Source organism: Culex pipiens, chromosome 3, assembly GCF_016801865.2.
Source record: "Culex pipiens pallens isolate TS chromosome 3, TS_CPP_V2, whole genome shotgun sequence".
NCBI lineage: Eukaryota > Metazoa > Arthropoda > Insecta > Diptera > Culicidae > Culex > Culex pipiens.
In genome coordinates, this window is record NC_068939.1 from 43376471 (window position 1) to 43448559 (window position 72089).

The 72089-nt window shown below is 37.0% G+C and overlaps 1 protein-coding gene across 1 annotated transcript; it reads right to left on the bottom strand.

Moving 5' to 3' along the window:
* Positions 1 to 2495: 2495 nt before the first annotated feature.
* Positions 2496 to 58529, bottom strand: LOC120416504 (organic cation transporter protein). Its single transcript, XM_039578221.2, has 6 exons — positions 57523 to 58529; positions 35067 to 35280; positions 32641 to 32899; positions 4418 to 4610; positions 3571 to 4353; positions 2496 to 3503 (listed from the first exon to the last, which is right to left on the bottom strand). The coding sequence occupies exons 1-6, from the start codon at positions 57987 to 57989 to the stop codon at positions 3293 to 3295; spliced, it is 2127 nt and encodes a 708-aa protein (XP_039434155.1). The 5' UTR covers positions 57990 to 58529; the 3' UTR covers positions 2496 to 3292.
* Between the last annotated feature and the right edge of the window lie 13560 nt (positions 58530 to 72089).

Sequence of the window (72089 nt, forward strand, 5' to 3'; positions counted from 1 at the left end):
TGTTCTGAAAAATCGACCATCTCGAGCCATCCTAATTTATATGTATGTCAAATTGATATAAACCATTTGAAGATATGTTCTGATTTTTGAGTTTTTTTAGAAGCTAACTAAATTTAGTAATATTTTCATTCGCTGTATTAAAAACTTTACTGCTATTTTATTTGCAAGGTATACTTTTGAAAGAATTAAAAAAATGAAGAGTATTTTTTTTTCTTTGGAATCACATTTTAAAAACATTTAAAAAAAATTTTGGGCCTGTTGAGTTTTAACGATATTTGTTTATTTGAGTGGATAATTCCCGTGAAAGTTAAAAAATACTCCTTTTTTGTTTTCTTTTCTCATTTAGAATAAAAGTTTAGATTTTGTTTAAAAATTATAAAAGTGAGCTAAAACCCCAAACAAAAATTTGTAAAATGGGCTAAATGTCGCAGAAAATTCAATTTATTTACTCATTTTGACTGGACAAGATTGTTAAATCTTGCTTTGATATAAAATTCAATAAGTAAAATGATGTAACGGAAGTAAATTAGCGAAAACATTTTAGCTTTATTAGTCGAATATTAAAAGAGCAGTTAAGTTATTGGGAATACGCGTGCCCTACATTTTGTTTCAAAATTTATATATCCATCCATATCCATATATCCATAAACCAGAAGGATTTTTTTTTGAAAATTAGGAGAATTTTTTGCGTCGCATTAATTTTTTTTAGTTTATTGAAGAATAATATATAATGAAGCATAAAAAGTAGTTTCTGTGATTTAAACATAGGATTTTCAGAGTTATTTTAACATTTTTCAAGTTCCGCGAAATTTGCGTGAAATTTTGTGTTTTGAAATTGAGGTCCCCGTGAAATTTGCCATTTTCGAGCGTGAAAAATTACTTAGCCTACTTTTTACCGATGGCACGCATTATTTTATTTAAAAACACGTTACTTAATTCACCTTTAGCTGGTTGGTGCCTTCCTCACATTCATAAAGTGAATACACTACACAGCCAAAAAAAATGTAGAAATAACACTTATTTTTATCAAAATATCTGAGATCTAGCCTGAAAAAAGTGTATATAAAAACACTAAAGTACTTACAACATTTGATAGGGTTGTCAGATCCTCAATCTTTTGGAATTGTTTGAATGGTCTTTTGAATACCTATCCAACGATGGGTTGCATGATAGATCCGGACAACTTTTTCATCAAAATATTTGAGATCCGGCCTCAAAAAAGTGTATAAATAAAACTTAAGTGCTCATAACTTTTGATGGGGTTGTCAGATCTTCAATCTTTTGAACGCGTTGGAAAGGTCTTTCAAATACCTTTCTAACAATATATAGCATGACAGGTTTTCTGACAAAAACCACCCTTTTTACAATCTTCCAAAGTTTAGCTAAAATCGTATTCATATTTTTCGGTGCATGGACTTACAGACATTTCGAGCCAAACATTTCATTAGGGCACAAAACCAAAATCATTAGTACACTTTCCTATTGAAAAAATCAAAAACTCAAAAGGGCACATAACCATGTTCACTGCAAACCAAAAAAATGTTCAAATGTGCCCTTTTATTTTTCGTTAGGTTCTCGTACTTGAGTAACTTTTTGTGTTATAAAGTGAACTTTTCATACATTCTAAACACTAATTCACTTAAAAAAAAGTTTGGTTCACTTTTCACCAAGGATTTCTGCAGAGAAAAACTTCGTCAAAAAACAATATTTAATACGGTCCCGCGGCTGCTGTTCAGTACACTTTTGAAGAATTTTTATGTTTCACATACCTTATCTACACTATTCAATCACAAAACTTCACCAATAATCAAAATTTCTACTGAATTCCTCATTATTTCTTACTAAACAAAAGGGCCCGTAAACATCATTCAAAACAACAATCCGGTGACAGCGTTTTAGTGACCTTTTAGCTCTCTTCGAAATTGCATTTAGAAAGGGCCCATTATGAACAACAGTTGGAAAGTTAAAAGGGCCCAATAACGATTTTTTTTAAATTATGAGTTTTATTGCGAAAATCAACAAAAATTAAGAAGCATTTAAGCAGAGTTGAGGATAATGATGTGTTTTATCGTATCATCAGTAAAAATACCATCAGTCAAGCTTCTTTTTTAAATAGGAATTGAAACAAGTTGTCAACTTTTTGCAAGCGATTTTCTCGAATCGCGGTTTTTGGTTTTGTGCCCTAATGAAATGTTTGGTTCGATTTGTTCACAGACATTTGTTCAGAATTTGATTCTGAGTCGATAGGTATACGTGAAGGTGGGTCTACGTGTCGAATAAAGAAGTTCATTTTTGGAGTGATTTTATAGCCTTTCCTAATTGAGGTGAGGAAGGCAAAAACTCTTTGACAATTTTTGTAGCACTTCTTTTGGATTGGTATACCAATTCTGTAATTTGATTTTAAAGTGGAGAAGTGAATTTGACCTTTTTTGATAAAATGCATATAATTCCATTTTTTTTTAAGTTGTGATATTTTACAAAATCAAACAGAGAACTTCTTTCAATAATTCGTACATTTATTTAAAATACATACAGGTCATATTCGCTAAACCACAATTCGGCAGTGTGGCGCGTCAGGTTGTCTTTCGCGCTTACCAGCGATTGTCTGAATAGTTTCGTTTCTCTGCCTTTTATTCAGCGGTGTCTAGTTTACGGTATACAATCATAAATATTAGGTTAAATAAGTTAAAAACGACATTTTAGCTGCCAATCGATTTTCGCCTTCCCGTGTATCGATTCACTCCAAACGTTTCGTCCTTTTCGCACAGCCTGAGGGAATTTTCCTGCTTTTAATACGATGCTTAGTGGAATTAGCTTGGTAGCGCGTGCTCTCTCTCTCTCTTCCCTGCGCTACCAATTGTCGAAATACGTAATACTTATTTGGCAAATAAGGTTGTTTCGTTGGTTTACCAGCTTATGGCCTACACTCGTCCTATACGGGTTTAGGAACTGTCGTCTCATTTCACGCGCTTTCGCTCGCTCGCTCTCACTCACACTCGATCCGATTTTTGGTTTTCAACCGTTCGTCGTCCATGAAAAAATGCTCGATGGGTGCTAAAATGTGCGGCTAATATACGAGTACCTAAACTAATACATCATCCGATACGGTTGACTAGGTTACGGGTAGTTCTGTTTCCCTCTGCGGCAGCAGCAGCAGCAAGAAACAAAAGTCTATTAATCTATCTCCTATTACGAGTTGAGGGGGGGACCTGCTATCGTTCTCACTTTCTTCTGTACAAAAGTGCGAAGCAGGTAGGTAAATGTTAGGATACAATTGGCGTCACTTTTTTGTTTAGACGCAAGCGGACATCTGATCTTGCCGCTGCTGCTGCAGGGAACGCACCGAAATGCGCGATCGGATCGAGCGATTGAGCATGCTGGAACGAAGTTCGCCACGCGTCGATGCCCGCAGCGAGGCGCCGACCGAGGTCTTGGAGGTAGCGCGCGTAAAACGCTCCACCGGAAGGTCGTCCACGCGGTCGTCGTCGTCGTCGTTGATTTTCCTAGAACGAAACGAACGCGGAAGTGATTAGTTACGGGGAACTGCCGGGTGGGGTTAGTTCTGCTTACTTGGCCAAGCACGGGAAGTCCCAGATCTTTTGCCCACGTCCAAACTCTTCACCGTCGACCAGCGTTTGTGGCAGATCGTGTCCAAGGGTTTCGGGCAGCATCAGGGACAGCAGGCCACCGATAATGCCCAGGATTCCCAGAACAATCAGGGGCAACGATGGTGACACGTGCGACAGATAGACGACGAACGGCGCCACGATGCTGGCCACGTAACCCATAATGTGGATGAAGGCCACGCCCTGGGCACGGACCACCGTCGGGAGCAGCTCGGCCGCGTACTGAAGCCCGATGTTGTAGGAAATGTTCACGCTGAAACGACCCAGAATGGCGAGAGTAGCGGAGAACGCTCCAACGGGCACGGTCGTAGCGAGCAAGCTGAACACTCCACTGGCCACCATCGTTCCGCAGGCCAACCAACGACGTCCCCAGCGGTCCAGCGTCAGCGTCAGGAACGTATCGGCCGGCAGTTCGGTCGCAGCGGCCACGGTGAACGTAAAGAACAGATCCAGTCCCAGCGAGCCAACGTTACGCACGTGACCATCAAACACCAACGAAATGGCCATCCAGATCAGGATCAACAGGATCGTGATGTTGCGCAGACGGGGCGTCTTGAACAGATCCAGCACCGAGTAGTTGTTGTTGGCGGCTTCCTCCTCCTGCAGCCGGACGCAGCTGTCGCTAAAGTCCTGGTACACCTTGGGGTCGATCGTCTTCTTGTTGATCTTCTCAAATTTCTTCAGAATTTTAATGGCTTTGTCCACCTTGCCTTGCGAGACCAACCATCTGTAAGAGGCAAAACTCGTTAATCAGCACCCTTAAAAAAAATCAAGCCTTAAATCCAACCAACCTAGCGGATTCCGGTACGAGCAGCGGCGTGAAGATGGCCAAAGCGAGCGGGGCCGACGTGACGATCGCAAACAGCTTCCAGTTGGCGAGGTAGTACGCGATCCAGGGCAGCGCGCACGAGGCGGTCGTGAAGAACAGCGCGATGGACATGTTGGCGACGAAGGTGCGCCATTTGGGGCCGACGTACTCGAGGACTGGGGAAGAGAAAATTGAAAATTTAGTAAAGACGTTTTTTTCATGCTTTGGCTAACAAAACAACAAAATAAAAGGATGATTTGAAATGTAGAAGCGATCCGGAAAACAGAAACTTATTCTAGGTATAATTTTCAATCAAGTTGATTTCAGTAAATGCTTCATGAGTCAATCGACAGAAGTGAATTTAAGTGATTTTTTAGCAAGTTAATAAATTATCATTATTTTTTGTCAAGTAAGTAAATAATATTTCGGATACATAATCCGCAAAAAAACGAGTATTTTTGTCAAAAAGTCGGGAATTTCAAGCATACTTGCTTGAAAAAATATTTTTAGCTCTTGAATACTTTTGTAATTTTTTGTAAAATCGATATAATTTTTGATTCGACCAAATTATTCACATAATAGTTTGACTATTTTTACAATCAGATTGTTGCAGGATTGGGTCCGTTATAGAGGTGGGCAAAATCGCTCTTTTTTAGGAGCCGCTCATTTTCGTTCGCTCATTGTAAAGAGCGGCTCTTTTGAACGGCTCTTTCGCTCTTTTTCAAAATTTTGATAAAAAAAGCAATATTTGTGATTTTAAAAGTATTTTCATTTATCATTTAAAAAAAACTAAAAACGAGAAATTGCGCTTGGCAACCATAGGTCTTACCCTAGCAACAATTTTTAACTTACAGGTTTTTATCATGGTTCTGGAAACACGCATACAACCTAAATAGGCTTTTACGACATACTTAAAACCTAAAATGTTACTAGGGTGGCGGTCTTTATGTCAATATTTCTCGGGTGAGTTTTCCAAAAGCCGTAAGAGCCACCGTGACCTTCGACACTAATATTCGTTTTTCTCCAAATTGAAACAAAATATCATTTATTTTTAGCTTGGGGCACTTGAAAGACGTGTAGATGAACAGTCTTAAGCATTTTTGAAATTGGTTTTTCGTAAGTAGGTCGAATACCGATGGAAAAAAGGCTTTGTTTACCATTGGCTCTTACGTCTTTTTGAAAACTAATCCGAGATTTCTATTCGATCCTAAACATTCGAATAATTTTAAGGCACCCAAACTTAAATTGCTCTTAATTTTTCAAAATTACGTTTATTTGTGCCAAAATGGAACTAATGCTGATATTTTATTTGGAGAAAATACTATGCGAATTCTTTTCTACATTCTGATTTAATCTATAAAAAAGCATTTATCGGGCTACTCAAATCAGCATTCGGGTAATACTTTAATTTACGATAAGCTGTACAATGAATAGTTTTTTTGTTTAGAAAATCATTCACTTTTGGAATTTCTAAGAAAACTGAGAAACTTAAAATATGAGTTTGATAACTTTTAAGTAGTGTTCAAATAATGGCATCAATGCAATAGGCCTTCCAACGAAATCTGACGTTTCAGTTCTTAAGGTGTCGGAAAATAGCCCCTCTTTAACCTTTAAATTCTAAAGTACTTGAAAAAGTGCACCGTGGGATAATTTTGGGTTTATTTTTTTATTAGCTTCGAAATATATGAAATTGCATTTTCAACTCTCAAAAACTAATTTAATACTACTATTTGTTGTAAATTCAATGAATTATATGCAAAAACATAAAAATAGACACAAAGTTTAAAAATCATTCCATCTTGGAACGGTTCTTTCAAAACACCGGAGTTTCAAAAAGAACCGCGGCTCTTTTTTGAGAACCGGCTCTTTGAGCGTCTCGCTCTTTTTTTGCCCACCTCTAGCCGTTAGTTTCTTGATGTGCACTAGGGTGGCCCAAATCCTGGCTTTCTCGGGGCTACCCCCTGAAATCAAAGTTTGACTCATAACTATGTTCAACCCCTTCCCGTCCGAGCAAAATTTTGATTTTGCTCGCCATTTTTTACTGACTTCAAAAATTTTTATGAAATTTGAATTAATATCACACGGCGTGGCTGCAGCAACATATTATAAACCGAGATACCCCATCGGAGATTTATACGTAGAAAGTTGTGTTTTACCGGCCTGAATCAGAATCTGTATAAATCAAAATATTCTATCGGTGAAAATTGCGTTTATATTTTTTAAGGTTTTTGATTTTTGGTACGGATTTTTAACTGACCTGGCCTTTTAGGTAAACTATAATATAAATAAATATAAATGAAGAATTGGTCTTTCCAAAAATTTCGCATAAACAGTAGGGCACCTAGAAAAAAAAGACCCTTTTCTTCACAAGCGGCAAACTGTTCAATCAAACCATCCACATTAACGACCCCCGGTTTTTTTTTGTGGTCTCTATTGCAAGTTTCTGCTCGAACCTAGGAGTCCGAAGGCTTGAATGGGGAGAGCACCCAAACCTCTTTTTACTCCAAGGAACCTTCCACCCCAGTGTTTGAACTGACGACCTTTGGATTGCGAGTCCAACCGCCGCCAGCGATTCCACCGGAGTAGGCTTGGTTTGGTGTGTTGTTTGTACTTATGGCATGGAAACGACTCCTACACCTGGAATGACTTAACGGCCTAACAACCAAGGCCGGGACCGACATTTTACTTCCTCATCCGATGGAAGGTTGGAGCAGATGGGAATCGAACCCAGAATTATCCGCTTACAAAGCGGACAGCGTAACCATTCGGCCACGCACTGCAACCTGCGGCAAACTGTTATTGGGTTGTTTTGAGCATCTGTGCCAATTTCGAGTGCATTAAGTAAAGATCAACCAGTTATACTTAAGCCTCGCTAAAAAGTTGATTAAAAACATGATTTTCATACAAAACCGACTATTTTAGATCGCCAATAACTTAGCAGGACCAAGTTGTACAGTTTTGGTATCTTCGATAAAGTTGCAGAGTATTAAATTTCCTGCAAGAATTTCACTTTTGGGTATGTTTGAATTTGATGGTTTGATTTTTTCGATGTTATATGCAAATTTTTGTTTTTGATTTGCAAACATTCTTCAGGTTAGAAATGCCTATTATTTGAGATTCTGGAAATGTTGGGAATTTGAAAATGGGATTTGAGTGGCCACCCTAAGTGTCTGTAACAGATCATTGTTATCTTAACAATGATCGTCTTTTAGTACACAGAAATTAAGAATCTATTCTGATCGTCGATCTTGATTTGAAATCAGAAATGGAAAAATGTATGTTATTGTATTTTTACACAAGCTAGAAAAGTAATAAACTTTACAAACAATTAGCTACTATGTTGTTTTCCCGTGAGGTTTGAACGCCTTTGGCGGCATGTCTATGTTTTTTTCTCCCTCAACTGAATCCAACTAAATATCATGTTTGATACAAATGCCACCTGTCTGCATGTAGTTATACACCATAGACGAGTTATTTTTTGCTGCCGCATTAATTGTACCTCGCAGGACTCGACCAAGTGTTCAACGCGTGCACCAGGGGATAGTTGATTGGAAGCTTAGCTTCTTGAACTCCGATCGCTGCATTGTGGAGGGGGTTAAAACAACATAAGTTTAGAATGTACTTACAAACTAAACGTAAGTTATTAGTTGTTCACGCTAAACGAACGAGACGGATACCGACGCCATGTGCAAAGGGTCTGCATAGCTAACATGAAGGAAGGTGGAGGTACTTCCTGACCGGCCTGCCTGCAGTGCAGTTCCGACGCTGTTCGACATCACTTTTTTTTGCTGCTACACGTGAATGCCACCTTGCGTTAACGTGCCGCCTCAAGGAAGTACTCCGCTATGAAATCACGGTGGAGAATTTTCATTGATGACTTTAAGCGTAGAAATTGATCTAATAGAGCACACCACCGATAATCGTTAGAGTCAATCTGTCTGCGGTCATCAAAGTCACGTTTGATCTATATTTTTTTGCTGGTTTAGTCGCTAATGAAATGTACATGACCACATTAGCACCGAATGATTGATTAATGGAAGTTCAAATAAAATATTCATAGAGGAATGTTTTGATTACATTGATCCCGTGAGCGAGCAGGACTTAATTATTTCCAGGTCTCAACCCGTGTAACAGGCGGTCAATTAGCTTCAGGGTTGCGTGTGTGGCAATTTGTTTTCGCGTAGGAAAATCGGCCTCCACGATCTCTCGCGCGAGAAGGTGTCCTCGGAATACGCCCGAGATGGTGGGCAAGTGTTATTTATAGGGGCAAGGATCCGCTGGTTGGCTGGCGTGCTGAATGTAAAATAATAGCGTTTATAATTATGATTCGAGCTGTGGCGGGAAATGTAAACCACATTTCGTGCTTAATGATGTTTCCGTGTACGACTTAATTTGCCATTCATCAACGGGTTTATCAGTGCAAAACATTCGCCTCGTGAGAGCAATAGTCCTTCACAGCAAAAAAAAAGTTGAATTTTGGAAGGTTGAAAATTTGGTAGGTTGAATATTCCTTATTTTTTGAGTAATATTACATAAAAAATGTGTAAAAATGTGAACCTGATGAATATTCATCAAAAACTGATGAATATTCATCAATTCCTGATGTAATATTACACATTTTTTTCGCCACAAAATCTGTCACCATTTCCTGATGAATATTACCATCATTTTTTTTTCTGTGTTGTTCAGATCTAGAAATACATTTTAACTTATAAAATGCAAGATTCAATTTAATTTGAAATTACATTTCTATAACTTTATATTTATTACGCCTTCGAATCAATTAAAATTGCAAAAAATTAACCCTATAAAATTGCAGTAGCACACCTGCCATCGTACATCAACTACTGAATATAATTACTGTAAATCTCAATTAATAATCGCAAAAATCAACAATGTCTTGCAAACCGCCTACCGGACTGAACCCAGATGTCACATCATTTATGATATCGTAACAGGTAGCAGGGTTGGCAGCAAAAACCGTGCACACATCCCACCTGTATAATTGAGCAAGTAATTTTTCACAGCGTTGACGATTAAAATGGGCCCCCCGTGTGGAGTACACCAACCCATGTAGAGGTCCCCCGAGGGGACCTAACCTATAATCGTATACCCGGTGTCCCGGTGATTAATGTTCTAAACCTGCTCGCCACCGCCACCCAACTGCTGTGTGAGCTTTAAGCTCGGAAGCTTAGCTTAGTACAGTGGCGTGCCTGCTGTAGTGTAGATACCTGTCCCATTGTTAGTGTCAACGCGATTTAGCACTTCTGGGTATGGTAATTGGATCTATTAGCACCTTATCAAAAGGTTTTAGTGGGTCTTACTACCTTGCGTGACATTTATCGGTGCTAACTATGACAAACGGTCTCGACATTATCGCAATTTCACACTAGTTCGATGCATGTTTCTGTCTTGTTCGCGACTTCGCGAAATTACTCAAAATTACTTGTTTTAAAAATAACATCTCAAATAGTCCATCAAAACTCTCAAACGACAAATTCCAACATGTAATCCGCGCAACCGATACGGCAGCAATAAAATATCGCCGTTGCCAGTAATTGAGATCCATCAAAAAGTCATTAAATGCGTTGTGCCATTTGCATAACAGGAACTATAAAGTCGCGTTCGGGTTGGAATCTGGGGTGCGAAGCGAGCTGATTTGAGCGACCCGTGAGGACCTGATTTTAAGAGCGCGATAAAGAGTCATAAATCAACGCTTGACTAATAGGGCGATTGTGGAATGGTCTAACTTGAATTGAAAACATTGTTTTTGTAAAAAAAAGACAAAAATTTAAGCGATTTGAATAAAGATTATTCTTAGATATTAACTTTCGTTTTTTTTCACAAACTAGTCTGTTTTTAATGCTTTTTTTCTCTCTTTGATTTACTTTTAACTCAAATCTGGGAAACTTTTTATTTTTAAATTGCCTGAATTTTGCTATTTGTACTGTTTGATTTACCTTTTTCATTTTTGTCCTCGATTTTTTGTATTTCTCGAGTAAATTTTCAAAACAACCTTTGTGTTATGCGTTTCATATGCAGATAGGACCATTTGCAAATTGAATCTAGTTTTTTTTTTACTTTTGTCATTTAAGCAACTTTTGTTCTATGTTTTCTGTTTGTTATTTTTCTTCTATCTTTTTTTGTATTTTTATTTTCATTTATCTTTTTAAGTTTTTGTATGTTTTTATTGGTCTTAGGCCTATTCTATAACCTACAATAATTATCTTTTGTTTATATGCTGTTTTTTTCTTCAAATTTGTCCAATTTTGCCTTCCTCCCTGAGGTAAGGCTATAATCCTGCTCTAAAAATGAACTTTTTATTAAAAGCTCAAAGACCTACCTTTATGTATACATATCGACTCAGAATCGAAAACTGAACAAATGTCTGTGTGTGTGTATGTGTGTGTATGGATGTATGTGACTAAAATTCTCACTGAGTTTTCTCAGCACTGGCTGAACCGATTTTGACCAAACCAGTTGCATTCGACTTGGTTTAGGGTCCCATACAACTAGTTCAAAAGTTATGTTTAAAAATGTGTTTTCACATATATCCGGATCTCATTTATATGCATGTAAACGATGTCCGGATCCATCATCCAACCTATCGTTGGTTAGGTAATTGAAAGACCTTTCTAACGAGTCCAAAACATTGAAGATCTGGCAACCCTGTCTCGAGTTATGACCACTTAAGTGATATATTTGTACTTTTTGATACCGGATCTCACTTAAATGTATGTAAACGATGTCCGGATCCATTATCCGACCCATTTTTGGTTAGGTAATTGAAAGATCTTTCAAACGAGTCCACAATATTGAATATCTATCAACCCTGTCTCGAGTTATGACCACTTAATAATATTTATGTAATTTTTTGAAGCCGGATCTCACTTAAATGTATGTAAACGATGTCCTGATCCATCATCCGACCCATCGTAGGTTAGGCAATTGAAAGACCTTTCTTACAAGTCCAAAACATTAAAGATCTGGCAACCCTGTATCGAGTTATGACCACTTAAGTGATATTTATGTAATTTTTTGAAGCCGGATCTCACTTAAATGTATGTAAACGATGTCCGGATCCATCATCCAACCCATCGTTGGTTATGTAATCAAAAGAACTTTCCAACGAGTCCAAAACATTGAAGAACTGGCAACCCTGTATCGAGTTATTACCGCTTAAGTTATATCTGTGTACTTATTTTTCTGGATCTAAAAAAATAGCTGAAGTATGTGTCCACACCACTCATATTACCCATTGTTGGTAAAAAGTGAGGAAGGCATCAGCCATATAGGTGGTTCAAGTTAGTTTTTTTTTAATTTTGACTGTTTTTTTTATTTTTTCAAATGAAAATAGCTCGAAAATAGTTGCAACAAAGTGCGTCACAGCATAGTCTTGTACATAACAAAAATTACTGCAAACTTATATTTCGACATTAAATATTGAGAATGTAAATAAAAAACACAGCCAAAGTTGACCCCATCTTTTTTAAACACTGGTAAATTCACATAGACCAATAATAAATTAATTGGTAAATAAATTTTGATGAAAACCTCATTTTTATCGCAAAAATTACCCCTATGGGGTAATTTGGACATGCCTTGTGGGGTAATATGGACATACCTCGTGGGGTAATATGGACACCTTTTTTGGGGTAATTTGGACACATGTTGAAGAATAAGTTTAACATTTGATTTTTTGAGCATGTTTTATATCCTTCAACCTGGTTTTGTAATTGCTTTATATTTTTAAGTGTTTTTTTGCTCACAATATTTCATCAAAGGTTTAAATAATGATTTTGTGATAGAACTATAATTCAATAGGAAGATAACAAATAGTTCAGTGTAGTATACATAATTTAATCATTCATTCTGAAATGATTTAAACATTGATTCTGGATTAGGCACAAGTATAGTTTTTAGTGATTAAGGTATCGTTTAGATTTATCCAAACCAATCTTTATATAGAACTAATTAACCTGAAACTACCATTATTTAAATTTTACATTCCGTAGCCCTTCAAATTTAAATATTATTGTAAACCAGCATATAGAAATTAGAAATGTCAAAGAAATTAATTAAAAACAATCAACATTAGAGTCTAGTTGAACGCCAAATGTGCAGTAATCAGATTTTCATCCATTCGAATATTGAAATAAATTTATCTAAATTAAAAAATAGGGGTTTTGTGAAAGTTCTCATTGCTCACATTCCTTTTTGAGTGTTTTGACATTTTAAATCCCTCTAAATTTATCTGAATCCCTTTAAAAACTCAACCAACCATGAAAGTTACTTTTTTTTGCCTGACAGGTAGACTTTCAGGTATGTCCAAATTACCCCACAAGCCATGTCCAAATTACCCCCATAGCATGTTCTATCAAAAATTGCAATTTTTGATGATAAAAATGGATAAAATGCACAATATGTATACGTACATATCTCAGGCATCGTCCAAGCAACCCCCTTAAACAAAAATTGTCCACTTTTTTGCCATATAATCCCTGCAAAACCTTATTTCCCAACCCTCAAAAATTAGAACTTAAGGCAGTGCCAACCGGCCTTTGGAAACTTTTACATATTATACCAAAACTACTTAACCTATTCCGACTTTTTTGGTTTGTCCATACTCCTAGGCCATTACTAGTACTAGCCTTATCACTTAAATTGCCGTTTTCACTTTATATTCGAAGAAAAATCGATTTTTATAGGGGTGTCCAAATTACCCCCACTGTCCATATTACCCCAAACTCCCCTACTGCATTTTTCATTCACCTTAAAAATGTTTTGAAAGTTTTAAACTCATAAGGAGCATTTTAAAGGGCTAACCGAAGGTTGAGCTCTTTTAAAATAATAGTCGTGGATTTCAAAAAATGTTGTTTTCGAAAAGATCAGTTTTAATTTTACTGAATTACTAATATTAATTTTTAACATCGAAAATTAGGCCATCAGTTCCGAAATTTAAATTCAAGTGTAGTTAAATTTATCTGAGAAACGCTTGGACCAATCTTCAATGAACCTATCCTAGACGAATTTTCAGAAAATTTTAGAAAACCTTTCAATTACTTTTTTTTAGAAATGGTCAGTCATAGGAACATAAAAATAATGGTTTTAACTCGCCGACATTTTTTTCAGCAAGAAATCAATCAATAGATTCTTTTTTGGATCACCAAAACATCAACAATCTAAAAAAAAGATTTTGGAAAGACTTTGAAAATTTTCGTATTATTTCTTTGAATAAAAAGGGCTTAAAGCAATGAGGAGAGCAAATGATTGAATCGGCAAAATTTAATGTATTATGTGTTGTTGATTTAAAACATAAGACATATGAACATCCCTAAAAATGTAAATTTTTAAGAGCTATTAAGGAAATTAAGGCCGAGCCACGTAGCCCAGTGGTACGCTTCCGCCTCGTAAGCGGTAGATCGGGGTTCAAATCCCGGCTCGGACCAACACAACTGGTGATCTTTTCCCTTCTGGAATCGATTGCTTAGTAAAGGGAAGGTAGTGTATCGTCACAAACTGGACCTTATCACGACACCTTAGGGAGGCGACCTATGGAATGTTAACATTAACCTTAACATGTTAACATTAAGTTGAGAATGAAACTGCCACTGAATCCGCTTTGTAAATGCCGGCCCCGATACTCTTCAAGGGTGTTCCCCTCAGGAACTGGGAAAGATTTACTTATTAAGGAAATGTTTGCTTTCGTTTTGTTAGGAAATCTTATTTGCCAAATAAGATATATTAAAAAGGGTTCTCATATTAATTTACAATTCATTCTCCTGGCCATTTCCAGTCTGCAACAGGTGTGTGCCTGCCAGGTGCTGTGTGATTCACCCAAGATCCTCCCCCTCATCCGTTAATTTTCCCCATCAATATTCCTAACAACAAAATCAAATTAAACCACCCCTTCGACGGCAACCAGTTTGCAAATGAGATCTGTCTCTCTCTCTGTCTCTCGTGGGGCACTCAATTAGAGCGCACATTCGGTGCGCTTGTTTATCTGGGCAATTCCGGGCCGCACTTTAGCTGACATCCCTAGGTCACCTGTTGCGGGCCGGGATTGACTACAAATTGGGTGTGAATAATTCAGCAGGGAGGTGTTGTCACGTTGATTACGAGCGCCGAGTCCGGTCAACTTGTGACACCTGGTGATGGTGATCCGTCATAGAAATTAACGATTTGATTTAGTTGTTGTTAGGTGCCGGATTAAAATATTCAACCCAGGAAGGAATTAAAAACTGGATCACCTACGACAGGTGGAATTTGCGTGTTGCATTTGAATAGAGATATTCTGAGAAAAACAACATCTGGCGGGTCACCTGTTCAATTGAAAGGAATTATAATTTGAAATTGTTTGTTACACAAGAAATGGGTTTAACAGGTGCGTAGCTTATAAGAATTTGATTTAAATCTCGAACAACTTGATTTAACAAAATTTTATCTAAGTCAATTGTGTCTAATTGAAGTTTCTCTTACAAGTTATGGTCACTTGTACGAGTTTTATGGCTATTTCACCACCCGATGCAATACCTCCTCCAAGGTTCATCTGCTTATCGTGTGCCGTTCGCATATCATCGCAAACACACTCCGTTCATATGGCGGTGCATTTGCACACATTCACCGTGATCGTGGTCGACCCTGGCCTTGCCCGTGGAATCGCCAAACCCAGGCTGAGCTGAGACATGCCGTCACCGCTGCCGGGGCCTTTACTCGATCCATACAAATTAGCCCCAGCAAGCAAGCCTTCTTCAACGAACAACAGCACCGCGCTGGCGCTGGGGCATTAAACTCCAACTATTTGCCCGAAGTCCAACTGTCCTGGGCCGTTCTCTTTTTTCTATTCCACTCTACTGACTACTGGTGGACGGCTTCTGGTTGGCTTGTTCTGTGAAAAGAGGCCCGTTTTTGCAGCTCTAGTTCAAGTTCATTGACTACATCAGAAGGAGTGGGCTTCTGGTGCCGATGATGATGGTTGTTGTCATGCGGGGGACAATCGGATCGGTAAACCTGTCATTAGGTCTTCGGTTGGTATGCTCTGGTTTACCCTTTCGGTTCCAGGCAGCACGTGACTTTACGTGATATAAGTCATAAGCTGTATGAAATATCCTCAAAGATATTTTCAGATTTTTGAAATCACGGCCAAATAATATGATATAGCGCTTTTCCTTTCGAAAATTTAAAATCTGATCGTTGATTTTCAAGATAACATCAACTGAAAATTGCGGGCCAATTGGGTAGAACTCGGAAAAACTTATTTTTGTTAATTTTAATTTCTTTGAAAGTCCATATCATAAAGTCCAAAAAGCAAATTGTATAGAATTTCCACAGCTTTTCGAATATATTTTTTCAAAGATTGACAAGGATGAAAACAGAAGAATTTATTTTTTAATAATTTTATCTGTCGGCGATTTTCAGCTTAAAGGCTGATACGGAGCTCGGAAGGAATGCAAAACTCAATATAAAAAACGCCCAAGAAACGGTCCAGGAAATAGTCATGAAAAGATTTTTCTAAAGCGGTACGCAGCTGAAAAAGAACAGAACCGGATAGAAACGGAATTTGGATTTGCTTATTTGAATGCGACTGAAAATGACAATAATTTTTAAAATTCTGATTTGCCCTATAATGCCGAATCTCAAGACGCAGAATCTTCAAATTAATAGAGTGGATTTTGTTTTTTGCTTAAAAAGAAGAAACCAGAAGGAAAAACCACACACCAATTTCTCATTACTGAATTCAGTTAAATTTACTGAAATTTTCAGTAAATGAAAACTTGCTGAAATTTCAGCAAACTTTGACAGCTCCATACAAAGTTTAACTGAAGTTCAGCGAAAAACTAACTGAAAATTTCAGTAGTGCAGTTTTCAGTAAATATTAACTGAAAACGAACATCAGAATGAGGAAATCAAAAACATTGAAATTTTGTGACATACATTTAGACTTTAATTTAAATTGAGAAATTAAAAATAAAATTAAACCTAACATTTGTAAATAAAATAAAAACTAATATACAATAATCTTACAAAAATATTATAAAAAAACTAAGAAAATTCCAAAAAATAAATTTTAATTAAAATTTTTTAATTTGAATTAATAATTTAAAAATTACAAGGCTTAAAAAAACTATATTCAAAATAATCAGAAATTAAAAAAAAAACAATACAGCAATTCCCCACGAAAACAGCATGGAAAAAAACAAAAGTGCTCGGATCGGGCTCAAAATTTTTGTGGGAGTTCCCTGGCCGAAATAATTAGACCCGTATTTTTTTGTTTGGCCATTAGGGTGACCTACCCGAGCATGGGTAAATAACAAGGGAAATGCGTAATAATACCTTTCTCTGGTATCAATACCAAATTTTGGTATTCCTGGACCCTTTAAAATTTGTCTTGAGGATTATGCAAGAGCAAAATGTGGTATCATACCAATTTAAGGTATTGTTTTGATATTGAAAAATTGCAGAATTTGTCAATGGTCGAACACCACATATTGGTATTCTTTTGGTATTACAGTGTTTTATCAAATTCCTCTGAAACTATGGGAAAATTTTGACCAATTTTGATAAAATAATTAATTTTGCACTTAAATGATGTCTCAAAGCGAATGCTTTCATTGAAAACCGGAAAATTCGAACTTGATTTTAAACATTTTTGATATACCCCCTACAGAAATGACTTGAAATTCTGGAAAATTTTCTAAGTCAGGATGGCACATTTTGGTATTATTTTGGTATTAAAGTGTTTTATCAAATTCCTCTGAAACTATGGGAAAATTTTAACCAATTTTGACAAAATAATTAATTTTGCACTAAAATGATGTCTCAAAGCGAATGCTTTCATTGAAACCCGGAAATTTCGAACTTGATTTTAAACATTTTTGATATACCCCCTACAGAAATGACTTGAAATTGTGGAAAATTTTCTAAGTCAGGATGGCACATTTTGGTATTATTTTGGTATTGAAAGGTTTCATCAATTTTCTCTGAATTATGGGATTTTTATTTACCAATTTGGACAAGATAATGAATTTTGCGCTAAAATGACTTGAAAAAAAAACCAAATACTTTGAAAAACGAGTCAATCGAAAGATTATTGAATTTTGGTGAATTTCAATCCAGTTTTATTTTAATAACACTTATTTTTCAATCTTGTTATTTTTCAGAATCTTCAAGAACTTCATACACAGGCCATTCATCAATGACAAATGCATTCGGTGTGGTGAAGGATATCACTAAGAACAACATGGAATCATCAGGTGAGTAGATTTGGCTGTTGCATATGGATCATTTCCGTTTTTTCACTAACTGCAACTGCTGCACTAAAAATGGTATGAAAATACCAAATTTTGGTATTACTTGTGCAAATATCAGCGACCAAAATGTGACCAAAATCATGTATGTGGAAGACCACAGGAATACCAAAATATGATTTTCCAAAGGCGCGGGAATACCTAAAATTAAAACCATGGCAATACCAAGTTTTGGTATTCAAGCAATGTTCAAAAATCCAGAAGACCTCAACTTGGTATTGAAATGGTTCTATTGTGAGGTATTATTTTACCCTTGGAATAACATGGTTTGGTATTGTTGTGCCCTTCCACATACAAGACTTTGGTATGATTTCATGGTATTTTACCATCTATTACTGGGCAACCAAGGGCACATTTTGGTCGCTGTTATTTGCTCAAGTAATACCAAAATTTGGTATTCCCGTGTTATTTACCCCTGCTCGGGTACGCCGTGTTAGGGTGGTCTGAAAAATTGCCATTTTCGTCGATTTTCGCAAAAACCACTTTTTTCGAAAAATCATAACTCCTCGCCATTTCAACCGATTTCAATTGTCTTATACGCAAATGAAAGGTGATAAGTTGGCCTTTCAAAGAAAAATAGTAAGAAGTTTCAAAAATCTAGCCTAACATATGAAAAGGGCGTATGCAATATTAAAATGCCGTTTTGACGGTGTCTGGACCAAAGAGCCTATGTCTGGAAATAATTTTATCGGATTCCCCGGACATTTTTACATAACATACTAAAAAATGGGAGGAGTTCATTAACAGGATTCCGAGATATGATTTTTTGAAAATAAAATCCGTGTTTTCTGACGCGCCGCGCGCAAAAACCGGAAAATGACGAAATTGGCAAAAAATCAACTTTTTTCACAAAAACTGCGATAACTTAAAAATTTCAGCAATGACCTATACATGTCTGGGTACCAAAAGTTACGTCTTTTAATTACGAAAATTTTGGTAACCAGACATCTATAGGTCATCGCTAAAATTTTAAAGTTATCGCAGTTTTAGTGAAAAAAGTTGATTTTTTGCCAATTTCGTCATTCTCCGGTTTTTGCGCGCAGCGCGCCAAAAAACACGGATTTTATTTTCAAAAAATCATATCTCGGAATCCTGTTAATGAACTCCTCCCATTTTTTAGTATGTTATATAAAAATGTCCGGAGAATCCGATAAAAATATTTCCAGACATAGGCTCTTTGGTCCAGACACTGTCAAAACGACATTTTAAAGTTTCATACGCCCTTTTCATATGTTAGGCTAGATTTTTGAAACTTCTTATTATTTTTCTTTGAAAGGCCAACTTATCACCTTTCATTTACGTATAAGACAATTGAAATCGGTTAAAATGGCGAGGAGTTATGATTTTTCGAAAAAAGTGGTTTTTGCGAAAATCGTCGAAAATGGCCATTTTTTAGACCACCCTAACACGGCGTAGGTCACCCTAATGGCCAAACAAAAAAATACGGGTCTAATTATTTCGGCCAGGGAACCCCCAGAAAAATTTTGAGCCCGATCCGAGCACTTTTGTTTTTTTCCATGCTGTATTCGTGGGGAATTGCTGAATATATTCATGAATATATTAAAGTACTGAATTATACTATCATTTATTATAATAAATGATAGTATAATTCAGTACTTTAAAATTCGAAGGCTTATTTTTTTTAATCCTAATTTGGATGTTTAGAACAACAAAAATTCAAATGCTCAAAAGTGCTTAAATTAAAAAATACTAAGAAATTATAATTTCAAAATATAAAAAATAAATCTAAAATTAAAAAAAAATAGATGACAAAATATTATAATTTATTAATTTATAAATTTCAAAATGAAAACATTTAATTTTTATCCGAATTGAAGAATGTAATATTTTAACAATTTTAGAAGAATTTGATTTTTTTTTAATTTAAGCATTTTAAACTTAGATATTCCAGAAATTAAAAATTAAGGAAAACATTTTTTTTATAATTATAAAAACAAATTTCAGAATTAAGGATTTCAAGAATTTGAAAATTAAGGGATTTTTGAATCTATTCCGTAGTTTGAAGTTTTCAGAGTATTAAGTTTTCTTAAGTTTTTTTTACCATTTTGACTTTTTGAATATTTGAATCTTTTTTAAATTTCCCCAAGCGCGCTCCGTCCAACGCGCTCAAACCGAACAGTCAACTTGACTTAAGGGGTCACGAAACGAAAGCGCAACTTTTCTTGACCATTTTTAAAATATTTTGAATTACAGTTTTTTTTTTGTCAAAACTCAAAACTGTGTTTTTTTATTATAATGCTGAAATTTTAGCTTGAAATGTCAATGTTTATGTTAATTTCTATAATCCGTAATATAAATTTACGAAATTTTAAATGTTATGAATTGAAAAGAAATGAAACTTTTTTCATATTAGAAGATTGTATAAATTATCGTTTTTGAGCAAAATGAATATTCAACCCAATTCAATACAATTTAGATTATTTTTAGTTTATCGACTAACAATTGTTTTGTTAATGCAGTAAACAGTTTTGGGACCTTTAGCTGTAACTTATTAACTTATATCAATGGATGAAAAAGATGGTTATAAGAGGATCGATATTGATAAAAAGAAGATTTAAAAAATTAACTAAATTAATGTTTTTGTGTGCCTCTTCGAAAAAAGTTTGAAACTATTGTAAATGGCAATATTTTGTTCGATGTAATATTTAACAATTACTTTTCTTATAAGAGATTAAAAAATCAATATTCAATGGGTTAAATTGTTATGTGAAACATGTTCTACGGTTGCAAAAAATCGTCAGCAATGTTGCGCATGGTCCGGGACGTTAAACAGCGAGAGCAAAACAAGAAAAACCCCTTTCACTTTACGGAAAACGGTTGCAGCTTTAAATTCCGTTGGCAGAGCAAAACACAACAAGCAGAAAAAAAAACAATCACCACACAATTCGCAATCGTTAATTTTTCGGAACCAATCCACCAATCATCCATTTGGCAGCTTCCAGTCAGTAGAAGAAAAAAAAAACCTGAAGCTGCACGCGGATGATGAATGGAGGAAATAGTCGAGACAGCAAATGGCCATTTGCAGCCGTAATTGACCGTACCGCAGCCTGACCTTGTCACCGCCGCCACCGGTCGCGACTTGCGGTAGAAGCCGCTAGAATCGGAAGAAGAAAATAGGAACTGAAATCTTGAACTTGAACGCAAAATCGCCGGTGCGCGCTCGGAACGGAACCAAATAGTACGGTATACGCCACTCAGAGATGCGTTATGGCGCATTATTGGCGCAACTTTGCAGCTTCTTTGCAATGTCAAGATCGCCATCAGGTGCGCAGTGTCAGCCGTGGCAGTACTTAGCGGTTCAGGTCGGCTCTAGAATTGCCAACGGATGGAGATGTCTATGGTGATGATGATGACGATGGTGAATCATGAGGGTTATGTAATGAAGGGGCAATTACCGGGCCCATCAGATGTGCAATAATTGTTATTAACGGGTTGAGTTATTACACACTCATTATTTTGTGGGATTCTTGGGTGCTTTCATGTAGCAGTACTTGAGGAAGTTATTTCAATTGTCGCTGTGAAATCAGTTTGCCTTGAAATAGCAAAAATCGCAAATATAAATAGCAAAAAAAAAAACACTACAATAACAATACGATTTTATCGAAATTGGTAATTTCGGTATTTACCAGGAGCGGTTGTGGCTGACTGGTTACGGTGTTTACTTTGTAAGTGAATGGTCCTGGGTTTGATTCCAATCTGTTCCCAACGAGAAAGTTTAGGGCACATAAATTCTAGAAACTCTGAAAATAAACGAAAAATCTAAGTTGCTCGAGCGGGGGTTTGGACCCAGTCCTTTCACCCAAAGGAAAAATATATCTCAAAATCTGCAACATCGGATTTGCTGCAGAAAATGTCATATTTTATAACATTTTTTGCAGCAAGCCCGTAGATCATTTTTGCCCGCGTGTAAAAATTTCAGCGATCTGCAGTTCTCACCAACACATATAAAGCTGGCCCGTCCCCGAGCAACACTCCAAAGAGAAGCATATGTTGGTGCTCTTTCACTCACGTTTCACCAAGCGTCCATGGCGCGGTGGTAGCGTGTCGGATCAATAACCAAGAAGTTGGTGGTTCAATCCTCGTTCTGCTAAGTGTTTTTTTTTGTGAAATACAACCAAAAAGCCGTCGGTAATGTCGATAATTGACGGTAACGGGCAAAAATGTCATACTCCTATATCGCAAAAAATGCATGAGGACAGATTTCATGCAGATTCTGATATACTTTCATGCCGCCATGCATCACAATCATGCGACTGCCAGTTGGGTGTTGGATTGTTAAGCCAAAATGCTAACCACTATGCCATCACGACTTGGTGAGCTATGTCTGGAATTAGGAATCTTTGTCCATTTCGACAAGGGTTCGGAAATTCTAAATAACGTCTGAATCCGATTGATGCAAACGTTATTTAGGGCGGGGCTTGTCGATTCAAGCTAAGGTACCTCGCGCGCGGCTAGCCTTTGTAGAAATGGGTCCCCGAAGCTCGGCAAACCTAACACCATCCAAATGCGTATGTTAGTTATTTGCATGTATAGAATGTAAGAAAAAAATCTAAAATGCATGGAAACAACTCAATTTGAAAGAAGCGGTCGCGTGGTCCTGTTTGGTTGATTGCACACACACACACACACACACACACACACACACACACACACACACACACACACACACACACACACACACACACACACACAAAATTTTAAATATTTTTTCTAGTTTGTTTGTATGCGGAGGGAGACAAAAATAACAATTTTATATCGAAGTCTCATTGAAAAAATACCTTACTGACACGTACAAACTGAAATATCATGATAAAGATATTTTGAATCCTCAAAGGATAGTTATATTGAGTTTTCTTCGACTTTCTTGTTCAATAAAGGTTCAAAAGTTTCAGAAGTGTGTGAATTTTTTTAATTTGATCTTTTTCTTTTCTTTATTTTTTTCCAGATTCAACTATCAGTATTTTTTTATTTTTTCGTAGATCTATGTAAAATAGTATTTTTTTTTTGCTGCATACTTTACTGGAATCATTTTTATCCATTTAATATTGCGATTGCCTTTTTTTGGTATTTGAGCAATAAAAAATACAAATAAAAAATAAAACATACCTGGCCCGCATGGCCGAAAGGTTGGGCTACCAGTAAGCGTTTCCACAACGTAGAGATATTTGAGCACATAAAAAAAAACGAGTTTAACTTTAAAACTGAACATAATTTTTTCAAACTGAAAAAGTCAAAATTAATCGAAAATGATCCTCTTTTTGTTTAACAAATCAATGCTTTGATGAATTGCTGAAATCATATGAAAACAATTATTTTGAACTTTGAAAATATGCTCAAATCCCTGTACGTGTTGCAACGCTTCTACCAGTTTTCTTAAGATTCATTTGGAACCGAGAGAGAACCGAGAACCGACATCTTAAGATTCATTTGGAACCGAGATAAAAAAGACTAGATTTTTTATGATATGTATAATTTTGGGGTCAAAAAAGATTAAAAAAAATGCCGAGTAAATTTTAAAATATGTGTTTTTTTTTGTTTTTGGCTTACATTAATATTTTGGCCATTTTTAAATGTTAGCCTTGGTTTTATTTTATCATTGGAAAAAAATCAATAGAATCTTTTAAAACATTTTCAATGTAATAGTACACAAACTGGGGATAATTTGTCCAAAAACCTCTAAAAGGAGGTTTTGAAAAAAAATACAGATACAGTTTTTTTTTAATATCACAAGAATCAATAAGAATATCTTAACAATATAACAAAAATCTCGCAACAAAATTTGAAAAAAAAACTAGGGTCAATACCTCGCAAAAAAAATATTTTTGCATGATTTGCTTTTGCTTCTTCTTTCTCTCATCGATTCAATTAGTATAATTCTCGAGTTTTTTTTTGAAAAGGTTCTATAAACAAAATATCCAATTTTTGCTTTTTGGGTGTTTTTGAATACCCCTGACTCAAGGCGGTTTCATAAACACCCAAAAAGCAAAAATTGGAAATTTTGTTTATAGGACCTTTTCAAAAAAAACTCGAGAATTGAGAAAATTGTGTTAATTCGATTAAATCAATTCTAGATTAAATTTTCAAAACAACCTATCCCTCATGGGTTTCCTATGCAGATAGGACCTTTTGAAAATTTAATCGAGAATTTATTTATTTCTTCTGAAGGCATGTTAGTTAATCCAAATATTCTCAGTATGACACAAACAATACGGAAGAGGACTTTGCTTTGAACAAATAAATCATTCCAACATCTTGATTGCAACATCACCAAGGTTTGATCGTCGCCGGCCTGTGGACAACCCTGGTTGACCAACACGTTCAAATCAGATCGCATCATCAACAGGAACATCGCGCCTTTCAAAACCGCGCGTGTGCTCACGCTTCAAGGACCCAATTACGCTCTAGTTACAGACTGCATCCAGTTGTCTAAATAAGCTCTTCCCACGAAAAAAAAAACTTCATCAGACACGAGCTGAGTTCCTTTTATGGACCTAGCAAAGTGAGAAATGTCCTGTCAAAGGTCACCCACATGTTTGTGGTGTCCAACACAATCGACTAAATTAGTGTCACTTACGACGTGACGTCGTCCTCATTAAATTCCTCATCGTCAAAACATTTACGCCACACATGTATCGGAGGGTAAGGGAGAATGATTTGTCCCGACTTGTCACAAAGCATTAAATCATCGATACTGCTGAGCGCGTTTTATTGATCACCATAAATTGCACCCACATTTTTTCATGCTTAGTGTAAGTATCTCTCTCCGAGGCCTACATCCTGGGGTTGTGAAGCTATTCTAACGTTCAGAGTCCGGGGTGGCGTGACTAAACCCCCCCTTCCGACCTCCTCGCACTAATTGCTCTCTAATCGCGAGCACTTTGAAAAGGGTCACGACCGGCGGCCTCCTTAACCGGGGGGCACAATCTGATCGGCGGCTGTCAATTAGACTATTGCTTAACAAATCAATTGTTTCTTGTCAGTCTCCTCCTCCCCCCATTGAGTGGCGTTAACCGTGGTGTGCATAAATTAAAATTAATTAATTTGTATCCTGCGCAACTGCAAGATCGAATTTCGCGATGTTCTGGCGAGTACCCCGCAAAAATGACAACGTGTTCGTTTAGTTCGCTAGTGTCAGGTGGAAGAGTCGTGTTTTCAAACGCTTCTCACGACTTGAGGCGTACATGATGTTAAACATGTTGTACATGCTCACAAGGGGTCACCCTACATGTTAAGGGACAGGGGTGGGGGAGATTCTAACTGCAATATAAACTGACTGACTGTGATTTATAGCAGCAGGTGGGAATTCTGAACAGTGAATCATTAAGATTAATCCACATAAGATGGAGATATTATGCGAGTAAAAAGAAGAAAATTGTTAAACTGCTTTGTTCTTGTAAATTATATTTTCTAAAAAAAAAATATCTGTTATGCTGCTGTCACGGATTTGCCAAATATGTATCAATTAATTTATGAGAATAGTTTTTTCCTAAAAACACAGTAAAAAATAATGTAAATATGGAAGGCGTAATTTTGGAAGGTTCAATATTACCTCTTTTATGATGTAATTTTACCTCAATTTAGACTGAAAAAGTGACATTACAGCAGAAAAGTGGTAAAATTACTCATTTTCAGACGTAAAATTACACATTTTTTTCTGACATAAAAGATGTACCCCTTTCCAGATGTAATATTACCATGATTTTTTGACATTTTTTGTTTTTATTTGCTGGACGCTGCAATGAATCTCTCCCATAGGAAGGTACACCGAAAAATATATTTTCAATCTAGTCTTCATTTTGCATCCTTCTGTGTTCTGATAATTCTGTTTTTCTAATATTGGTAGCCGGAGAGTCGACCGTACAATACCTAACGTACAGTTTACAATCAATAATTTTGTTTGCTCCCTGATTTTTTATAGCTTTAACTCAATTTAAGTTTTTTGAACTTTCTGCTAATTCAAACATTATTTCCAGTACACACTGTAAACAACTGTTTAAATTTGGAAGGTGAATTTTGGAAGATTGAATATTATGATTTAGAAAAGTGGTAAAATTACACATTTTCAGAAGTTAAATTACACATAGGAGAAGGTAAAATAAGTTTGTAAAGAATAAATCTTATATGTTTTAGAAACATTTATCCAAAAAATCCCTTGTTTCATAGGCATTTTCAGTTGAACAAATTTCATATAAATTGTGAAAACTTTTGATTTTTGCATCTAATTCGGTTTTAAATGCTATATTAATCGATAATTTTATAAACAAAGCTAGTTTTAACGAATTTCAGGCAAATTTCTGACTATTAATCAGTTTTACCTAACATTTATATGTACTTTGTTAAAATGCTTATAAACTTAGCTAACTTTTTATAAACATTGATTTTTTCTAAAAAGCTGTATCAGACACCTTAGTGATGGTACATTTGACGTAAAAATAAAGTTTGAACACTATAAATCTGATTTTAACAAGAAAAACTATGACTATCAAAGTCACCCCGGGATTCAAACTAAGAATTTTTAACGTAACAATTTTTTAAAAAAACTATTGAAAAAACTTTTTATCAAAAATGGGGCTACCCCAGTACATGTTTTAAAAAATAATAATCTTAAGACAAACCTTACAGGTTGGAAAATATTCCAAAAAATAATTGAAATCCTATCAAAGTCACCCCGGTTTACGGTAGCAAAAAAAAAATTTTTTTTTGGATGTTGTAAAATTTGAAGGTTTGATATTACACCATATTCTTGATTTACACAACGAAATGGGGGTGTTTAATTCGAGAATCGTTTAAAAAAAGAATGTCCATGACTTAAATTGAGAATATGACTTAAATTAAGAATCTTTGGGATTTGTAATTTGTCGGAGAATTTTCATCATGTATCAATTGTATTTGGTTTAGTTATGTTATTAAAACATTTTAGCATGGTTTTGGAACACCTGGGATGTTCTAGTCCATCCGAAACTTCCGGAAATTTTGTGCAGCAGGCTAACCGAAGAAACAAGTTGAAACTTCAAAATTTTGACAACGGATCCTACCCAGACTGCTTCAGTGAGTGCGGTAGGCTACAGTGCATTGTTGTAACGACTTATTGGGATGATCTGGGACATCCAAGGACTCCCTGGAGTTAAGATCTGTGGGTCTACCGCCGTAACAAGCAAGAGGTCGACGGATTTTGACCCCGGAACATATCCGCATAGCTTCAGTGAGTATGGTAGACTACTTTGCTGATGTGTTAGGATGTCCTGGGTCATCCAAGGACTCCCTGGAGTTAAGATCTGTGGGTCTACCACCGTAACAAGCAGGAGGTTGACGGATTTTGACCCCGGAATATACCCGCATAGCTTCAGTGAGCATTGTAGACTACTTTGCTGATCTGCTGGGCTATCTTGAGTTATCCAAGGACTCCCTGGAGTTAAGATCTGTGGGTCTACCGCCGTAACAAGCAAGAGGTCGACAGATTTTGACCTCGGAACATATCCGCATAGCTTCAGTGAGTATGGTAGACTACTTTGCTGATGTGTTGGGATGTCCTGGGTCATCCAAGGAGTCCCTGGAGTTAAGATCTGTGGGTCTACCACCGTAACAAGCCAGAGGTCGACGGAGTTTGACCCCGGAATATACCCGCATAGCTTCAGTGAGTATGGTAGACTACTTTACTGATGTTCTAAGATGTTCTAGGTCGTCCAAGGACTCCCTGGTGTTAAGATCTGAGGGTCTACCACCGTAACAAGCAAGAGGTTGACGGTTTTTGACCTCGGGACATATCCGCATGGCTTCAGTGAGTATGGTAGACTACTTTGCTGATGTGTTGGGATGTCCTGGGTCATCCAAGGACTCCCTGGAGTTAAGATCTGTGGGTCTACCACCGTAACAAGCCAGAGGTCGACGGAGTTTGACCCCGGAATATACCCGCATAGCTTCAGAGAGTATGGCAGACTACTTTGTTGATGTGTTAGGCTGACTTGGGTGATCCAAGGACTCCCTGGAGTTAAGATCTGGTTGTCTATCATAAATCCAGGGAGTCCTTGGATGACCCAGAACATCTCAACACATCAGCAAATTAGTCTATCATAATCACTGAAGCTATGCGAGTGAGTCCCGGGGTCAAAACCCATCGACCTCTGGCTCATTACGGCGGTAGACCCTCAGATCTTAACTCCAGGGAGTCCTTGGATGACTCAAGTCAGCCCGACACATCAGCAAAGTAGTCTTCCATACTCACTGAAGCTATACGTGTATATTCCGGGGTCAAAATCCGTCGACCTCTTGCTAGTTACGGTGGTAGACCCACAGATCTTAACTCCAGGGAGTCCTTGGATGACACAGGACATCCCAACACAACAGCAAAGTAGTCTACCGTACTCACTGAAGCCATGCGGATATGTTCCGAGGTCAAAAACCGTCAACCTCTTGCTTGTTACGGCGGTAGACCCTCAGATCTTAACATCAGGGAGTCCTTGGATGACCTAGAACATCCTAGAACATCAGTAAAGTAGTATATAATGCTCACTGAAGCTATGCGGGTATATTTCGGGGTCAAACTCCGTCGACCTCTTGCTTGTTACGGCGGTAGACCCTCAGATCTTAACATCAGGGAGTCCTTGGATGACCTAGAACATCCTAGAACATCAGTAAAGTAGTCTACCATACTCACTGAAGCCATGCGGATATGTCCCGAGGTCAAAAACCGTCAACCTCTTGCTTGTTACGGTGGTAGACCCTCAGATCTTAACACCAGGGAGTCCTTGGACGACCTAGAACATCTTAGAACATCAGTAAAGTAGTCTACCATACTCACTGAAGCTATGCGGGTATATTCCGGGGTCAAACTCCGTCGACCTCTGGCTTGTTACGGTGGTAGACCCACAGATCTTAACTCCAGGGACTCCTTGGATGACCCAGGACATCCCAATAAGTTGTTGCAACAATGTACTGTAGCCTACAACACTCACTGGTGTAGTCTGGGTAGGATCCCTTGTCAAAATTTTGAAGTTTCAACTAGTTTCTTTGGTAAACCATTTGCACAAAATTCCCGGAAGTTTCGGATGGACTAGAACATCCCAGGTGTTCCAAAACCATGCTAAAATGTTTTAATAACATAACTAAACCAAATACAATTGATACATGATGAAAATTCTCCGACAAATTACGAAATCCCAAAGATTCTTAATTTAAGTCATATTCTCAATTTAAGTCATGGACATTCTCATTTTAAGCCATGACTTAAAAAAAGTTGCGTAAATCGAGAATCGTTTAAAAAAAGGTGACTTAAAAAAAGAATATGGTGTACCTCCTAATTGATGTAATATTACCTTAGTTGTAGTGAAAAGTTGAAGTTACACTACACATCATAAGAGGTAAAAATAGATAAAAAACAAAATGTAATATTACACATTTTCTGAGATAACATCACATCTAGGCATGGGTACATCTTTTCTGAACTACACAGAAAAAAAAATCATGGTAATATTACATCTGGGAAGGGGTACATCTTTTATGTCAGAAAAATGTTTAATTTTACCTCTGAAAATGGGTAATTTTACCACATTCTGGTGTAATGACGCTTTTTCAGTCTAAATTGAGGTTAAATTACATCATAAAAGAGGTAATATTCAACCTGCCAAAATTACACCTTCCAAATTTACACAATTTTTTACTGTGTATTGTGGCACACGGTATGGAGGAAGCAAAATATTATAAATCGAAAACACCCATGGGAGATTTATACGTAGAAAGTTGTATTTCACCTACCTGATAAAGAATATGTTCGATTTAAAATATTTTCAGAAAATATGTGTTTTTTAATACTAATGGAGACGCTTGGTACTAAATAAAAATTGAAAAATTTGATTAAAAAATACTTTTTTTGAAAGTTTATGCTTTCCAAAGGTAGAAGAAATGTAAAACATTTTGAAACACGACATGTAATAAGACTTATTAACACTTTTTTAAAATTTATTTGAGCCACCATGCGCCTCCTCCCTTATATGGGAAAACATTTTTTTTTTTTGAAAAACGCTATTTTCACCGATTGAATCGAACATATTCTAAATCAGGATGGTGAAACACAACTTTCTACGTATAAATCTCCCATGGGTGATTTCGATTTATAATATTTCGCTTCCTCCATACAGTGCGGCAGGCTTTTTTACCTCTTATTATGTGTAGTGTAAACTCATAATTTAAGAGGTTATCTTATAAAAAGAGTAATATTACACTTTTTCGACTATTTTTACCTGGTATGTATAATGTTCAATTTTAATTTTTCCGCTTAAATAAGGGAATATTACATCATAGAAGAGGTAGTATTCAACCAATTCCAATTTTACACTTTCTAAATTTACTAAATGTTTTACTGTGTGGATGTAGTACAACGTATGAGATTTTTTGTTTTTTTTTTCTGAAAGTTTTACCAGAGTTTTTTTTTTCAGAAGGTCCTATAAGCTATTGTGTTTCATCTGTTTATAGGACCTTTTACAAAAAATTATAGATATATTAAATAATCTAAAACAGAAAATACATGACATAACGAACGGCAAATTGCTCAATATTATAAGCGAATATTTAAAAAATCAGAAAAAATAGGTGTTAATAATTTCCTGATTCCTAGCTCTAGGGCGTCCAATTTTCCCGGGTTTTGAATTTCCCGGGAAACGGGAAAAATATTTTTAGAATCCCGGGAATTCCCGGGATCCCGGGAAATTTTTGAAGCAGTTATCAAATCTATATTTTCATTATATTTGTTACGTTTTTCTAGCTTGAATCATAGAATTAGCTCAAAACTGTTAATTGGTGATAAGCTACACTTCAATCTGAACAAGAACAGCAGATCTTTAGATAGTTTAAAACAAATTAAAAAAAAATGTGTATTGTGCTTTGGAATTTAAGTGACCCAATATTTTTAATATATTTATTTTATTTATTTATTTATATAACATAACTACAAAAGCTTAAACAATTTCATTACAATTGTCTAAAACAACAAGAAATAAAATTATACAAGACAATGTAACACTTTGGATAAGTTTAGTATTGTATGTTTTATATTTAAAACATATTTTAAAAATTATCTTTAAGTCACTACCGCTAACTGGGGATAATCGGAACTGCAGTCTGAATAGGTGCAGGAGATTGTAGAGCAATAAATTTGTAAATCGGCGTACTAACTGTTTTGTTCTGTTCCTGTTGTAACTGAAATCAATCAAAACTATCAGAAATTTATTCCAAAAAAAAAAAAATTAGCTTAAACAGTTTTGTCCTGAATTTCAGTTTTGTCCTTTTGTACTGATTTGCTCCAGATGCCGGTTTTTGATGAAAAGTTTTTTTTTTATATACCTAATACTTATTTCAATTTAAAAGTCATAAATATACGTGAATATAATACTAAGTGTTTTTTTATTATTTAAATTAAGAAGACATTTTTTAAGGCGCAAAACATTTTGCGGATCTGTAAACCAAAATTTTAACAATTTTCTCTAACAATCCAAATTAATGCTGATGTATGCCGAATACAAATTTTAATGCTTTAAATTTTTTTTCGATTACTAGGTATTCAACTGCTGATCTATTTCCACAACCAAATCTGAATTTCTAGACGAAAATTTGACTTGTTTTAAATTTCGGGAATTCCCGGGACAAAATATAAAAAATCCCGGGATTCGGGAATTCCCGGTTTTGGAAAAATCCCGGGATTTTTGTCCCGGGAATTCCCGGGATGGACGCACTACCTAGCTCGATTGAGTCATTAAGGGTTACCTGGTAAAGACAATAATGATCAAACGACAAAGCACCTCCCCATAATTAATGTATATTCTCTTCCAAGAATGTGCCCCGACATGCCGCCGTGAGATATGCTAATGAGCGCAAAGCTTTAATAGGGGGCAAACAGTTTGTCAAAGTGAGACCGCGAACACACCAGGTGATAGCTGATTATGATAATAGACAAGCGTTACCCGTTTCCATTGTGTTAAAATGTGTGTATGTTTCGGGACCATTTAAGGGTTATACCCCGCCAGTGACAAAGTGAGATTTACAGCTCTGATTAACGTCGCACGTACGCAGTACCAGTAGCCAGCACAATGTTGTGGGATAATTTAATTAATGACTAAGGGATTTCTTAAAGGAAACGCATGGCCCTTAACTGGTTTAAGATATCATGCGTCCGCGTGGAATTTGATCTTTAACAAACAGCTCCACTTAACCAGTTTGTGGAAGCTAATTGGCACTTAACGACAGGGATCAATTTCAAAACGTTCAAAATAGTAGCCCGCAAGCTAGCATTTTTAAAAATAATTATCAATTTTCAAACAAGTTTCGACTCGACACAACTTTTTTTTGCTCAATAAAAATTGCTGCTGCTTTCAACTTGGATTGCTAGCCAGGAAAGGAATCAGCAAAAAAAAAACCTGTTTTCCCAAATTGATATTAATCAAGCTGGAATGACTCGCGTATCGCGTTCCACTGGACGATTAGGTGCTATCCTGGTCCCACCAGAAACCCATTAGCTTAGTTTACTCCCCCATAAAAACGCCCCCCATTAGTCATGCTGGGTGCGTCCACCGAGTTACCCCGGTCAAATTAAAAACGATGTTGACTTTATAGCTGTCGGCCACCATTGCTAGTACCAACCACTAGTGTCTTCCTTTTAACTACAAGGACTTCGCCGCCCTGGGCTCCTAAGTGTTTGAGTACGGCACGGAGCGACGGCGCCGGATACCCATATTTACACAAAGAATTTTAGAGCGCCCGCCGCGGGATTCGAACCAGCAACCTCTGGATTGTGAGCCAGTGCGCGGTCCGATTGATCCACACGGGCGGGACAAATTAAACCTAAATCAATTATCCTCGAACAAAAACCAATAAACAAGCCAAAACTCACCCAAAATGTACATCATGGTGAAGCAGTTGTCGAACGCGAATCCGACCAGGAACCGGCACAGGGCAAACTGCCAAAAGTTGCCGACGAACGCGGTCACGACACCGGCCACGAAGCCAATCACGTTGCAACCGGCCAGCGCCGGGATGCGGCCGTACCGGTCGGCGATCCAGCCGAACAGCAGCCCACCGACGATGGCTCCCACGAAGAAGATGGACTGCGACAGCGTCGAGAGGTAGGCGTTTTCGCACACCCACTCGAACTGGAATGAAATTAGAGCAAAAGAAAAGATTAGTTTGAATTAGTCTTTTGCAATTTTTAATAATTTCTGAAAAGTTTTGATAATAGTAGAACTGCAATCATGCTTTCAGCATTTTGTGATAATTTTGTGATTTTGTGTAATTCTTCTTGCGCAGTTTTATTTATGCTGTTTACTTTTAAGTTCCATCTAATTTGGTCGAGACAGTAAGTAATAAATGGCAAAGAAAAACGTCAAAATCTCGATTTTGCTGTAGGCGGAAAGAATTCAACAAAAAAGATGCAAATTATAAAAAATATACATAAAAAAAAAACACAAAACAGATGAAGTTAAGTATTCCTGGAACAAAAGTTGCTTTAAATCGGCTGGTCTGTAATTTTCCACTGACCTTTGCTGATACCTCGAAAACTATTGGTTTAATTTAAAATTGAAACTTTTGCGAAATTTACTGATCCATCTAAAAAAATTATTTCAAAATGTTAAAATCCAGCTAATTGTCTTAAAAATAAATAATTTTCCTTATTTCATATTTTACACAAAATTATTATTTTTTGGATATATGTTTATTGAAAAGTTCAGAAAATTTCGCAATAGTTTCAATTTTTGAAATTGAAAATCGGATTAATATTTTCAGTTGAAAATTATAGGGTAATTAGGTGTTTTTTTTTTTGATTTTATAAGGTGAACTTTATCCCTGTGGGTATTAGGTGACACTTAAAAAAATCTTTTTCATAGATTCGAATTCTTTGTGAGGCCATAACTCAGAAACCAATTTCCCCGATTTGCAAAGCGACAGAGAGAAAATTATAGGAAATTTTCTTAGCATTTTTCAGAGGTGCTTTTCTCCCAAAAATATTTTTTTAAGCTCAAAAAACCCCTAATAATTAAAAATGTATACCTAAAAGTAGCTGAAACTTAAAAATGGTACATTTTATCAAAAAAAAAAAATCAAAAGTATTTTTCAATTGCAAATTAAATTTTGCTTTAAAAATGATTTTAGATTTTTCCAAAAAATCATATCTTTTAAACCAGATTTTGCACCATCCGCACTTTTGCTCTCAAAAGATATCTTTTTAGTCTCCTTAAACATACCAAACAATTTCGAAAATTATAAAAACGTATTTTAGGATTACAAACCTGTAAAGTAAAATGAAAAAATTTAGATTTTTTTTCCGTCTATCTATTTTTTATGAGAAGTCCTATTATAACTTAGAACTTCGCCGAAGATTCCAAATCAATCAGAAAATCCTTTCTCATGATACAGAATTTCATACATACCCATTTTGTATGACAAGCTCCAAAAATTGTATGGAGAACTAGAATGACTTCATTTGACATAGGGAATGCATGGAAAAAGTTTCATCCAAATCAAAAAAGAGAAATACACAGCTAAAAAAGTAGTAATCCAGCTGCGTGTAAAAGGCCTGGGTGTAAAATAAATATTGTATTATTTTCTGCAATTTTATGTGATTATACACCCTGAAATATGTAGCCCATCAGTATGGGAAACCTACTTGACTGAAATGTCAAGCTCATACATGCGTTTATCCTCTGATGGCCGAGTGAGCTAAGACGCCAGTCCTTACTGTTGGTGCTGGGTTTCAATCCCGTCGGGTGCAACTTTTTGTTGTGTTTGCAAAAATTGTACATGCAGTGTGTAAAATTAAGTGTTTATGTTGACGAAGGTGATGTGCATGCTTTTGCATGCGATTTTACCATCGGATTTTTTGCTGTGTACTCTTGAATTAGTTTATTTTGTGAAGTTACTTTGAATGATTTATCGTCGCTAACTATCGTATTTTTGTAACGATAACGATGAAAGTTTCAACAATAATTGTCGAACTACGATTAGATTGCGTTAACAATCATGGTATTATCATCTTAAAACTTTAGTCTGATACTTCATGTTTATTTTTTTCAAAGTTTATGTTTAAACAAACAAAAATGTTTTTTTTTATTTTTCATTAAAAAAATCATTCCATTAAATTGTGATTTAGAATTTGTGAATCTTATTTATAAAAATGTATTTATAAAATTATTATCATGTTGCTCTAACAAAAAAAAATCTTGAAAAAAGATTTGGTATATAACCATCCACAATTTGCACCCCTCTCAAAGCACTTGCTTGGTGGAGTCACATGATCCTCAACAACCACACGTTACAACTCACATCGGTAGCCGCCGTCCGGTATGGCACATCGGTAAAGTTGTACTCCCAGCCGCTGCGGCAGGGCTGCGTCGGCCAGCTGGGGTCCGCCTTGCGGATGTTGTTCGCGAGCACCTCCGTGAAGTTGACCGCGTACATCGAGCACTTGCTGTACACGGCGCTGCCGTCCTCAAACTCGTTCCCGTGCTCGTAGTGGACCGGGATCGCTAGGGCACGTCTGGAAGGAAGAGATGAAACAAGATTAATGACAATTGTCGCGGAAGCTTAATGATTGGTCGTTTGAAATTGTTGGTGACATTCCTGTCACGATTAGATTCGTAAAACATTAATTTTGGAAACACTCCCACTTGGAAAAAAGAGAGAAAGATAAACCAGTTGAGCAACGGGTTGGGTTTTGATTTATTTGGACACTGTCTGGACGACGATACACGTCATCCACTCTGGATGCTGTCAGAAGTCAGAACAGGTCTTTGTGATCTTTAAGAAAAGTTACCTTTCAAGTATTTCAGCTGTCGAATAAACCTGTCTGGAGGATGTCTAATCTTTCAACCAGTTATTGTTTGGATTTTATTTGGCTTGTTTTTCGTATTGCGAAATGTGTGTTTCGAGAAATTCCAATTTGGTTAGAAATCGAAACTTGATTATAATTGAGATATCATGCGCCTCCATAGATTTCAACTTGATGTTATCCCAAAAAGTTGAAAATTAGCCCACCTCCAGACTGAGCTAAGCTCACTTCTGAACTCACTGAGCAAACAAACGCCGGGTCTCCTCTCAAAATGCTTTCAAGCATCAATCAGCATTATTTATTGTGCCACCTGAGTGCTAAATTGATCGCGAACAGCGACGTTCGGGTAGGTCATAAAAAAGAGGTTAGGTTGGTTGGTTGGAGGAGTTCCGGCATGATGCCCGGAGTCAGGTCAGACGTCCAGGACGTTGTGTAAAATCCGGGAAAAAATTACGTAATTTGCTGTTGAGCATATGGGCAAGCTTCAATTTGTGCCTGATTGGTATAATTTTGAAAGGTTTATTTTTGGATGAGCTAATGGCCACATCCAGGATCTGGTTCAACGGCTGCGCGCTTCCTGAAACTTGCATGGTCACTCGCACGTTTTCTCAACAAGGAGAACGTGAATCTTTTGACAAAGAAGATTTTTTTTTGAAGAGGGAATGGAACGAGGATGCCAGGTACAACTGGCTAGCAAAAAAAAGACTGAAATCAAGTTTGACTACTTTTGTTCTGCTTAAGCAGCTATTACAGGCTATTAGGGCGTGACTTGAAAGATTGTCCTTCTGGATTGTTTCAAAGTTGTTCAGCTGGAAGAGTAGGCACGGATGAGCAACTCTACCAGGAATGAGCCTTTTTTAGAATTTTAGTTATTGTATTTTTTATTTGCCTTAAATTGTATAGGGTTGCTGCAATTCTCTCAACATTTAGCCTTTTTTATCAATTTATTTTTGTATTTTTGAATTTGGATGAAACATTGTGTGTACTTTTTCTATGATCAAAGAAGAATCAACACTTCCTGTGCTCCTAATCCTTATTCCCTCCTAACACTTGTACCATCGACGGGGTCAAAACTTACGCGAAGCACCAACCAGCTGTATTTTGGCGAAAATTCAACCGACTGTTGATTCTTGTTGCATTCGATCGGAAGAATGTCAAAAATGTCTACCCTACGTTATAATAAAAAGGCATTATCAACTTTTTTCCAAGGGTTCAAAGAGCCGGTGAAGTTGCATTTCCAACTTTGTTGACCCCGTTGGAGCTACAGGTGTTAATCAATTTCTAAGCAACCTGGGCTAGACAACCATCACATAAACATTACGAAATCCAGTCGGCAACTCGCTAAGATCACCATCTCCATGCGAATGCGAAACTTTTCCTATGATCAAAGAAGTTATTTTGCATCATTCAGGGTGGCCACTCAAGTCGGGAAAAAGTCGGGAATTCGCCAAAATCCGCAAAAAATCGGGAAAAAGTCGGGAACTTATTTTTTTTTTTGTCAAAAAGTCGGGAATTCTAGGCATACTTGTTTGAAAATAATTTTTCAACTCTTGAATAATTTTGTTCTTCTAAACAATTTTTCAATTGAATACACTGAATTTTGCTTTAGCAACTTACTTTAAATTTATGGTTCTTTCCACTATTTCAATATATTTGAGTATGGAAAAGCTGGTTTAGACATTCAAAATTTTAATTAATATTGGATGCCTTTGACACAGATTTTCATAATATTTTTTTATGAATCCAATGATCTCTATTAATTAATTAAGAGTATGGAAAAATTACCTACTATAGATAAAGCTTGATTTTTAGTTTTCGTAAAACTTATATATCTAATAAAATCCAAAATTGAAAAACTTTTTTTCATTTTAAAACCATGAAGAAAATATTAAAATTGCAAAAAAAAATAATTCAAGAAATTTTGAGTTTCCTGCAAAATTGTTTAGAAAATTTGTCTCTTCAAACATTTTGCTTAAAATAAGTGGGAAAACACAAATCATATCAAACTGAATTTTCATTGAAAAAATAAAAAAAGAGTTAAATACTGGCCACTAGATAAATTAACATTGATTAAAAAATTCAATATCAAAAATTACAAAATTAAAAAGGGAACTTGGCAAAAACATTTTTTTATGAATTCCTTGTCATTTTTCTAAATCTTTTGAAAGAATAATAACAGCAATTATGTTTAAATCGTTCTTTGATTCAAAATGATGATGATGAAAAATAGGAACGAAATTTTAAATTTTTTAATCTTTAACTTTTTGTCATTTCCAGTTGAAACGACGTATCAAAAAGTATACGTTTGCCAATTTGAAAAATAACAAGGGGACCATCCATAAACCACGTGGACACTTTAGGGGGGGGGGGTATGGCGATTGTCCACGCTCCATACAAAAAAGATTTTTTTTTGTATGGACAATTGTCCACGAAGGGGGGGGGGGGGTTCGAGGTTCCCAAAAAAGTGTCCACGTGGTTTATGGATGGTCCCAAGGAAGTTATAAGTATTGTTGATCTTTCGATTATATTTCAAAGACTAATTGTTTGTGTTTCTACTCTGAATCATAATAATGAATTTTCATTTTTAAAGAATTTTTTTTATTTGTTGTTCAGTTTCTGTATTTACAAAAATTGCCTATAGTTGGATTTTTTTAAATTCATTTAGATTTTTTTCTCGGTGATTAGTATTGACTTTTCTTATAGAAAGTGTTATGTTTGAAATCATTCTTTAGATAAGAAATGCCTATTATTTGAGCATTCTGGAAAAGTCGGGAATTTGAAAATGGGCTTTGAGTGGTCACCCTGATCATTGGTCGTCTCCTATATCTATATCTATCTATATCTATTGGGAAGAGTCCATACAAAAAGATTTGAAAATATTCAAAAATCTGTGCCTTGAGAACGATTTTTCTGATCGATTTGGTGTCTTCGGCAAAGTTGTAGGCTTGAAGTGTTCAGAAAAAAGTAGCTACTCTCTAAAAAAATACTCACTTTTTAATTGGCCACAAACAAATAAGTTGCGAAAAATTACCAATTTTGAAATTTTTAATTTTTGAATATGTATTAGTTACAAAAGATTCGTTGCAAATTTTTGAAAAAGTCATGAATTTTGCAATTCATTGTAAAAAGTGGAAAATAGTATTTTCACCTTAGGCTGCTGCAAATTTTTTCTCAATTTTTTTGTTGGCTATGCAATGAACCATCTCATCCGTTTGTCTGTGGTTAAGAGGTAGTATTTGTAGATTCTGCTCGGTTTGTTCTAGAGGTCGTATTGAGATGCTCCGATTTGGATGAAACTTTCAGCGTTTGTTTGTCTATACATGAGATGAACTCATGTCAAATATGAGCCCTCTATGGCAAAGGGAAGTGGGTTAAAACGGGCATTGAAGTTTGAGGTCCAAAACACATGAAAAATCTTAAAATTGCTCGCATTTCCGTAAAACTTCATCAATTCCAACTCTCTTAGATGCATTCGAATGGTCTTTTGAAGCCCTTCAAAATGTGCTATAGACATCCAGGATTGGTTTGACTTTTTCTCATAGCTTTTGCAAATTACTGTTAAAAATGTTTTTTTTTAAACCTTAATAACTTTTGGCAACAGCCTCCAACACCCATACTCCCATAGGTCAAAAGTTAGGGAATTTCATGGACTAAAAGCCTACGGTATTAACTTTTTGGCCAATCGCAGTTTTTCTCATAGTTTTTCTATTTTTCTAGAACAAACATTTTACAACGTTAGTTTTTGCCCTGTAGGCCTCCATAGCGGCACTTTTTGGTCTCAATTTTGTCATATTCGGAATCCTCAGAAAATTTTACATTAGATTGAGGTGTTGGAATTTTGAATTTGATTGGAAATGTATAGACAAACAAACCCTGAAAGTTTCATCCAAATCGGAGCACCTCGATACGACCTGTTTCACATCGGTGAAAAACTCGCTCTTAAAGACGTTGATGACAATAGTGCTGAAGAGTGAAGATTTTTTCCTAGTGTATAAAAAATCATCCAAAATAAACCGGATGAGTAGAGAGGTGAAATCAATTGAGATGATGAAATTGGAAACCGCAAAAAAGTTGTTCTGTTCCGGCGAAAAAAAAAACAACGATCACGTTTCTGACGAGTCACAATGGCTGCGTGAGAAGAACCTAATTTTGCTACGCTCTCAAGAATTTTAGACAAACTCGGCGCGGTCTAGAGTCACCTTCATGGACTAGCCGTAACGTGGGTTAATTTGATGATATTTTTAGAACGCGCCGCTCAAAATCGAAATCAAAAGGAATCATTCAAGCGCGCGCGAATTAAGCTATAGACACATAAATTAACCCGATTCCATTCATTACGAAGTGGAACAATCAATTTCACGACCTGCTGTCGCAGGACGACCCCCACGTATGACAGAGGGCGGTCCGATAGATTACGACGATTACCGTGGCTCCTGAATTGATCAGGATTCGCTACTGTAATTATCGCGACACTTGATCATGATCGGAACTAGACTCTCCAATGAAGCTCAATCGATCCAAGCAGCCGACGTTGCGTTCTAAATCAAGCCCGAGAACAAAACAGGTAATCGACTCAATTAAGAGGGGGCATAAAAATAAAAGCGATTAATTAAACCGGCTAACTTTGGAATCTGCTTGGTCACGACTTTGTCGCGGTCTGGCTTCCGCAACCGGCTGAGCCGGTCATCTCAAAGAGTCCAACGGCGCGTAGATTCTCCCACTGGAGTTGTGCGCCAGGATTGATGATCGCTGCTGACACCTGCCCGCGAGGTCACGGATTAGCCAGAATCGTGTGACAGGCGGTGAACTTTCGAATAAAAAAAAATCCCGCAAATCTGGCGCGGTGACCTTGCGCGCAGATCTACGCGATCCGGAAGAAACGGTTCAATCTAGCAGGCGCTGAATCAGCGCGGTTGATGACAAAATTAAAGCTTCGACGAAGGGCTTTGAGTTGACGGGCGTTTTAACGGCTTTGTCCGGTGCTGGAGGGAGTTAGGTTAATAAGGGTCACACGAAGCGGGTGTTAAATTTAATTATCGAGCGCGGGTTGAAGAACGAATTGATTGCTTCGTGTCCGTACGGTACTAAGTCGTAGTTTTGTCTAAAAGGGGTTTAAGGCGCAATGCACTGTAATTTTTGAGGAAAAATCTAATCGGAACTTTGCTAGCTAATTGATGTAAGCCACATTGCAAAAGAGGTGTTAATTGCTTACTAAGTTGTGCTACTACATTACTGACTTAATTATTGAACTGAACATCAATTGAAGCCAATTATCTAGAATGTTATGACTTTGACGTAACCAAAACGTGGAAACGTGTTACATGTTCTCTGGAAAACTTTGAGAATCTTTTAAATGGATAGTTACATGATCTGTTTTTGAATTAATGAGCATGTGACAAGAATGTCTTGATAGATCATTTAACTCCAAATCACTCTGGAAATATATACTGCCACTTACATGGATTTTTGTCGAATGAAACCTTTGGAAAACGTATTATGAACTACAAGGCTGTTCACGACGGTAATACTTGATCCACTATCACTTCTTTTGAAAAAAAAACCAAATCGAACAATGTTATCCTAAAATTTCATAATAAGGCAATGAAAATTCATGCAAAATTGTTTTCCGTTTACATAAATAAAAAAAAAGTATTTTTAAAACGAGATTTTGCAAAAATAAAAAAAATACTTTTGACGAAAAAAAAAGTATTGAGCAATTCTGTAGATGCTTTCTCTATCACAAATTTGGAGGCTTTCATACAAAAATGGTATGTAAATACTAGTAAATCGATTTCTTGGGAAGAAGTTCTCTGAGTGAGTATTGATAAAAACCATTAAAAAAAAAAGATGCAGAGTGTAAATATTACCTTTTTTTAATCAACTTTGTTTTCACAAATGATTGAATATTATTAGGACGAATATGACTAATTTCAAGCTTAATTTGCCACATTTTAAAGTAATTAGTAACACAAAATTCTTAAGTTATGCTTTACAAAATTTACAAAATATCTACGATATTTTGAAAAAATATTCGTTTTTAAGTATTTTGTCTTGTCTCATCTGCGGTCGTTTTTTTTGTAAACTGCTTGAAATATTGAAAGAATAAAAGTTATACAATTTCATAAACAAAAACTGAAAAAAAAACCCTTTTAAACAGTGAGCTTTAAAGGGACTAAGACTGATGTAGTATCTAAGAATCGGACTGGAATACTAGTTTTATGCAAAAGTGATAAGCGTATTTGAATTGAAGGTCTGTTAAGTCTGTGGTAGCGAGCGGATCGTCGGTTTGAGAGCGGATTTTTGTTTCGTGAATTTGGTGTGTTGAACTGGATTTAGAGTGCCGGTTTGGAGCTCATTTGACGTGCGGTTGTCCCTTTAAGTGATTATCAGTTAAGTTTTGTGCAGTTTACTGGTTTTTGTGGTGTTTCTGAGTGAAATTGTGTAATCAGTAGAGGGATCTTCGTTGTCTTCTTGTTGGCCAGGGTAGACGCTTGCGTTCTTCCCGCAAACGTCAAACTTTTTCATTTCTACTCATATCGTTTTTACCGTTTTGTTTCTACGGAAGTTTTTTAAGTGCTGCCAGTAAACACAGGAAAGTCTGTGGGGTGCATTAATATATCTGCAATGAAATTGTTGGAATTTCTAATTCCGAAATGCAAAGTTGTAGCACGGAAGTGTGCTGAATTCGATTTTAATAACGTAATCTGGAATATTTGGTGAGTATGTTCTGAGCTGGAGGACATGAGTGAGGTTAGGCCGGGTAGAGGCGTTTGCAGCAACGAAGTGCAAGGAAAAAGTGAGCTGGCGAAATAAACGTTTCAGTTTTGAAGATTATTTTAATGAGATTATGTTGTGATTGGAAGAAATTCCAAACCATTCTTGGTGCTTGATGGATCGGCGAGCCGAACCAGTGGTAAGCGTTTGACTGTTGGGTGGAGAGCTTGGAATGTTCTACGGAAGAGGTTTACATCGCAGTCGGGAGATGGCTGGATGATCCCGTAACTGAATGAGGTGAGAGCGTTCTAATTTATTTCTTATTATATTACTGCTTTTTAATGTTCATAATATTTATCAATCAATGCCCACTACTTCATTCGTCGGTAAAGTATCCCATCAAACCCTTTCCCCTTCCAAATCCGGATATCTTGGAGGTCGTCTAAGTTCTTAGGCATCTCTATAGGGAATCTAATCATCAAATCCCTCCCCACCTCCCCCGTTGATCGTGAGGAGTCGAGCAAAAGGACAAATGAGTGGTAATGTGTCATTAGGCACATTCCTGACGTATTTATTTTCCTTATCGGCGCCAACCTAGCTATTGCGAGCTTTATGCTCGGCTAGAGTACGGTCAACCAAGCTAAGCTAAGCTAAGTGATAAGCGTATTTGAATTTAAAAAAAATCTTCATTGCTACGTTTACCACACGATGAATTTTAACAGAAATGAAAACGGTCGTTACAACCTTCCCAAAAACCGTCCAACTCCAAGCGAAACTTGCTTGGGAATACCGTGGAGAATTTCCCGTATCCCCTTAAAAAGGTGGAGCATCATCAATTCCTGTCTCCAAATTCTATATCCTTGACCCCTTGGTCTGTAGTGGGTCTGTAGTGGAGGAAGAAGCTTAAAATGACTCATTGCAACTCATTGGTATGCGACTCCAAAGTCCCTGATATTCATTGTTACGCCCACGTTTACTAAATTTCGGTTAAACAAAAAACAAGTGTACGGAAACGAATCATGCGGAAATGCTTCACTACTGCACAGTCGCTGCAACAATGAATCGATCGGTCCATTCTTTAAATGTTCTCAATGGTTAATCCCACCGGCTGCTGACTGTATCGCCAGATCGTATACATAAAATTTATTAACAACTTGCCCTACTCCTGAACCGTATCGCACTGCGCTACCCCTTGCCGGCAACTGTGGCAAATTTGAACGAGTAAAAAATAAATTGCATATATCTAAAAGGTGTCCCGACACACACACAATAAAAAAACCATAATCTGATTGGTTCGCTGTCAGCGAACAACAACGGTCAACTGCGGTCACCGACTGTCATATTTATCATAATATTCCTCTCACTTTACCAATTAGAGTCGAGCTGATTTGGATTTGCTCTAATTAATAGCCCAGGTCGTATAATGGCGGGTTTGGTGAACCGGAACGGTTGACCGCTCTCGGCGAACTTTACGAGCACGCGATTCTTGACACGTTACAAAAGTTTTGGAATGTCTTCTAGACGCGCGTTGCTATAAGGAACAGAGCGACCAAATTTCCTGATTGAGCCTTAAGTGGTTTTTACTTTCAAACGATGTAAAACGAGGTGCCCTTCACCTGGAAAAGGTCCGGGGTACCGTCTTGCCCAAAAGGGATTTGAGTAATTGATGACGCATCCACTTCTGGGTCGCGACATGTCCGCCCGACGCTGGACATGCTCGCATGACGCACTTGCGAGCAGGCTTAAACTGGTTTTTGATGGTGAGGATTTTTGCATGCTGGGGATTTTTTCCTCGTCGGTTGAACCCCCCGCATGTCTCGTTATGGAGCGCGTTGACGTCGTACGAAGGCTTGTTGTCCTAGATCTTTGGGGGACTTCCCGCCAAAATTGCGCCGCGTTTAGTGATGGTCGTTCACTTTCGCTAGGAGATTCCCAAAACTGGCCTCACTGGCAGCGTCGCGTGCTGCAGATTGCAACACGCTTGCAAACGTCAAATCGGCACAATCTGATTAGGTCAATGTCAACGCGCGCGCGCTAATCGCGACCAATCTGGAGGCACCAAACCACCAAGGTTTAAACGCAAAGTGACCACAAACTCATCTCACTGCGCGTAGTACAACCGTACACGGAGAGACCGTGCCCAGAAATTTTAACAATTAAAATTGTTGATTTTACTTTCGTAAATTTTAACAAAAACGTACTTGTTACTGCCAATATTCCGTTAAAATAACTAAAATCTAGTATTAATTTAATAACCTGTTTGTTGAATATGCTAGAGGCAAAAAGCTAACAGATTTCCCGAACTCGAATGAACGTGCTCGACTGTTAGCTTTGGTTTTAGGAAAATCAAAAATTTTGTTGGTTGAATATAATTTACATTTGGTTGAATATTTAAAAGATGAACTTGGGTTTGTTTACATCTGTCATTTGAAGTCAGGATTCGAACGAGAGCGGTCGATTTGTTGAGTTTGTGTTGTTAATTATGAAGTGAGAGGATGTGAAAGGTGAAAATTACACTATTTAGCTAATGTTGAAGGGGAAAATCAAAGTGTTGCAACTGGGGAGGTGGAATTGGTGAGTAGGTTTGTTGATGATTTATTTGCAGGTGACAAACTATGAAGAGCAAGAGGACGACCTTCGCCATGAGGCCTCTAATGCGAGTGAGTTGAACACGTTATAAGAATGTTTGATGGAACGAGAGGGCAATAGAAGGGAAAAGCGGGCCGACTCTTCAAGGATAGAGCAGCCCGGGCAAATTTAACAAAATGTTGGTTAATCCAAGTAAGTATGGGTTTATTTTTGCACAATAATTTATCTAATGTGATTCTTATTAGAAAACTGAATCATTAAAAAGCTTCGTGCTTACGACGGATAAAATCTTAATGAACCATTTTTTTCAGAATCATCAATTATAAAATACATAGAAATGCCATGTGTACGCAACATAAACAACATAAAAAATAAAGATGAAGTAAAATATTAAAAAAAAATATATATATAAAATATATAAAAGAAGATAATTATTCACTTGAAAGTTTTGTTGCAATACGACTGCTCAATAAACTGGTAAGTAAAACTCAAAATATTTTTTTCAGAAATCGGGTACGTTGAATAAATTGAATCAAATGCAATGAAAGTTTGTTGCCAAAAGTAATTGTTAAATTAATGCGACCTTGGTAAGTAGCATTATTGACATTTCTTCTTTAATTTCATTTACTTACGTTCCTTTTTTCAGTTTATAGCCTAAATTAAGAATTTTGTATTAAATTACTAATACATTTCACATGCCGTAAACCAGGGTGACTTTGATAGGATTTCAATTTGTTTTCAGAATATCAAGATTATTATTTTTAAAACATGTACTGGGGTAGAGCACACAAAGTCTATGCACAATTTCGGAAAAAAAGTTTTTTCAATAATGTTTAGAAAAATAGTTACGTTAAAAATTCTTAGATTTAATTCCGGGGTGACTTTGATAGTCATAGTTTTTCTTGTTAAAATCATATTTAAGATATTCAAATTTTATTTGTACGCTAAATGTACCATCACTAAAGTAGCTGATATAGTTTTTAAGAAAAAAAAATCAATGTTTATATTTAGTTAACTAAGTGTATAAGCTTTTTAGCAAAATACATATAAATTTTAGGTAAAATTGTTAAAAAGTCGTAATTTTGCCTGAAATTTGTTAAAACTAGTTTTGTTTGTAAAATTATCGATTTATGTTGCATTTTATACTGAATTCGAAGCACGAATCACAAGTTTTCACATTTTACATGAAATTTGTTCAACTGAAATTGCCTATAAATTTGGAGATTTTTTTTAATTGTGTTTCAAAAACACATATTATTTATTATTTACAAACTTTTTTAACCTTTTCCTAGTGGAAAATTGTCCAAAGAATCCGAAAATGCATTCCGTTTTTCGATTAAAAATCATGTTCATTGAGAAAATCATGACACTTTGAGAAGTTTAAAATAATGACTTTCATCAACATTTTCTTAACTATAGTTAACTAACTTTTTGAACTTTTCAAAATATTATGAAAAGTTCTTCTTGAGGTACTTTGAACACTTCTCTACCACGGTCAGTATGTTTCTAAACCATTCCTTACGTATTTTAACTGTACTCTTCATTTTGCGGAAAAATCGCAAACCTATCAAAGTCACCCCGGTTTACGGTGTCTATTTGCAGCAAAAGGTTCACTTTAGTGAAAATTCTGTGTCCAACCACAAGAAAAATAACTAAACCTGAGACCATTGTAGATGATGATGACTTATCGTATGATTTCACAGTGATGGTAAGTGGATACAACACTTAATTTTATACAACATTATAAAAATATAAGCTTAAAACTTGGTGAAAATTTTGCTCGATTTCTATTTTTCAGGAATTCATGTAAAATTAAACATCTTTTTTAAATATGTTTAACAAAATTTGTAATATGCTTTTTCATTATTTTTAGTTTAATGAAACGTAATTTTTTAAAACATTAATCAAACTTTACATGTTTTATAACAACAGTTAAAAAAAGTTTTGTTTTGATGCTTTTTAACAGTAACTTAACAACTTCATGCAAAAAAAAAAACAAATTAGTACATAACGTTAAATTTTTAGGCAGAATAAATGCGAAAATAAAAACACTCAGCATTAATTTGTGAGGCATTATTACAAAATTTACGGCAAATTCCATAAAAAATATTGCTAACAACAGCTAATAATTGACTACATGTACGAATATTTTTCTGTATTCAAGTAAGACAATAGTTAAAATATAGCTAGAAATTCGGCCCAGCCTATATCGTTAGATAATTAAAGAAAATATATATCAACACTTACATAAATTATGTCTAATTAAGAAATGTTTTGTTGTAAAATACTAATAATTTGCTGCATGCAAAAATATTTCGGTTGATACAACGAAAAAAAATTGTTAAAAAATAGTTGAAAAACATTTCCCAGCCAGTTTTTAACAGAATATATCACAATATTTCAGCTGAAAACAAGAAATTTTTAGTTAATTTTCTGAAAAAAATATTCTAGCAGTCGACTGCTAGAATTTTTTTCGGCCATTTAACCAACAAAAATGGCAATTCCAAGTATTTTTTTAGTTAATTTTAATTACCGGTGGTCAGCAATTTCGGGTTAACAAAATCAACAATCGATTGTTGAAAAAAAGCTGTGTAAAAAATTAACCCATACTTTTAGTTAAATTAACCAAGATTTTCTTAGATTTGCCCCGGCCGGTCTCTCCGTGTAGAGGAGTTCCGCGTCGTCATCGCGCGCGATTAAAACACAAAATAAACCTTGTGTTAGCTGTAGGGTATAGGTTTAATTGACTGACCGGCTTCACGTTAATCAAAATGACCGCACGTGATGATGGCGAGATGCGCCATCATTAATTTGCACCTTTGTCAACAGGGGTACGCGCTGGTTGATTGCGATCTTGAACTTGCGAACGACTACCGTTTCAGAGTCGAGGTACAGAGGCTTCTGATTGTGTACAACTCTTTCCTCGATTGGCTAGCCCTTTTGGCGGAGGTTCTTAAACATAATTTTTGCTTAAATTTTTTTACGAAATGACTGTCAATAACTGTATCACAACTCATGCGACATTTAATGCTTTATTATTGCTCTGTGGGTGTAAACGGAGTTAGTAGTTGAGAACCACTGATCTAATACATTTCACAGAAGCGCAAGTGCAGTTCTAGGCGCACTGTTTTAGGCAGTTCGAACAGGTTCCGTGCAAAACCCGTTCATGTCCGGTATCAGACCGACGTGTGCCGTGCCACACAGACATAAACACCAATACTGCAAGTGTATAATTCACTTACCAGCCGGCACTCGCGACTTGGCATCCGAGCCTGCGACCAACTAGTCAGCACGCGGGTATTGGAGGCCTGATTTGGGTCAAGTTGAAGTGTGATCGTACGTTCCGATCGGACACTGGCTCAAAAGGTGCAACCCCTGTGCAACACTTCATTCATAACTCATACAGGTGTAGGAGGCAGGCGGCGGGTGATTGTGGTGGTGCGATTCACAAAAGTAATTAGATTGACCACCAACCGCGGTAACCGGCCAGGAGTCCCTGGAGTATAATAGGTGTAGAGGAAAAAAATATTAACAATCGTCGGCAGCCTTACCCGAGGTGAATCGCCACACGAACGTTGCTAGGTTCCTGACGGCGACTAGGAGATAATATATGGACTTACATTTAATTGGCACCCAATAAAACGATTAAAATGTGTACCAATTAGAACCGACATGTTGCTTCAGACTTCACAGTTAGAACGAGCATCGGAACTAAAGCATTTTGAACCGATCCCCATCTAATTTTCAAGACGAATCATAAGAGGTAAAGTTCAACAACTCTTCGCTCGGGTTGCTTCCTTATTCCAAATGGCAAACAGGAAGAAATAAATTGATTCCCACATTTTGATCTATACAGGCCGGATCTAATTTGATTTGAACAAACCAAGATGTAGTTTGTTGATCGCAATCCAAAGACATGCCGAATCAATAAATTCAAACCAAATAAGCTGGCATCACTGGTTAAAAATTATTAAGCCTCATCTACAATCAAACTCTTGCGAAAACAATCATCGAGTTGATCCAGATGTCAGTCGAGTATCGACCATCGGTTGCTGCGATCCCTGTCTGACATCGAAGTAAAAAAGTAAACAGGGGCAAAAGTGACAGACGCAACATTCTGCGATTTGCCATTGTAGATCTGGCTTGACAGTTAACGTTCTTGTTGTCAATATCCAATGGCACGTCGAGGAAGATAGGCAAAAATGAAGACTCGATCGAAAATAATTGTTTTCCTCAATATCAACGAGTTTTCAGAAACGTGCATTTTACATATCAAAATCCAAAAAATGGTTTTCCCCATACAAATTTATATGGAAAATTGAATCGCTTTGCGCAAAGTGGGGACTTAACCAATCGTTCTCAAACTTTGGGGAGTTGTTTAGGACCCCAAAAGGAACTGAAAAGTTGCTGTGCTCACTAAATTTGAACAACTTTTTTCCATACAGCCATATTACACCCTAATGAGTCATGGGTTTCCTATGCAGATAGGACCTTTTGAAAATTTTGTGTAGATTTCAGCTAATTATCTGCTAAATCAACAAGTTTTTGCTGGATTAGCTAAAAACTAATGTTTGGGACATCTTATTTTTCTGGCTGAGCAATAGCAAGCTTAAGAGCGAGTCCACGACTAGGGCATACCCCTTTGTATGGGACGTCGTTTGGACCTCACCAATCGGCCTGAAATTTTCAGGGGTTGTTTGTACATATAAAACTAGCATCTGGCCAAAATATGAGCACTCTAGGTTAATGGGAAGTGGGGCAAATCGGGACACAAAGTTTACAGGTTCAAAAACGTAAAAAATCTTAAAAAAGCTATAACTAAAGGGAGTTATTGGCATTTTAGTGAAAAAATAGCATAATTTTCAAACTCAAATAAAAAAGTGTTCCATCCAGATATCAACTCGGTTCGACCTGCAGCTTGTAGGGGACATCTGGGACTACCATCCGAGACTGAGAACACTTTGGGTAAGGCAGTTTAACATATTAAATAAACACTTTTACTTTTAATGATTTTTTTATTGTAAATTTTTGCTCGGGGGACCCCTTAGATCCCATTTTCTGGTGATAATTTTAGGATATTCGTGTTCCTGAGACAATTTCACAATAGAAATATGCATAAAATGTTTATTTTGATCCATTTAAACCCTTCAAAAATAAAAGTTAAAAAAAAAAATCGATTCACATTTATTGAAAATCAAGCTCGTTTCCAAGGATACTAGATGACACCAGAAAAAAGGCAGCTTCTTATTTTTATATAACTTTCATTTTTTAAAGGGTTAAAATGGATCAAAATAAACATTTTTATGCATGTTTCTATTGTGAAATTGTCTCAGGAGCACGAATATGATAAAATGGAACACTTTTTTTATTTGAGTTTGAAAATTATGTTATTTTTTCACTAAAATGTTAATAACTCCCTTTAGATTTAACCAATCGGGATGCTCTACCCTGCATTTTGTTGCATTTTTAAAGCCCTTTCAGATGCATTTTGAATTTTGAAAATAAATTGAATTTTGCCTAAGTTATAGCTTTTTTAAGATTTTTGACGTTTTTGAACCTTTAAACTTTGTGTCCCGATTTGCCCCACTTCCCGTTGACCTAGAGTGCTCATATTTTGGCCAGATGCTAGTTTTATATGTACAAACAACCCCTGAAAATTTCAGGCAGATTGGTGAAGTCGATGCGAGATGGGTATGCTTTGCTCGTGGACTCGCTCTTAAGTGTTAAAGAATCGCCTCTCCGTGTACGATCAATTCCTCTTCTACTTATGGATTCTCAACCAGCAATCAACACTGCAACTGAAACCGCCCATTTATACTACCACAGTTCTGCGGCGATGCAGTGCTGCCAGCCGTCGTCGACCTTCGCATTACCTGCCGCTGATCCGTTCTCGATTTCTTGGCAAAATGCTGCCACCGACGGAATGGTCTAACACCCAGGCAAAAAAATGCAGCTCCAAACTATTACAAACTTGCAGTGGAGACGTACATATCTCGTATGCCTACCAGCAACCGTTTGGTATAGTCGAAGACGTAAACAAACGTCGAACAGTACTTGAACGGCGCCTCTAAAACGGGCTATCGGCTTAAAAAAAGGCGCCAAACATGCGCGAGCTTAGCCTTATCGGGCTAATACTTGACAAAGCAGGTAGTTGTATCCTGAAAGTGGGTGACAACGGCGAATCTTTAGGTTAATTCGGATTGGGATTTGCATAAATATAGTCTACGGTTCTACCGGGTTGAGCATGCTGATTATGTGGACTTTGGACAGCTTAAATTTGGCTTTTGTTAGGTTAGGACTTTGAAGACTATAACATTGATAAGGTTTGTTGAGATTGAACGACTAGTTCAGTTAAAAGAGTTGCTTTGAATTTTGCGAGAATTTGCATGTGTTTAATTTATAAAATTGTATTTGTGTTACTTGATTAAATATGCTTATAGTTTACGCACACAACGACAGCTTCAAATTGCAAAAAAACTACCACTTAACAACGTTCTTTATGTCTTCGTTAATCTGCCCTTTTATACATGCTGCCAGTGTTCGTGCTGGTCAGTCGGTGATTAAACCATCAATGTGATAACCGTATGGGCAGATCTTTATGCTAGATGTAGGCTAACCCTTAGCACGTATTTCTCATTAAATTTAAAAATTTGATAAGAAATATCTTTAAGATCATATATTTCTTAATTTTGACAACTTTCTGTAAGTTTTTTGAAAACTTTTTCTTACTCTTGCCTTCTCTTTAATATTTATAAGTAATAATACTTTCGTTTGAATTACGATGTAACACACAGCTGAAAGGAACTCCAAAACTCTGTTATGTACCTAAATGAACTCATTGTAACTTGATTATTCACAAATAAACCGAATTGAATTGAATTGAATTAATTTTGACAACACAATTAAATTCGAAAAAAAAATCAATGCTCCTGGCTATCCAAGCTTATATCATAAAAAAAACCTGCAAGAAGTGACGCGTTGACCGCTTTACTCCGTCACTTAAAACTGTTAACCCAACCGGTTGAACCGTAAAGAGTTATATTGCCCTGGACGACCGTTGCGTTGGCTGTGTGGTCACCGGGCGGGCAGGCTGGCAGGCAGGTTCCGCGAGTGTAAACATGAGCAGCACACCACTCAAGACCCACCGCGCAATGGTCAATGGTGATTTGCAAATCGTTACGCGCGACCGTCTCGCAGGTATGTGAGAGTGTGTTGGCTGTGGGTAATTAGTGGTCGCGAGCACACACCCACAAGCACGTGCCCAGGTGACTTGAAAGGTTGGGTGGATTTACTTTGGTTGATTTTGTGTTTGTTTCTGTTGACCCAGTGAATCGTTTGAACTTTACCGATAGCTGTTGTCGAGTTGCTGAAGATGAAGCAGAATCCAACCGAGAGGAAATGGCTCTCAATCTGGGAGTAAAATGGTACAGAGTAGGACTGAGAGGATAACGTTCAAAACAGGATCAATCCGGAGATCTTTGATTTATCAGCGGAATCAAGTCTTCTTTAAAGACAAGAGTCGTAGTCTCAGGAATGAAACAAACTATAATCAATGATTTGAAAATCTCTTGAGCGATCTTTAAATAATCACCTCAAGAATGGCTATCTTCCACAGCAAAACTCAAGTTCTGCAATTTGCCAATTCCAACCGAATGTTTCTACACTTTCCGCACACATACTTTATCCCCAGCAAACATTCCGAGAAGAACTACGTGCTTCTCGCACAGCTGGAACGGATTCGATGAGCAATCAAAAAATCACTCATGTTCCGACTCATCGTTGATCGTGCGAGGATCGCGCAAGTGTCTATGACCTTGCGGCTCCGCCAAACGTGCTGGGTTTGGCTAAAGCGCTTTGCATCTCCTCAACAGTCGTTTTTTTTCTCTCGCTTTTGTTAGGCGAGCTTAAAATAACATGGTTTTATGAGGCAATCAACTAAAGTGAGTGATCGCAATCGATCCGACAGTTGCACGAAATTCGTCCACTCTATACGACGAGGTGGCACGAACTCCACTTGACGCGTCAAACGGGAACCGTTTAGATTCTCTACCGCATTCTAAGGGGAAAGAGAATCCATTGACCTGAGCGTAAGTTCAGCATGAAGTCGTGACCAAACGCGCGCGCTTTTTGGCAGGTCATCGTCAAGGGAAGTTCTCGGACGTCATCGCCTAAGCTTCCAAGTCGCCAGTCATAAATGCAAGGATAAGCCCATAAACCTGCCGGGCCTAACTGCCCTAGTAACATTTTAGGTTTTAAGTAGGCCATAAAAGCCTATTTAGGCCGTATCAGGGTTTCCAGAACCCTGATAAAACCTGTAAGTTTAAAAATGTTACTAGGGTGCGCCGTACACTTCAGTTCAGGTAGTCTTGCACGTCTGCCAGCGGCCATGCCCATCCGACGCGATGACAGCTGTAATGCAAAAGTAACAACTAATTACACACGTGTAGAACCACGGGGGTTCCAAACACATGCACACAAACGATACGATCGCGCAATGCGCGCGATTTGCCATTCAACGCGGCTTGAACGCCCGAACCAAAGTCAAGAAATTTTCAAGTTCAGCTCGGACGCGGTGGTGTTGTTGTTGTTGTTCAACACGCCGAGCAGAACAGAAGCAATCAATAAGTTGGGCAATAATATCCGAAGCAACAGCAATGCACTTTAGGAACAATCGATCGCGTCGAACTTGGCTGATCTCGACGAATTTTAATGGTTGTTGCCGAATTTAATGCGCGCTCATTATGGCGTCTGGCTGAAATGTGATACCGGAATTAAGAGTCGGGCAGCGATTGTTGTGACGAGAAAGCCTTACGATGGAGTCTGGTGGTGGTTCAATGTGAACGAGTTTACATAACAATATTTATTTTGCATTTACCAACAACTTATAGAACATTTAAATAACAAAAGTTAATCCTGTTTCACGGTTCGTCTCCTGTTTAACGAATGTCGTGCATCGAAGTCTCTGTGGAAACAATTTACTCGAAATAAATACATTGTTTTAACAAAATTGGATTTGAAATTTATAAAAAAAAACATCAAAGTGCAAGCCGAAATTTCAAAAAAAAAAAATAACGAAAGAATGCTTTACACATGGGGCGAATTGGGACAGACACAGACCAATGAGTATGGTGCATCGTATTCAAAAGTGCGAGCTTTAAGCTATCACAAATTTGCAAAATATCAATAATTTTAAGAAAAAATGTCCTTGATTTTGTAGGCAAATTTTGAAGGGGATTGGAAAAAAATGTTAGACTTTGTTGTGAAAATATTTGTGTTCTATGCTATTCAAATATTTACGTTTTCGATTGCCAAATAGATTTTATTTTTAAAAATGATTTTTGGAATACATTTCCAATGTTTTTGTAATTTTTTTTTTTTTCAAAGTTCAATGCTTCTTGAAAACATTTTGTTTGTAATTTTCATTGACTCAAAAGTTGCCATCATAAAAATAAATATTCAAAAACCGAAAAAAGGATTTCCAGCGCAAAAAAACACATTCATATTAAAAGTAAATCAAAATATTTTAAAACTGGTTCAATCATGCCAAAAAATGATAATCAAAGAAAGAAAATGTATTTTTAATTGTATTCGTTTTAGGGGTGGGCAAAAAAAAAGAGCGAGCCGCTCAAATAGCCGGTTCACTAAAAAGAGCGAACGAACCATGGCTCACAAAAATAAAGAGCCGCGGTTCTTTTTTTCTTTTTTTCAGTTCTTTTTGAAACTCTGGTCATTTGAAAGAACCGTTCCAAGATGGAATGATTTTTAAACTTGTCAATTTTTATGTTGACAATATAATTCATCGAATTTCCAATAAATTGTAATATTAGGGGAAATTCTCGTATGTTTGGCAGGTTAAGCACTCGCTCCTAACTCCATCCAATTTGCCGATTTTCACTATTTAAACAACTAATTTTGCAAATCTTTTGATAGGAACTTGCTTGCTCACATCTTATTGAGCTATTTATCACTCGATTTCAGTTGAAAACGCTTTTAATTAGCTTTAATTATATGTCAAAGTTCTGACCTTCCAACATTAGGGGCACGCTGGAATTAGGTGCAGTTCCCCTAAATTTGATTTTGAGATTTAAAAATGCAACTTCAAGTATTTCAATGTTGATGAAAAATGAATCCTAAAATTGCCCCACGGTGTACTTTTTCAAATACTTTAGGATAAAAAAGACGGCAGGAGCTTTTCCCGATATTTTGAGAGCTGAATCATCATATTTCGTTGGGGGGTGGGGGTCTGTTGCAACTTTCTCATTAATATATATTAAAATACTCCAAATAGGATTGATGCCAATGTTTGAATATCACTTATAAGTTTTCAAACTCAAATTGCTTAACATAGAAAATTTTAACAAAACTTTACTTTACAGAAATGCATATAAAAGTTCAATAAAAACTGAAAAAATCACACCATTCTTAAAAATAGCATTTTCATCAAAAAAATTAAAAAAAGCGAAAGAACCGTTCAAAAAAGCCGCTCTTTTTTAAAGAGCGAACGAAAATGAGCAGCTTCTACGCCCAAAGGAAAAATATATCTCAAAATCTGCAATAGTGGATTTGCTGCAGGAAATGTTACATTTAATAACATTGTTTGCAGCAAGGCCGTAGATCATTTTTGCCCGTGTGTAAACATGTCAGCGATCTGCAGTTCTCACCAACACATATAATGCTGGCGCGTCTCCGAGCTACACTCTAGAGAGAAGAATATGTTGGTTAGAGTGTAACAAATCCAAAATATGAGCTTGATTGGACGTAACAGGAGCTGGCGCTCCGCCCTTCAATTTTAAATGGGATTTAACCCGTAAAAAAAGATTTTTTCAAAAATGTCACTTTTTGAGGCATTTTGGCCACTGAAGCGTTTATTTTCAACATCATTGGCGTGTAGGCCAGATCCTTGCGCATCTTTTGGTATATATAACATTGAAATTTGGAGCACCCTGGAGCTCGGTACAGACCTTCAAAGTTTGGCATTTTTTCGAAAAATCGGCCCCGGCAAAATCAAATGGCGTCTAGGGCGTCGCGAGGCGCGACGCATATCTTTTTTGCCGGGGCCGATTTTTCGAAAAAATGCCAAACTTTAAAGGTCTGTACTGAGCTCCAGGGTGCTCCAAATTTCAATGTTATATATACCAAAAGATGCGCAAGGATCTGGCCTACACGCCAATGATGTTGAAAATAAACGCTTCAGTGGCCAAAATGCCTCAAAAAGGGACTTTTTTGAAAAAATCTTTTTTTTACGGGTTAAATTCCATTTAAAATTGAAGGGCGGAGCGCCAGCTCCTGTTACGTCCAATCAAGCTCATATTTTGGATTTGGGCTTAGTATGCCCACCGGAACAAACCCTTGAATGCCCGCCAAAAAGTCATTTTTGTTACATCCTAATGTTGGTGCTCTGTCCCTCCCAATTCATCAAGCGTCCATGGCGCGGTGGTAGCGTGTCGGATCAACAATCAAGAGGTTGATGGTTCAATCCTCGTTATGTTAAGATTATTTTTTTCGCAATACCAGTAAACAGCAGTCGGTAATGTCGATAATTGTCGGTAACGGGCAAAAATGCCATACCCCTGTATCGCAAAAAATGCATGAGGACAGTTTTCATGCAGATTCTGATATACTTTCATGCAGCCATGCATCAGAATCATCCGACCGCCGTTTGGGTGTAAAAAAGAGCGGTTTTGCCCTCCTCTAATTCAGTTGATGAAAAATATTGTTTTACAATCATTTTAAAACTTTCAAAAGTCTAAGTTTTCGTTAAAATCTTAATTTTGGCAAAAACAAATCTTATTGTGAGACTTAAATTAAAATTTCACAAATATTCAAAATATTTTTTAATTGTTTCAATTATGTTAAAAATGCATTTTGAAAAAAAATATTTGAGAATTGTGGTTACAAAAAGGTCAAAACTGTCAAAATGTTATTTTGCCGCTTATGCGTAAACGAGTCCAACAAATAAAAAAAATGTAAAATTCATTTATTAGGAAATTACAATATCTTAAATTTACAAATCGTTGATAATAAAAAATGATAAATTCTCCAACTAAATCCAAATTTTGACATTTTTGAAGTCGTAAAGCACATGTCAGTTTCAAAATTCTTCACCAAATTTGACAAACTATAAAACAAATTAAATGCAACTATTTCAACCAAACAAAACAAGCGTTCGGTGAAAGAGAAAAGAGCCGTTAAAACACCTTACACACAGCCCAAACGGCGACGCGTCGCCTTAATTAGCTGAATTGTTTCGCACCCAACTCGTAGTCTACGGAGGCTCTACCGAACCACCAAATTTACTGTACCGCGAAGCGCAATTCGGTCCGAGAAACAAAAATGAAAATAAACCTTGAAAATGTTATAGGTTTTCCTATAGCTTCGTGGTCGCGCGGTGGCTCCTCATCGCACACGCCCGCCAAACTCTAGGCGGTGTCTTCCGACAACACTTTTGATTTTCATTGTTTTTGATCGCCGATCAGCAGAACGCCATAGGCTTCAGGGTAGATTAATTCCACGAGCTTTTTCGATAAGTGCTGAACACACTGCACGCACACAGGTTTACGCGATTTGGTTTAGACAAAGGAGTACGGTCAGCCAACCGTTGAGGATCTTCACCACTACACGGACACTTCACGGAAGGTTCTGACTTACCTTTCTTCCACGGATAGCTGCTCCAGCTCGGGGACCCAGCACCAGTGTTCCTCGGGTACGATGGTGATGAAGATTTGCGAGAAGTAGACGAACGCGACGAAGAAGGCAAACGGGATCATCAGCAGAAACAGGATCTTCTGGTATCGGCCGAACTCGCCAATGTGCGGCAACAGGTCGTCAAAGTCTACGATGGGTTTCTCCTGGACGCCACTTGGGCTGGTGGTTCCGACCGTACCATTGGTGTTCTTCTTCTCTTTCAGCTCGAGATTGTCCTTTGTCTGCAGATCTTGGTTCTGCTTGTCGTTCTGTGCGGGACAATCCGAGACGAACGCGTTGTTGATGAACCCGTTCAGCTTGAGGTTGTTGCTAAGGTTTCCCAAACTGCTGGCATTGTTGAGCGATCCGGGCATGTCCTGGTCTTCGCCAGCGTGCACCGCCGGAATGCTTTCTTGTGGTTTCGGGGTCATGGTCACGACTTCTTCTAAGTTTTAACACTAACACTTGTTCGCACACTCTTTGTTTGCTGGGAATAGCTCACACGTTATGACCTTGACACGCACACTCAGGATTAGAACATTCACTGGTTTTGAACAACTATTTCAACCTCCTGACTTGAGCACATGCTTTGCCACTGATCAAATTTCACTTTTATAAAAACCGTTGGAAACCTTTCCGCAAGCGTATTCGGTTGTCTCGTTTAAAAAAGGCCACTTTTCGTTCCGCCACTTCGGGGTAGGACGCCAGGGGCCAATTCTGGTCTGCTGCTCTTCTCGGGGAAGGAACTCAACGGTCCTAATCTACGGATCACACTGGATTGAAGTCCTCCACCGTTGACAGCTTCAATATATAAAGTATTGCGACAGCAGCAGGAGAGCACGAAGATTTGCGCTCACAGCATCCACCGCCGCGCGATCGCGAGAGATTTATCCCAGCTATTGCGAAATACAAGAACACATGCTCTCTGTCTCTCTCGCGAGAGCGGCTAGAACTAGAACCCCGCGCGAATTCTTACACACCCGTCCCGACGTCCGTCCGTCAACGGGAAAAAGGACACACTTTTCCGCGAGTAAGATCACTCTCACGATCGCCTCTCCATCAGGGTAGGCGTTGAACGCTGAAGCTCTTGCCGCAACACTTCTTCACTCGTTCCGTCGTCGATCGGCACTAACCGCCCGCTCCTTCGTATGGGGTTTTACCAGTTTTGCTGGAAAATGTGCGCGAAGACTTGCCTGTAGCGCAGCTACACCCAAAACCGGAGTCGTTTAGACTCAAGCTTGAACTTTTTTTTCCATTACGGTTCATGAACATGTGTGGTCATTCAGATGTCATGCTTCAAATTGTTCATAAATCAAATTGAACATAAAAGGTTCAAGTGCGATACAATTTTGTTCATATCAAGTAAATCACCAACTTTGGGTGTACCACTATCGCTTTGGGTTAAGCTTCTTGCAACCAACACGATCGCTTCTCTCACGCTCTTAGCGCGCCTCTCTCAAAGTTCTCGATCGGCTCGATCGGATTTTCTTGAACGAGCTTTCGGAACTCTTGCAAGCTTCCCCACACGGCGGCGTATGGAAAACCAAGAAGCGCGCTCTCAAGCAACCGCGACCGCAAGTGACATTCGCAAGTGTTCGCGCAAGAGGCCCCGTTAATGAGACATCAAGTGCGATCGCGATCATCGGCTTTAGTCTGCCTAATCAACCGTACACGATGCGTCTTAAGCAGCTCACGTGCGACCGCCGGTCGAGTTAAGTGGATTTAAAATGCCGGCCCGTTTGGCGACGATTGTCAATGACGGACCAATTGGTAGTAGACGGGGGAAGAGCTAGACAAAAAAACAGAAAGGATTGTCGACGAAACAAAATCAATGCGACCTTGAGGGCTATTGGAGAATCGCACCGGCGGCGTGATTCACAAACTTGAATTCGGGATTATCCGCCAAACAGAGTGAGCTAGCGAAATTTTTAAGCGTGGGCCGGAAGTAGAGTAAGGGGTTGAACTTTGTATTTCTTTTAATTTTTGATAGCCTGTTAATATTTTCCAACTTTAAAAAGCAGAAGAAATCCCATATACGCTAGCAGGTAGAGAAATTACAGTATGCAAAAAAAGTATTTACACCCCTTGGGCACAATGCACATTTTGTGATGAAACTTGTAAACAATTTAAAGTTTGACAGAAACCTAGTACTACGTTTTGTTCAGAAACTCATGCCGAACATTTTGCTATAAAAAGCTCATGAAAAGATGATTTCCATATAAAGTTATATAACAAATACTATTACAGAAATCAAAACAGGTGCAAAAAAAGTTTGTACACCTTTCGAAAAATTAACATAAATAATGTTATTTGTTGACAAATCACCACAAATCCAGTCTCGCAACTCGAAATAAGCATCCTTGACTGATTAAAAAAAATAATTTGGATTGAATATAAAGTTTACTAACTACTTAGTATAAAAGTTTATTTAACTCTGGAAATTCTATATAAAACTTATCTAAACTTAATTTTGCAAACTTTTAATTCAACTAAATGTCATTATATTACCATAAAATTGCTAAATAAACATTTTGGAGTGGGTATAACACCGTGGGGGTCTTTGTATCGATAGAATAGATTTTTCGTTGGAATTTCGTACCAACCCGGAATTACGTCGTCGGAAAATCCACCGGCATCCGAATCGGTCCACGATTCACAGGTCAACCTATGTGGCATCGGAAAGGACATAAAATTTCCGATCTTTTGATACCCATACATCTAGGTTTTCTATAAAACCCACGTTTTTAAATACCTGGGCAAAAACGTTGTTTACTTTTTGCCCGTAATCTAAACGCAAGTTTTTCCAGGATGCTTTCTTCGGACTGGCTGCGCTTGTGTTCGATTAGATTAGATTAGATTAGATCGTGATTCGGTTATCCGAAGTCCAATACAAACCTTCGGAATCTGGACTGTATATCTAAATATTATTTACTAGACAAACTAAGATATCTCGAGTTTAAAGGAAAATACACCTGGAAGAAAATATCCAAGCATGGCCTACTAGTTAAACGAAATTGCAAGCACGTGACTGAGCAATCAGGATATTTTTTTCTTTATGTACCGTAAAACGGGGTGACTTTGATAGGTTTGAGATTTTTTCTCAAAATGAAGAGTACAAATAAAATACGTACGGAATTGTATGGAATCATACTGACCGGGGTAGAGAAAGGTTCAAGGTACTTCTAGAAGAAGTTTTCATTAAATTTTGAAAAGTTTAAAAAGTTAGTTAACTATAACTAAGAAAACATTGATGAATAGCATTATTTTCATATTCTCAAAGTGTCATGATTTTCTCAATGAACATGATTTCAAATCGGAAAACGGAATGCATTTTCGGATTCTTCGGACAATTTTCCACTAGCAGAAGGTAAACGAAGTTAGTAAATAATAAAAATTGTGTGTTTTTGAAACATAATTTAATAATATTTCCAAATTTGAAGGCATTTTCAGTAGAACAAATTTCATACAAAATGTGAAAACTTTTGATTTGTGCTTCAAATTCAGTTTAAAATGCAATATGAATTGATAATTTTATAAACAAAACTATTTTTAACAAATTTCAGGCAAAATTCTGACTTTTCAACAATTTTACCTAAAATTTATATGTATTTTGTTAAAAAGCTTATAAACTTAGTTAAATAAATATAAACATTGATTTTTTCGTTAAAAACTATATCAGCAACCTTAGCGATGGTACATTCGACGTAAAAATAAAATTTGAACACCTTTAACCTGATTTTAACAACAAAAACTTTGACTATCAAAGTCACCCCGGTATTCAAAATTGAAAAAACTTTTTTTCAAAAATAGTGCATGGACCTTATGTGGCCTACCCTAGTACATGTTTTAAAAATAATAGTCTTGAGAAAACCCTTTCCAGTTAGAAAATATTCCAAAAATAAATTCAAATCCTATCAATGTCAACCCGGTTTACGGTAATTTTGTTCCCAAAATCGCTAAAAATAATCATCATACATTTTGTGTATGGATATAAATTGGTTTTCGAAACAGTGACTTTTCACTAAATCATGAGGAAGTATTTCATTATTTTTTCTTGCCTAAAAATAGGACACCCTGATGTTTATGAAAAGGGTAATTTATTTGTAAAATTTCCCCTAAAATTAATTTTTATTCAATCGCTTTTAATTTACATGATATTCGGGCATTTACTGCGACAATAACTGAGCATGCACCCAAACCAAATTAAATAATGCTACAAAAACCAGTTTCCCACGTTTGTTTATCCAAATTTGTCACTTATTTCAACCTGAACGTTGGTGTTGCTTTCAGGGTTTCCCACCTTTACTTCCGGTGTAGAAGCTAAACCGTTAACGTTCTCAACGCCCTATATCACTTACCGCTAGAAACTTGTTTTAAATTTTACCTGCTCAAGGTTTCACACCTTCTAATTAACTTTTTGATTGTTCCAGTTTTTCAATGCCCTTGAACTTGCCAAAAACCTTCAAAGTCGAATCATTCGATCAAATTTACAACTTAGTTTGAGTTATTGAACATCATGGCAGCAGTTTGATGACGCAAATCTCAAAAACTAAAGCATTAATTTGACCAAATTGTCTGGATTTTTAATATAGTGACGTAGGTTGTTCATTGTTCCTTAACTCAGTCTGTTAGAATGTGCACAAAATAAGCCTTATTTCAACGATCACGTTCTCACACTCCCAATTCTTTTGTGTGTAAGCTTTCAGCCGTTTTAAAAATGCGATCTCACAGCCGGACTTTTATGTCCTAATAGGCTACATGTTCTCCCCCGTCCCTGCTGAGTGACGAATCACGCTTATATTATTAGCCGCCGATAAGATCGTCCAATTTCCTTGTACAGCACCGCTCAGTTGCGGGATCGTCCATTCTCGTGACCTGAACCTGGCAGTCTATCCCCCTCGTCAGGTCAGGCCACCAATCCGCACAAGTAGATATCTCATCCAAGAAGTTTCCTCCTTTTTGCCAAGCGCTGGTGCTGCCGTTCTCTGTCATTCAGCTGGTCATTCACCGGAACCTCGAAATGCGCCGAAGCCACCACCACAGTGTTGAGACCTTCCACGACGATCGGTTGGCACACGATTCCTCAAACTAATGGCTCATTTACATCGCGCGTCGCGGCTCGGTCTCTTTCGCCGGAATTTGCCCAAAATCGTGCTACTCACGCTGTGCAAACACATTTCTTCGCAATAATATGGCTCTATTAAGTTGAATATAGAGGATAACAAAAAAAAAGCTCCAGCGAGCTCTATATCGACAGGTCTAACCTCGGAAGTACCTTTGGTTGTGATGTTTTTTTTTTCGCCTAGCCGTGGGAGCTCAGGGGTTCGGAAACTGGTATGTCAGCCGTATGTTTAAAATTTTTGATTTTCTAAGACTTTATTATCCGAAGTCAGCGGGAAAATTCACTTCAGATAATCGAATCTTCGGGTAGGAATGGAATCAGGAAAAAAGGTGTTTTCGTTAATTTTTTGGGCTTAAACAGTTGAACTTGAATATGACCCCAACAATAGGGTGCCCAGAATATGAGACTTTTTCTCAAAACCTCGCTCCACAAGCTGAATATTCTTGTGCTATTTTAGGACTCTGGGCCAAATATGAGCAAAATCTGTCAACATTTACCCATTGATACTCGGAGGTGAAGTTTGTATGGGAAAAATTGAAAAAAAAACGCATGGGAAACGCAATTTTCTTACGGTTTGGTCTGAACGGTGCGCTTCTTCCATCAAAATATTCCCAAGGTGCGATTCTCATTGGAAATTTAAAGTCTACAACTTTGTAAAACATACCTTGACCCTGAAAAGTTATTAGCGATTTAAAAAAGTAATTTTTGTATGAAAAACATTTTTTTCACCAACTTCAGGCTCAAGTATCAGTGGAATAATCTCAACCAATTTCGCTCAAAATTTGCACAGATGCTTAAAATAACCCAAAAAAACGTTTTCCGCTTGTGGAGCAGGGGGTCATTTTTTCTGGGCGCCCTACCCCAACAATACTTTAAAGAGATTTGGATAATTTTAAATCCGGCTAAAATATTTACAAAATGTATTTGGTAATGTAACAGGTATTTATTTAAAAATTGGCATAATGTGTTTAAAATGAGAATTAAAAACAAGATTTTTCGGAGTTGATGATTCGGTTTTCCGAAGTTCCTAAAAAAAAAACTTGGATAGTCAAGTCTGGACTGAACACATTTTAGCCAAACATTTTGTTCAAATTTGGTGATATAACAAAATGTTCGAAAAAAAACCTTTGCAAACAGATTTTTCGCATTGAACAGGTTGATTTTGTTCATAAAAAACGGTTTTCAGCAAAATTTTGAAACAAAAAAAAAGTGATTTTGATGTATTAAAGGCGGTTTGCTTTTCTTCTTAATGACAGTTTCGTCACATAGTCAAATCAATGAAAACTATTGATTTTGCATGTCAATTGCTGTTATAAAACAATGCTAAAGGTTTGGAAACATAAACATGCTAGCAGTACATGAAACGGCGTGGGTCTCGTGGCGCAGGGGTAGCGGCTTCGGCTGCCGATCCCGATGATGCTATGAGACGCGGGTTCGATTCCCGCCTTATCCACTGAGCTTCTATCGGATGGTGAAGTAAAACGTCGGTCCCGTTTTCTCCTGTCTCGTCAGAGGCGCTGGAGCAGAAATCCCACGTTAGAGGAAGGCCATGCCCCGGGGGGCGTAGTGCCAATAGTTTCGTTTTCGTTTCGTTTTTACATGAAACAGTAATGTAAGTTACAAAATAGAGTTTTAATAGGGAATTTTAAAATGTCGCCTACACTGAAATTACAAAACATTATTATTCAAAAAGCAAAATTATTTAGAAAGAAGTTGCCAAAGATGGTAAAAATTTTAAGTCCCAAAAAGCTCGGAAACGATCTTGTATCAGCAGATTCAGAAAAAAAAAAATATCAAAAGGTAGATATAGTTCCTCTAAATAATGAGGATACTTAAATTAACGTTTCATAGAATGAGTATAAGTATGAATTGATTGTAAGTAAATTCATTGAGAAAATAAAACAAATTTATTACTTTTCTTGTCACTATATTGGAATAGTAAAAACAAACTCTCGGGTCCCGGGAATTCCCGGGAAATAGCCAAATTCAACTCTCGATTCCCGGGAAATTGAAAATCTCGAGAATCGTCACCCTCTAGTCAAAAATATCACATTTTCCAACAAAAAAATCGTAAGATTCTGATAACTCGTGAAGAATACATTACATACAAATCCCTTGTGTTTATATATCAAAGTTTGTGTTTTGTCTGCTCTACAATTTATAGAATATTGTTACATTCTAAAAAATAATCCTGCAACGTTAGAAAAAAACACGTAATTTTAAATTTAAAAATTTTGTTCCAAATGAAAAAGTAAACTCTTCTGGATTAATTCAGATTCGAAAAGTACATTAAATTCTCACGATTTTTGACAGTTGAGTTACGGGAAATGACAGCGGTTTTAAAACTATTTTTAAACTTTTTTGATAAAAAATACGTTTTTTTCGGAATTTTGAGTGTGTGTGTGTGTGTGTGTGCAACCAACCAAACGGGACCACGCGGCCGCTTCTTACAAATTGAGTTGTTTCCATGTATTTTTAGATCTACATTCTATACATGCAAATAACTCGCATAGGCATTTGGAAGGTGTTAGCTCTGCCGAGCTTCGGTGACCCATTTCTACGCTGGCTAGCCGAGCGCGAGGTACTTCAGCTTTATCGACAAGCCCCGCCCTGAAGAACGTTTGCACCAATCGGGTTCAAACGTTATTTAGAACTTCCGAACCCTTGTCAAATGGACAAGGACCCAGCGCGTATATAGTTGATAGTAACAGTATTCCTAATTCCAGTCATAGCTCACCAAGTCGCGATGGCCTAGTGGTTAGCATTTTTGCTTACCAATCCAAAGGACGGGGGATCGAACCCCGACTCGAGCGACTTTGATTTTTCGTTCATGCTCAGAGTTTCAAGATTTATATTTCCTATACTTTCTCGTTGGGGGCAGATGGGAATCGAACCCAGGACCATTCGCTTACAAAGCGAACACCGTAACCAGTCAGCCACGGCCGCTCCTTCGTTTTTTTCGGAATTTTGAGTACGCCATTAAAACAGGCGTCCAATTTTACAAAACAGACCCCAAATTTTCTCTTCACTGTTCACAAATTACTGAAAAACGTGTCTTAGTAGAAATCCAGAAAAAGAAAGGGGTCGTACCTCTCCACCGTCACGAGATATCAAAAAATGGACATCAGACTCGTGATAAGGGACCAAAGTTTCACGTTAAAGTTTCACGAAAATCGAAGAGAGGTCGGGGCAACTTTTTTCCTATTTCGTGTGAGTTGGCGGAGAATTACCCATAGAACAAAATAATTTATTTTCTATGAAAATAGGCAATTTTTCAGTAAATTGCAAATCGCGAGTTTTAAACGATTTTTGGGAATTTTACGTAGTTTTTACACTGTGAAACATTGTTCCTGAGACAAAAACCTATCGAAATCAGGTTGAGCCCGGAGGATTCCACAACCTCAACTTTTTTAGAAGACATAGTTTTTTGTTTGAAAATAGTTTTTTAAGTCATCGAACAAAGTCTCAGCTTGTGGCACTTCACCACAGAAAGATTATTTAAAAATTTACCATCAAACTTTTAAAATTGATTTATTTGAAAAGTACTAAACGGGCGTTGTCAAAAGATAGCAAAGAAAACGGGAAGCATCGAGAGAAACGAGAATATCTCGGAAAATGCCAGGCCTACTACGTTAAGTTTACTGCAAAGATGATTCGTTGAAATTTGAATTGAATTTTAGCATTAGTTCAAGCAACAATACACTTGAGAGAGAAGATGTGTGTAAAATATAAATTCAGTTCTTATTTCAGAGTTCTTTTTTTTTAATTTCTGTTGCTGTTGGTTTATTGATTTTAGAACCACTGTTCAAGCAACAATCGCCAACTGCTGCTGCTGCAAGCAAAGTGTCCGGCTGCGAGGTGGCTCAGGTGCGTTCAGCTAGGGGGAGAGGGGGTAATATGCACCCCCGGGGCAAAATGCACCCCCTGCTTTTCTCGGTATTTGGAAGAATTTTCCGGGGAAAAATCATAGAAATTGGAAGCTTAACATTGATAAACCATGCTGGAAAAATTTGAGCATCGCAGTATAAAAACAGCTCAAGTTATTTGCAAAACTTTAAAATGTTGTGTTTTCATCTAATTTTCTTTGCACTTTCATTATGATTTTTGGACAACATAAAAATCATTTATTGATAATGTAAGTGTTGAGGTAAATAGTTTTTGCCATAATCTTCATTATTCTGTAGATAGATGAGTCCAAAAACATCAAAAAATGCATTTTTTATTAAATTCTCTGCAAAAAGCGTGTTCGGGGCATAATGCACCGCTGTGAAGCTCTTTAGTAGAAACAGCGGTGTCATCTAGTGGTGACTAGTGAAAACTGATTTTACCCGGTGCATTTTGCCCCATGTTGTGGTGCATTTTGCCCCGTTGTTGTAGTGCATTTTGCCCCAATGTTGCGGTGCATATTGCCCCGCATGGTCGTTTGAAATGAATCAAAAATGTTTTTAGAAATTTGATATTTTTGAACAATTTTGAGGTTTTTAAAGACTTTTTTCACTTGGATGACGAAGAATAATAGTTGTTTCAGAACATCGAACAAAATTCTTCCACAGTAATGCTGTAATGGTTGAGAAATCACAGTTTTCCCTTAGGGGGTGCATATTACCCCCTCTCCCCCTACCATGAAGCACCTTTTTTTTCCTCACTCTAATCGATACACACAGATATTTGACGGTTATGACGTTTGTTTTGCATCTCGTTCGTTCGTTTCTGCGACCAAACGCCGCACTAATGATGAAGGTGCAACATTGAGTGATTTGCGTTAATTTGAATACAACACACGATACCGGCGGAGTCGCGGATTTTCGCGGAGGTCCGTCTGAATTGAGCTATTTCGCTCGGAGCTCCCCTTGGAGTTGACGGTGAATTCCTGGCCTTTTTTTTTGCGCTAGCCGTAGGACACCCTCGCAAACTGGCTCAGGTTCAGGGGGCGACCTCTAGTCTCGCTAGCACGGATACTTGAACGAGATTAGGTGGTAGAAAAACATCCGTGAATGGAGGTACTTGGGGTCCCGCAATTTCGATTTGTTTACTCAGAGGGGGTTACTTTGAGAATTATGTACTCTGTTTTCAAAAACCATATGATTTTTTTTTATTTGTTTTCTATATTGCCAAAAACAACACAATTGAGAAGTTCCAATCGAAATTTTTTGATCTCTTGAAAAAAATCTTTAAAATATTAAAAACACGACGTACGATTAAAATGGAAATTTTATGAATCAAGACCCAAATGATTTTTTTTTATTTTACAAATAATTTCTAAGCTATCTCCCAATCACGGTACAACTATTGGTCACGCGGAACAAAACTCCAATTCCCTCCCACTAAATAAGCTGCTGCTGCGCGTGAACTAAACTAGTCAAAACACGCTCGGAAATGATTAGTCATTTTATGTTTAACGTGCTGCTGTCTAGGAGGACTCATAATTGTAAGCCCGAGTCGGCACGAGACAGCGGGTAATGAGAGGTAATCAGTGTGTGGAGGCAATGACTATAATGTTAAGCGAGGTAAATTAAAATTCGTTCAAGATGCTACCGACTTCGTTTAACACAATTTAGGCTTTTTTTGTGAAGATGATTGATGTAGGTTGGATATATCTATAAAAAAAGGATTGTTTGCTTATAAAAAACGTCCTCATTTAATTGTATGATAGGCAGATGCTATTGAATAGATTCTACGTTTCATAAAAAGTTGGTTGTATGACTTGCTGATTTTTAGTAATTTATGGGGTTTGATTTAATAACTATATATTATAATATGTTACAGTTAGAAAGTTTGTGTAGAGAACTTCAAGCAGTTCAAAGTACTCCGATTACTTAAAATCAACAATCCTTGAAGTATCCCTGTCAGATTCCAACTCTACAGCTCAGCATGATTGACGTCGAAGTTCGTGACTTTACAGTTGAAGAAATAGAGATCTATCTCACGTTGACAGAAACTTCAATAACTCAATCTCCATAAGGTACATTCGTATATCCATTAGGACCATGCGGAAAACGTTTAGTGAGGCCAGCTCTAGCCAATACGGAAGCTGGAGGGACATAGAGCTCTGCAAATGTAGACCTTGGCGAGCCACTAAACTGTCGATTATGGTGGTCTAAGCTAAATCGAGCGTATTTAGCAGTAGGTACTACCGAAAAAAGCCACTGTCATGCGATAAATGAAAGACACCTAATTGAAGTCAATGCCAAACTGACTGGACAATCTAATTTGGTTAAACATCAAGTTTACTGACAAATCTACCAGAACATTCTCCTTATCAGCCAACAGTAAAAAACAACTAAACTCACCTTTCCGTGACCTCGCGCCGAGTCATTTTCTGGCACTTTGCATACCAATTTCCTGATGATCGTCACCAGGAAGTGAATCCAAGCAGTCCGCAATGTAGAGCAAACGGCAATTGATCCTGGCAATGGCACATCGCCGTCGTCGTCAAATTTTACGTCAATGTCATCGGCAGCAGCAGTTGCCAACCGCTATTCGGAGATCAATCAATGTCGGCGGCAGCAGCAACAACAGCTACGACAGTACCGTACCATTAGCAAATGGTTCAGTTAATGGTTGGGGGGGACTCGATGCAGGTGAACCATTTGCATATCCTAACGCTTTGCGCCGTACCGTAAAGTAAGTTGGAGTTTCGCCAGGATGTGTGTTGGCTGTTGTTCCACTAATAACAGTCGAACCAAATATTCACTATCACTGCGTTTGACAGTACCCTGGGCTAGGTGGATTATAATTTTATCACCAGTGAGCAATTCTCTACCAAAACCGGAAATGGATTTTATTTGTATTTTTTTATTTGGCTCAAACTTTGTGGGGGCCTTCCCTATGACAAAATAAGCTATTTTGCGTTTTTGGTTCACCCATACAAGTCTCAATACAATTTTGGCTGCTGTCCATACAAAAATTGTATGTAAATATTCAAACAACTGTAACTTTTGAGTGAATTTTCTGATCAATTTGGTGTCTTCGGCAAAGTTGTAGATATTGTTGAGGACTATTGAGAAAAAAATAGGTACACGGAAATTTTTTTTTGCAGATTTTTTTATCATCTTTTTTTTCACAAAAACTCAATTTCCCAAAATACGTATTTTTTGATTTTAGAGATTTTTTGATATGTTTTAGGGGACAAAAATCCACAACTTTTGAGCCATAGAGCCAAAAAGATCGGAATTTCACTAATGTTTCATGTATTAACATTGAAAATCGGACCATTAGTTGCTGAGATATCGTCATTAGAAAATGGTGGGTTGTTTTGGTAAGATTTAGAAAACTTCAATTTTCGTGTTTCTTTTTCTTAAAGCGGCTCTATCTCAGCAACCCGAGATCCAATCTTCAATGTCTCTTAGACAATTTTATAGCAAATTTTCTGAACTTTTCAAAAAAAATATTTTTAGAACTGGTCACTCATGGTCACTATTTTTAAAAATCGAAAAACTGCAAATATTTTGCTAAAATCGAACTTTCGGTGGCTATATCTTGAAAACGGAGCCCTTTATCAAAAAATCTGTAAAGTAGTTGTCGATTGCAAATTCAATTTTGCATTAAAAAATAATGTCAAATTTGTTTTTGCATGAAACTTCGATTTTTTTCCAAAAATCACTATTTTTTCAAAAATTCATAACTCGGCGGCAGATTTTTTGACCATGTTTCTCTATGGCTCAAAAGTTGCGGATTTTTGTCCTCAAAACATATCGAAAAATCTCGAAAATAAAAAAAATACGTATTTTGGGAAATTGAGTTTAAGTGAAAAAAAGTTGATTAAAAGATCTGCAATTTTTTTTTCGTGTACCTATTTTTTTCTCAATAGTCCTCAACAATACCTACAACTTTGCCGAAGACACCAAATTGATCAGAAAATTCACTCAAAAGTTACAGCTGTTTGAATATTTACATACAATTTTTGTATGGACAGCAGCCAAAATTGTATGGAGACTTGTATGGGTGAACCAATGGCGCAAAATAGCTTATTTGGTCATATGGAAGGCCCCCACAAAATTTAAGTCAAATAAAAAAATACAAAAAATAAAAATGGTCGAAATCGGCAGATTTCGTAGAAAGTTGCTCCAGTGACAAATGCTCACAGAGTGACAACTTAATATAGTTGGGGCAATTAAAAAATCACCTGCAACTCACCCTACATTCCGTCAGAAATGCGCGGGAAAGTCGCTCAAAGTTCATGCCAAGGCTTGGTTGTCTACTGGGTTCACTAATTTAGAAGGGATTTTTTTTTGCCTTAACTGGTTAATTAGCCCTTAAAATGTGATTATTTTTTTTTTACTTTAATTATTAGTATCAGGGAATCCCAAAATTTAGGAGCGATTGGTTGGGTTTTGTATAAGGAAATTTATAAGAAAAACCCTGCTTTTCAATTATTTTTTAATGTTTATTCATCACTGTTTATGGCAATTAAACTGTTTATGAAGAAAATCACGACAATCGTTCTAAAATGATAAATAAAAACATGTTTAGCCCAAAATGACGTAAGAGATGCTCTACAAAATCGGTATTTTTTTGTGAATTTTATTTTTTGAATTTTTTTAATCCAGCTGAAACTTTTATCATTAGTTTGTCCATAGACCGATGTCCATATAATTTTCCTTTCAAATTTGGCAGCTGTCCATACTAAAATGTGGGTCTCGTGGCGCAGGGGTAGCGGCTTCGGCTGCCGATCCCGATGATGCTATGAGACGCGGGTTCGATTCCCGCCTTATCCACTGAGCTTCTATCGGATGGTGAAGTAAATCGTCGGTCCCGGTTTCTCCTGTCTCGTCAGAGGCGCTGGAGCAGAAATCCCACGTTAGAGGAAGGCCATGCCCCGGGGGGCGTAGTGCCAATAGTTTCGTTTTTTTCCATACTAAAATGATGCATGAAAATTCAAAAATCTGTATCTTTTGAAGGAATTTTTTGATTGATTTGGTGTCTTCGGCAAAGTTGTAGGTATGGATTAGAAAAAAAGATACACGGTAAAAAAATTGGGTGATTTTTAATTTAACTTTTTGTCACTAAAACTTGATTTGCAAAAAAAAACAGTTTTTTAGTTTTTTATTTGTTTTAGGGGACATCAAATGCAGACTCTTCAGAAATTTCCAGGTTGTGCAAAAAATCTTTGACCGAATTATGAATTTTTAATCAATACTGGGCCAGGGCGGCGAAGTCCTAGTAGATAAAAAGAAAGACACTAGTGGTTGGTACTAGCAATGGTGGCCGACAGCTATAAAGTCAACTTCGTTCTTCGATTTAAAAAATCGAAATATTTGTCACAAAAAAATTTCAAATTCTTTTTTCGATGTAAAATCAAATTTGCAATCAAAAAGTACTTGAGTGAAATTGTGATAAAGTGCACCGTTTTCAAGTTATAGCCATTTTTAGGTGACTTTTTTTGAATATAGTCGCAGTTTATATTTTT

Bases quoted from the DNA above. Each gene is read 5' to 3' on its own strand.
- LOC120416504 (XM_039578221.2), bottom strand. From the start codon at position 57,989: ATGACCCCGAAACCACAAGAAAGCATTCCGGCGGTGCACGCTGGCGAA. The intron at 35,281-57,522 runs GTAAGTCAGAAC...TCTTCCTTCCAG, and splicing joins CAGCTATCCGTGGAAGAAAG to ACGTGCCCTAGCGATCCCGG. The intron at 3,504-3,570 runs GTAAGCAGAACT...GTTTCGTTCTAG, and splicing joins GACTTCCCGTGCTTGGCCAA to GAAAATCAACGACGACGACG.